This window comes from Oncorhynchus tshawytscha, linkage group LG15, assembly GCF_018296145.1.
Source record: "Oncorhynchus tshawytscha isolate Ot180627B linkage group LG15, Otsh_v2.0, whole genome shotgun sequence".
NCBI lineage: Eukaryota > Metazoa > Chordata > Actinopteri > Salmoniformes > Salmonidae > Oncorhynchus > Oncorhynchus tshawytscha.
The window spans coordinates 39,937,454-40,007,453 of NC_056443.1; the positions used below are offsets into that span (position 1 = coordinate 39,937,454).

General features: G+C 42.2%; 2 protein-coding genes across 2 annotated transcripts in view; one reads left to right on the forward strand and one right to left on the reverse strand.

Annotated features, from left to right (window-relative positions):
- The first annotated feature begins 17,863 nt into the window (after nucleotides 1-17,863).
- LOC112214914 (motile sperm domain-containing protein 1) lies at nucleotides 17,864-34,806 on the forward strand. Its single transcript, XM_042297833.1, has 4 exons — nucleotides 17,864-18,204; nucleotides 32,566-32,759; nucleotides 33,063-33,215; nucleotides 33,285-34,806. Exons 1-4 carry the CDS (start codon nucleotides 17,954-17,956, stop codon nucleotides 33,311-33,313), a joined length of 627 nt encoding a protein of 208 aa, XP_042153767.1. The 5' UTR covers nucleotides 17,864-17,953; the 3' UTR covers nucleotides 33,314-34,806.
- A 28,787-nt stretch (nucleotides 34,807-63,593) lies between these two features.
- LOC121839353 (voltage-gated potassium channel subunit beta-2-like) overlaps nucleotides 63,594-70,000 on the reverse strand; it is a 169,923-nt gene continuing 163,516 nt past the window's right edge. The window contains exon 14 of the mRNA XM_042297834.1: nucleotides 63,594-63,758. Within this exon, the coding sequence (XP_042153768.1) occupies nucleotides 63,669-63,758 (90 nt within the window). The 3' untranslated portion in view covers nucleotides 63,594-63,668. The remainder of the gene's footprint in view (nucleotides 63,759-70,000) is intronic.

Genomic DNA, 70,000 nt, shown 5'->3' on the forward strand with positions numbered 1-70,000 from the left:
CCTAGTCTACCTGTCCCCCTAGGCTACTTCAATTTAGGCAACAGGGATCTTGATCAAGGAGGGGATTGAATGTGTCTGTTGTAACCAAGAAGCTTGATCTAGACATCTAACCCCTTAGCTAGCACGTTAGCAAACCAAATGCACAGCCGGAGCCCTGAGCTGCATATCATATTTTTGACACATCTTAGATGTCTTATATGAAGTTAGACTTAACTGTAAGGAGCCTGCACCCCCCAGTATTGAAATCTTACCGTCTGTGTTTCAATATATACTTTACAAAATTCAAACTTACAATGTTTTCCTTCAGTATTTGTTTTTTCATGTATGAATACCATGGCTCACTGTTCGTTGATGGCATTTCCTGCCCAAGTTTGCCCACTAATCCTTAAAATAATTTGCAACATCAAATAGTTTTGTGATGAATAGGGTTAGATCTGATTAGATGAAAGATGGAGTTGAATTTGTCTTTCTATCGTTCTTTATATCAGCGATCTTGGTTTCATAACAGTTTCTTCTTCTTTTTGTTGAGTTTAGTCACATCATTAAATGTGCAGTCAGATGTGCAGACAGACTAAATTAGCCTTTTGTCCCATCTCTTTCAACCATCGTTTTCCTCATCGACCCATGGAGCCTTAACAGTTCTAACAGTCAGTTTCTTAACAGGTGCATGTTTATCAATAATTGGAAGAACAATTTCATCAAGTGCAGCGTCTGGATGCTACTTATTAATCACATCAGACCAACAAATATCATTAGATTGATTAGACATAATTTAAGATCATATCAATTCACTCTTAGCTCTGTACATTCTCCCTCTCTCAAACACACTCTCACACACAGTCCCTCTCGCTCACCGTCTGTCAGCGGTCATCCTGATCAGAGCGACCTCGGCAGGTGTTCCTACGAAGGTTCCGGTGGCCACTCAAAGCCTTGAAGAAATATTAATTTTATAAGAAATATTTAAATTACACATATAGTTGCCTCAGCCATTAAATTACAACAATACACACATAAAAAAATATTGAAAGGATTTAAAAACAAAGTCTACAGGCTCATAACCCATGCCTTCATGAGGAAGTTGGGCGGAGTCTCGTCCTGTCTCGTCATCTTCTCAAACAGCACTGTGTAAATGCCTAACCGGGTGGTGGTGTAGAGCTGGCGGAGCAGACCTGCTGACGGACTGGAAACAGTTCAAAAGTACTATTACTCAGATTGTAATTTACTCAAGTAAAATTTGCCTTCTTAAGAAAATAGTCAAGTAAGAATAAAAAAGTAAATTGATCAAAAAACTACTTAAGCGCTATACTGAACCCCCCAAAAATAAACGCAACATGCAACAATTTCAAAGGTTTTACTGAGTTACACTTCTTTGAAGGAAATCAGTAAATTTAAATAAATTCATTAGGCCCTAATCTATGGATTTTACATGACTGGGCAGGGTCGCAGCAATCGGTGGTCCTGGAGGGCATAGGCCCACCCACTTGGGAGCCAGGCCCAGCCAATCAGTTTTTCTCCAAAAAAGGACTTTATTACAAACAGGAATACTCCTCAGCACAAGGTGTACCTGTGTAATAATCATGCTGTTTAATCAGCTTCTTGATATGCCAGACTGGTCAGGTGGATGGATTATCTTGGCAAAGGAGAAACCCTCGCTAACAGGGATGTTAACAAATTTGTGCATTTAATGAGAGAAATTATATTTTTGTGCGTATGGAATATTCCTGGGATCTTTTCTTTCAGCTCATGAAAAATGGGACCAAAAACTTTACATGTTGCATTTATCTTTTTTCATTATAGTTACAAATAAATTGTTTGTGCAACGTCTGGATGCTCCTTATTAATCACTTATTAATTATTATAGTTCGGTAAATTGTGAAAGCAAACAAAAAGGAAAAAACAAAAACAGCTTAGTGACATTGATATGACATGAATTTATTTTTTAAAAGTCTGCCAGCCACCATCTTGCAGATGTACCTCAGCACAGGTAGTCTCCAATGAAGACTGACATCAACAAAGTCCGTAGGCTGTAAAGGTTCAATTTACGGTCATTCAAAGTTAACTTAATATCTATTCATGTGCACAATTTCATAAAAAGGTATATGGTATGGGACATTGGAAGAATTGTACAATTTCAATAGCATTATAATGAAAATGTATTTCACAATATAATTTCAAGTACATGTGATGGTGAATGCAAAGATTTACACCAAGTGTGAGAACGAACAGGTTCGTTAAACAAAAATCAATTCTGACATTTCACTATCAATCATGTTACTAGTATGCAAAATCACATTTCACCATCAATCATGTTACTAGTATGCAAAATCACATTTCACCATGGAATTAAATTGACATCAAAAGTATTTTTGTTGCTGCATTTTAGATAACCCTTTCCCTTTTCCTAACCTTAACCTGCTCCTCTTAACCTGCTATGTTAATTATCCTGACCTTAACCTACTCCTCTTAACCTGCTACGTTAATTCTCCTAACCTTAACCTACTCCTCTTAACCTGCTATGTAAATTCTCCTAACCTTAACCTACTCCTCTTAACCTGCTATGCTAATTCTCCTAACCTTAACCTACTCCTCTTAACCTGCTACGTTAATTCTCCTAACCTGCTACGAAAAATACATTTTTGACAAAAGTTGCTATGTTACCATACCCGGTCCACTAGGTGGTTGCTATGTTACCATACCCGGTCTGCTAGGTGGTTGATATGTTACCATACCCGGTCTGCTAGGTGGTTGATATGTTACCATACCCGGTCCGCTAGGTGGTTGCTATGGTACCAGACCCGGTCCGCTAGGTGGTTGCTATGTTACTATACCCGGTCTGCTAGGTGGTTGCTATGTTACCATACCCGGTCTGCTAGGTGGTTGATATGGTACCATACCCGGTCTGCTAGGTGGTTGCTACATTCACAGTATTAGGCAAGACTGCATTCTCTTCCTGGGCACCAGAGGCAAAGAATAATCTACAATCCATGCTTCATCTAGATATGTTAGTGGCACTGAATGGATTTAAAATATTGATGGGAGACTCTTACAGAGAGTAAATGCTTTTTTTTTATGTTGTTCAAACATTCATAGATGACCTGCAGGGTCAGATAATAATAACACAGTGGTTGTCGAGGGTGCAACAGGTCAGCACCTCAGGAGTAAATGTCAGTTGGCTTTTCAAAGCCGATCTTTCAGAGTTAGAGACAGCAGGTGCGGTAGATAGAGAGTCGAAACAGAAGGTCTGGGACAGGTAGCACGTCCGGTGAACAAGTCAGGGTTCCATAGCCACAGGCAGAACAGTTGAAACTGGAGCAGCAGCACAGCCAGGTGGACTGGGGACAGCAAGGAGTCATCAGGCCAGGTAGTCCTGAGGCATGGTCCTAGGGCTCAGGTCCTCCGAGAGAGAGAAAGAAAAAAAAAATACAGAGAATTAGAGGGAGCATACTTAAATTCACACAGGACACCGGATAAGACAGGAGAAATACTCCAGATATACTGCAGCATAAATACTGGAGGCTGAGACAGGAGGGGTCAGGATCAAATCAAATCAAATTTTATTTGTCACATAGACATGGTTAGCAGATGTTAATGCGAGTGTAGCGAAATGCTTGTGCTTCTAGTTCCGACAATGCAGTAATAACCAACAAGTAATCTAACTAACAATTTCAAAACTACTGTCTTATACACAGTGTAAGGGGATAAAGAATATGTACATAAGGATATATGAATGAGTGATGGTACAGAGCAGCATAGGCAAGATACAGTAGATGGTATCGAGTACAGTATATACATATGAGATGAGTATGTAAACAACGTGGCATAGTTAAAGTGGCTAGTGATACATGTATTACATAAGGATGCAGTCGATGATATAGAGTACAGTATATATACGTATGCATATGAGATGAATAATGTAGGGTAAGTAACATTATATAAGGAAGCATTGTTTAAAGTGGCTAGTGATATATTTACATCATTTCCCATCAATTCCCATTATTAAAGTGGCTGGAGTTGAGTCAGTGTCAGTGTGTTGGCAGCAGCCACTCAATGTTAGTGGTGGCTGTTTAACAGCCTGATGGCCTTGAGATAGAAGCTGTTTTTCAGTCTCTCGGTCCCAGCTTTGATGCACCTGTACTGACCTCGCCTTCTGGATGATAGCGGGGTGAACAGGCAGTGGCTCGGGTGGTTGATGTCCTTGATGATCTTTATGGCCTTCCTGTAACATCGGGTGGTGTAGGTGTCCTGGAGGGCAGGTAGTTTGCCCCCGGTGATGCGTTGTGCAGACCTCACTACCTTCTGGAGAGCCTTGCGGTTGAGGGCGGAGCAGTTGCCGTACCAGGCGGTTATACAGCCCGCCAGGATGCTCTCGATTGTGCATCTGTAGAAGTTTGTGAGTGCTTTTGGTGACAAGCCGAATTTCTTCAGCCTCCTGAGGTTGAAGAGGCGCTGCTGCGCCTTCTTCACGATGCTGTCTGTGTGAGTGGACCAATTCAGTTTGTCTGTGATGTGTATGCCGAGGAACTTAAAACTTGCTACCCTCTCCACTACTGTTCCATCGATGTGGATAGGGGGGTGTTTCCTCTGCTGTTTCTTGAAGTCCACAATCATCTCCTTAGTTTTGTTGACGTTGAGTGTTATTTTCCTGACACCACACTCCGAGGGCCCTCACCTCCTCCCTGTAGGCCGTCTCGTCGTTATTGGTAATCAAGCCTACCACTGTTGTGTCGTCCGCAAACTTGATGATTGAGTTGGAGGCGTGCGTGGCCACGCAGTCGTGGGTGAACAGGGAGTACAGGAGAGGGCTCAGAACGCACCCTTGTGGGGCCCCAGTGTTGAGGATCAGCGGGGAGGAGATGTTGTTGCCTACCCTCACCACCTGGGGGCGGCCCGTAAGGAAGTCCAGTACCCAGTTGCACAGGGCGGGGTCGAGACCCAGGGTCTCGAGCTTGATGACGAGCTTGGAGGGTACTATGGTGTTAAATGCCGAGCTGTAGTCCATGAACAGCATTCTCACATAGATATTCCTCTTGTCCAGATGGGTTAGGGCAGTGTGGTTGAGATTGCATCGTCTGTGGACCTATTTGGGCGGTAAGCAAATTGGAGTGGGTCTAGGGTGTCAGGTAGGGTGGAGGTGATATGGTCCTTGACTAGTCTCTCAAAGCACTTCATGATGACGGAAGAGGTGCATATAGGCCTTGTCAGACAGGCAGACATGGGAGGATGCTGCAGTGGAATGACCCGTTGATCTACTGTAGCTAAAGTTAGCTAGCTTAGCCAGTTTATCTAGTGGCAATCAAATGTGATAGCTAGTTAGCTATTGCCACACACATCTGATTGATCTGTTCAATCTTCAAGCCTCAGAGCAGAGGGCGGCTGGGAGGACGTGCTCTTATTCTCCATGGACTTTACAGTGTCCCAGAACTTTTTGGAGTTAGTACTACAGGATGCAAATTTCTGTTTGAAAAAGCTTGCCTTAGCTTTTCTAACTGCCTGTGTATATTTGTTCCTAACTTCACTGAAAACATCTGGGACGGCAGGGGGTCCCAGAGGAGAAACACTGCTCTAACTGTAGACCGAAACTATGTTTTGGTATTTGTGTCATGAGTCCATTGTTGATTTAGTCCTAAAATGTTTTGCATGTCAGCAATCAAGTTTAAGACTTATAACTTTCAAAATACAGAAAAACAGCCAGTATGATGCATTTAGCATCAAAACACACAGTAGCATCATATGAGGCTAAACACACAGTAGCATCATATGAGGCTAAACATACAGTAGCATCATATGAGGCTAAACACACAGTAGCATCATATGAGGCTAAACACACAGTAGCATCATATGAGGCTAAACACACAGTAGCATCATATGAGGCTAAACATACAGTAGCATCATATGAGGCTAAACATACAGTAGCATCATATGAGGCTAAATGCTTCATACTGCCTGTATTTCTGTATTTTGACTACATCAACAATGGACTACTGAAACAAATATGTTAGTGTGTTAAGAGTCACAGCCTCTCAACTAACCAATTAGCACGTGTGTTAGAGTGACAGCCTCTCAACTCACTCAGCAGACCACCATTAACCAATCAGCACATGTGTTTGGAGGATTGGGGTGCCATAGTAATGTACCTGTCTAAAAGGTGAGCTTCCTTCATGAAATATTGATGGGAGACTGTAAATATGTAAAGGCTCTGCATGGTCAATATGTTGTAAAGGCTCTGCATGGTCAATATGTTGTAAAGGCTCTGCATGGTCAATATGTTGTAAAGGCTCTGCATGGTCAATATGTTGTAAAGGCTCTATGTCAATATGTTGTAAAGGCTCTGCATGGTCAATATGTCTTAAAGGCTCTGCATGGTCAATATGTCTTAAAGGCTCTGCATGGTCAATATGTTGTAAAGGCTCTGCATGGTCAATATGTTGTAAAGGCTCTGCATGGTCAATATGTTTAAAGGCTCTGCATGGTCAATATGTCATGGTCAATAAAGGCTCTGCATGGTCAATATGTCTTAAAGGCTCTGCATGGTCAATATGTTGTAAAGGCTCTGCATGGTCAATATGTTGTAAAGGCTCTGCATGGTCAACAATATGTCTTAAAGGCTCTGCATGGTCAACAATATGTTGGCTCTGCATGGTCAACAATATGTCTTAAAGGCTCTGCATGGTCAACAATATGTCTTAAAGGCTCTGCATGGTCAATATGTCTTAAAGGCTCTGCATGGTCAATATGTCTTAAAGGCTCTGCATGGTCAATATGTCTTGGCTCTGCATGGTCAATAAAGGCTCTGCATGGTCAATATGTCTTAAAGGCTCTGCATGGTCAATATGTCTTAAAGGCTCTATGTCTTATGTTGTAAAGGCTCTGCATGGTCAATATGTCTTAAAGGCTCTGCATGGTCAATATGTTGTAAAGGCTCTGCATGGTCAATATGTTGTAAAGGCTCTGCATGGTCAATATGTCTTAAAGGCTCTGCATGGTCAATATGTCTTAAAGGCTCTGCATGGTCAATATGTTGTAAAGGCTCTGCATGGTCAATATGTCTTAAAGGCTCTGCATGGTCAATATGTTGTAAAGGCTCTGCATGGTCAATATGCTCTGCATGGTCAATATGTTGTAAAGGCTCTGCATGGTCAATATGTTGTAAAGGCTCTGCATGGTCAATATGTCTTAAAGGCTCTGCATGGTCAATATGTTGTAAAGGCTCTGCATGGTCAATATGTTGTAAAGGCTCTGCATGGTCAAACCGTCCTCGGACCCATTTACTGATCATACTTTGCGGAGCAGAGCAGTTGTGAAGGAAGTGAGTTTGTGTTTACACAGGACTTCTCGCCCCCACCTACCATCAACCAATCATGTCAATGCAGAGCTCTTCAGAGCCCTCCACAAATTACCACACACACACTGACAGGACCCTACACACTGACAGGACCCTACACACTGACAGGACCCTACACACTGACAGGACCCTACACACTGACAGGACCCTACACACTGACAGGACCCTACACACTGACAGGACTCTACACACTGACAGGACCCTACACACTGACTGGACCCTACACACTGACAGGACTCTACACACTGACAGGACTCTACACACTGACAGGACTCTACACACTGACAGGACTCTACACACTGACAGGACCCTACACACTGACAGGACTCTACACACTGACAGGACCCTACACACTGACAGGACCCTACACACTGACAGGACCCTACACACTGACAGGACCCTACACACTGACAGGACTCTACACACTGACAGGACCCTACACACTGACAGGACTCTACACACTGACAGGACTCTACACACTGACAGGACTCTACACACTGACAGGACTCTACACACTGACAGGACTCTACACACTGACAGGACTCTACACACTGACAGGACTCTACACACTGACAGGACTCTACACACTGACAGGACCCTACACACTGACTGGACCCTACACACTGACAGGACTCTACACACTGACAGGACTCTACACACTGACAGGACTCTACACACTGACAGGACCCTACACACTGACAGGACCCTACACACTGACAGGACCCTACACACTGACAGGACCCTACACACTGACAGGACCCTACACACTGACAGGACCCTACACACTGACAGGACCCTACACACTGACAGGACTCTACACACTGACAGGACTCTACACACTGACAGGACTCTACACACTGACAGGACTCTACACACTGACTGTCACTTTAACACAGACTCTCACTCCTTCATCTGTTCACTAACACATAATATGCACATACATTTATACTGACTCTATACACCCACAAGCTGCTGCTACTCTGTTTATCATATATCCTGATACCTAGTCCCCTTCCCCCATACATATCTACCTCCATCACTCCAGTATCCCTGTCACCTTCCCCCTATACATATCTACCTCCATCACTCCAGTATCCCTGTCACCTTCCCCCTATACATATCTACCTCCATCACTCCAGTATCCCTGTCCCCTTCCCCCTATACATATCTACCTCCATCACTCCAGTATCCCTGTCACCTTCCCCCTATACATATCTACCTCCATCACTCCAGTATCCCTGTCACCTTCCCCCTATACATATCTACCTCCATCACTCCAGTATCCCTGTCCCCTTCCCCCTATACATATCTACCTCCATCACTCCAATATCCCTGTCTCCTTCCCCCTATACATATCTACCTCCATCACTCCAGTATCCCTGTCCCCTTCCCCCTATACATATCTACCTCCATCACTCCAATATCCCTGTCTCCTTCCCCCTATACATATATACCTCCAACACTCCAGTATCCCTGTACATTGTTAATATGGTACTGACCCTGTATATAGTCACCTTACCCCTATACATATCTACCTCCATCACTCCAGTATCCCTGTCACCTTCCCCCTATACATATCTACCTCCATCACTCCAGTATCCCTGTCCCCTTCCCCCTATACATATCTACCTCCATCACTCCAGTATCCTTATCCCAGGTGATATTAATTTACAACATTTCCACCCTTGGGTCATCAGGCATCCTTATCCCAGGTGATATTACAACGTATCCAACCTTGGGTCATCAGGCATCCTTATCCCATCAGGCATCCTTATCCCAGGTGATATTCATTTACAACATTTCCACCCTTGGGTTATCAGGCATCCTTATCCCAGGTGATATTACAACGTATCCACCCTTGGGTTATCAGGCATCCTTATCCCAGGTGATATTACAACGTATCCACCCTTGGGTCATCAGGCATCCTTATCCCAGGTGGGGGTGGAAGGTCCTATATACAGGGGCAGTGCTCAGTGACATCACCTCTTGAAACAGGAGGTAACTAAATGTATAACATGGTAAATCTGATGTTTGATACTATGGATAATATATGGATATCAGTCTGAAAGAAGGGGGCGGCAGGTAGCCATAGTGGTTAGAGTGTTGGGCCAGTAACCAGCAGGTAGCCATAGTGGTTAGAGTGTTGGGCCAGTAACCAGCAGGTAGCCATAGTGGTTAGAGGGTTGGGCCAGTAACCAGCAGGTAGCCATAGTGGTTAGAGTGTTGGGCCAGTAACCAGCAGGTAGCCATAGTGGTTAGAGTGTTGGGCCAGTAACCCAGCAGGTAGCCATAGTGGTTAGAGTGTTGGGCCAGTAACCAGCAGGTAGCCATAGTGGTTAGAGTGTTGGGCCAGTAACCAGCAGGTAGCCATAGTGGTTAGAGTGTTGGGCCAGTAACCAGCAGGTAGCCATAGTGGTTAGAGTGTTGGGCCAGTAACCAGCAGGTAGCCTAGCCATAGTGGTTAGAGTGTTGGGCCAGTAACCAGCAGGTAGCCATAGTGGTTAGAGTGTTGGGCCAGTAACCAGCAGGTAGCCATAGTGGTTAGAGTGTTGGGCCAGTAACCAGCAGGTAGCCTATTGGTTAGAGTGTTGGGCCAGTAACCAGCAGGTAGCCATAGTGGTTAGAGTGTTGGGCCAGTAACCAGCAGGTAGCCATAGTGGTTAGAGTGTTGGGCCAGTAACCAGCAGGTAGCCTATTGGTTAGAGTGTTGGGCCAGTAACCAGCAGGTAGCCATAGTGGTTAGAGTGTTGGGCCAGTAACCAGCAGGTAGCCATAGTGGTTAGAGTGTTGGGCCAGTAACCAGCAGGTAGCCTAGTGGTTAGAGTGTTGGGCCAGTAACCAAAAGGTTGCTGGATTGAATCCCCAAGCTGACAAGGTAAAAATCGGTCCTTCTGCCCCTGAACAAGGCAGTGTTCCTAGGCCGTCATTGTAAATAAGAATTTGTTCTTAACTGACTTGCCTAGTTGAATAAAAGATCAATAAAAGTCGCTGAAAAAAAGAGCAATAGTCTACAGGCCAGAATGTTGAATACAATGCTATTTAAAAGTACTTTACCGGTTGTCCGTGCTGTTGGTCCTTGTTCCGGTAGATACATGGCTTGTAATTCCAGTGAGTATTTTCAATCATGTGATGCACAATTTGAAAACGATTGCCGAATGTTGTCAAAAAAGGTCGGATTGATAAAGCTTCCCTGTCGATATTTTGTATCAGATTACCTCCGACATAGGGACCAAATTGGCGGACAACAGGTAAAGTATACTGAAATAAAGTTTATTAAACATTCGGACTTGTAATGGGACTGTTTGGGAAGCCTACATGTTAGAGACAGGTGTGTATTTCCTATGGGAATCGATTATTAGGCAAATCGTTCTTCTTGCAAAGCATGTACACATTTAAATCAAACTATTATATTAATCTGACTAGCCACAATAATCGTATTGTTGTGTGCATGTAACAGTACTCAATGTAACCATATTGCCTTCCGACCCAAGTGCAGCTTAGTTTAAAGTATCTTCAGGCAATTGTGTGCATGTGATCGTTGAGTGAGGCTTGTAGTAACCCCGGTACTGTAATAACATATTAACACATGTAATAAAGCATTCACTGACTGTTGTCTGCCTGTGGCCTATAGCTTGCACTAATAAATGCTCTCTGTTTCATAACCTCCCCTCCCCCTGTTCCCAGCAGATACTAACTGCACTGGCACCCCCCGCACAGGTGGCTGGAACTCCCTATCCACAGCTCACACACACACACACACACAGTTTCACACACACACACACACCTCAGCACAGAGAACAAAGAACTCAGCTCTGCACCAATGGAGAAGTGACAGCGGGACCAGACCAAGCCCTGGTGTTCCACGCCAACCAGTCCGAAGCAAGAACAAAGACGATTCTACCTACTTCATTCTATGTACAAAATCCTATGCACACCATGTTTTGGCACGCACGGAGACAGAGGAAGTGGGTGGTCTAATAAGGAACCTCGAGGGGTCTGCAGGGATTGAGCACACAGGATCACATCGACAGTGATTATTCGCAAAATGGGTCGCAGCATCATCTGGATATGTGGGCAACAAAAGTTTAACATTCACCTTCTGCTACCATTTCTGTCTAACCGTAAAGCAAACAATTTGATACATACGTTGGATAAATACAATGTACGCACCCCACAGAACGCACTGCTTCTGCAATGCAATGCTGCAAGGCAAACGCAGCGTTACATTGGAAATGAATGTAGTTATAGTGTTCAAAACGCAAAACAATGTCGGTGTTATCGAGGCATAGCTTCGTAGTTGAAAATATACTTTCATTTATTAAGGTATATTAGATCTGTCTCAACAATTGTATTGTCTTATTCAAGTTGTTTCGAGAATGAATTATGTAACAGTAGACTACAAAACAGGTTAGAGGAGAGTTGTGTATCTTTACATCACTAGAATATCTTTGGTAAATATTTTCCCTATGACTAACGTACATTTTTGTGAATTTTGAAAAATGTATGTAATAATAAAAAACACATAAATCGCAAAGGCTTCATAATTCATAAAGGTCATGTTAATTGACTGATATTATCATAGGACAAAATGTATACGATCTAAGCCTGTGTTTATTTTCTATTTTATTTAATTAACCTTTATTTAACTAGGCAAGCCAGTTAAGAACACATTCTTATTTACAATGACGGCCTACCCCAGACGTCGCTGGGCCAATTGTGCACTGCCCTATGGGACTCCCAATCACGTCCGGATGTGTCTCTGGATTCGAACCAGGGACTGTAGTGATGCCTCTTGCTCTGAAATGCAGTGCCTTAGACCGCTATATATAAACGGAGTCCATTTATATATCAATAAGATCAAACTTTTCCATAAAAAGTATTAAACCCAAATTCTGATTGGATGGTCTACTTGGGGGCCATCTATCAGATTAATGATTTATAGTAATGTTCAAGTCCCCTCCAATCAATAATAACGAATTGGGAAATTTACATAACCAATGAAGTATATGTTTCTCTATAGATTCAAGCAACTCATCATTCTCATGTTTGGTGTTGTACCCGTAGAAGTTTACAGTAATGAGTGTAATGTCATTGTAACTGATCACAAGACAAATAAAGTGACCAAAGGGGTCACAGTCCGACTGTAGAATATTACCACCAAAGGAATGTTTCATTGTAATGACCCCGGCGGAGAGATCAGAACCATGGGAAAGACAAATATTGTTGCCCCACTGTGACCTCCAGAAGTTGGCATCAGCAGAAATTGAGTATGACTCTTGAAAAAAAAAATATCTGTTCGAAGTTGTTTCGCAAATAAGAATAAGGCCTTGTGCTTCACATTGTTTCATAACCCCCTAGCTTTAAGAGAAACTATAGACAAAGACAACACCCTCTAGCTTTAAGAGAAACTATAGACAAAGACAACACAACACCCTCTAGCTTTAAGAGAAACTATAGAGAAAGACAACACAACACCCTCTAGCTTTAAGAGACACTATAGACAGACAACACAACACCCTCTAGCATTAAGAGACACTATAGACAAAGACAACACAACACCCTCTAGCTTTAAGAGACACTATAGAAAGACAACACAACACCCTCTAGCATTAAGAGACACTATAGACAAAGACAACACCCTCTAGCATTAAGAGAAACTATAGACAAAGACAACACCCTCTAGCTTTAAGAGACACTATAGACAGACAACACAACACCCTCTAGCATTAAGAGACACTATAGACAAAGACTAAACAACAAAGATTATATAAACGTATAAACTGTAGGATGAGTCAAAAACGCAGGAGAGGTGAACGTAATCGATAAGGAACCGAGATCTGCACCATTTAAGTCAACCTGAAGTGAAAATAGCTCATATCATAAACTCTGAGCTAGTTGTTATCCGTTTTTTTTATTTAAATCAACAGAAAATGATGTTCAAATCAAAATCAAATCAAATCAATATCAAATCAAATCAAATTTTATTTGTCACATACACATGATTAGCAGATGTTAATGCGAGTGTAGCGAAATGCTTGTGTTTCTAGTTCCGACAATGCAGTAATAACGAACAAGTAATCTAACAATTCCAAAAAACAGTGTAAGGGGATAAAGAATATGTACATAAGGATATATGAATGAGTGATGGTACAGAGCAGCATAGGCAAGATACAGTAGATGATATCGAGTACAGTATATACATATGAGATGAGTATGTAAACCAAGTGGCATAGTTAAAGTGGCTAGTGATACGTGTATTACATAAGGATGCAGTCGATGATATAGAGTACAGTATATACGTATGCATATGAGATGAATAATGTAGGGTAAGTAACATTATATAAGGTAGCATTGTTTAAAGTGGCTAGTGATATATTTACATCATTTCCCATCAATTCCCATTATTAAAGTGGCTGGAGTTGAGTCAGTGTCATTGACAGTGTGTTGGCAGCAGCCACTCAATGTTAGTGGTGGCTGTTTAACAGTCTGATGGCCTTGAGATAGAAGCTGTTTTTCAGTCTCTCGGTCCCAGCTTTGATGCACCTCTACTGACCTCGCCTTCTGGATGACAGCGGGGTGAACAGGCAGTGGCTCGGGTGGTTGATGTCCTTGATGATCTTTATGGCCTTCCTGTAGCATCGGGTGGTGTAGGTGTCCTGGAGGGCAGGTAGTTTGCCCCCGGTGATGCGTTGTGCAGACCTCACTACCCTCTGGAGAGCCTTACAGTTGAGGGCGGTGCAGTTGCCATACCAGGCGGTGATACAGCCCGCCAGGATGCTCTCGATTGTGCATCTGTAAAAGTGTGAGGGATTCAGATGACAAGCCAAATTTCTTCAGCCTCCTGAGGTTGAAGAGGCGCTGTTGCGCCTTCTTCACGATGCTGTCTGTGTGAGTGGACCAATTCAGTTTGTCTGTGATGTGTATGCCGAGGAACTTAAAACTTACTACCCTCTCCACTACTGTTCCATCGATGTGGATGGGAGGGTGTTCCCTCTGCTGTTTGCTGAAGTCCACAATCATCTCCTTAGTTTTGTTGACGTTGAGTGTGAGGTTATTTTCCTGACACCACACTCCGAGGGCCCTCACCTCCTCCCTGTAGGCCGTCTCGTCGTTGTTGGTAATCAAGCCTACCACTGTTGTGTCGTCCGCAAACTTGATGATTGAGTTGGAGGCGTGCGTGGCCACGCAGTCGTGGGTGAACAGGGAGTACAGGAGAGGGCTCAGAACGCACTCTTGTGGGGCCCCAGTGTTGAGGATCAGCGGGGAGGAGATGTTGTTGCCTACCCTCACCACCTGGGGGCGGCCCGTCAGGAAGTCCAGTACCCAGTTGCACAAGGCGGGGTCGAGACCCAGGGTCTCGAGCTTGATGACGAGCTTGGAGGGTACTATGGTGTTGAATGCCGAGCTGTAGTCGATGAACAGCATTCTCACATAGGTATTCCTCTTGTCCAGATGGGTTAGGGCAGTGTGCAGTGTGGTTGAGATTGCATCGTCTGTGGACCTATTTGGGCGGTAAGCAAATTGGAGTGGGTCTAGGGTGTCAGGTAGGGTGGAGGTGATATGGTCCTTGACAAGTCTCTCAAAGCACTTCATGATGACGGATGTGAGTGCTACGGGGCGGTAGTCGTTTAGCTCAGTTACCTTAGCTTTCTTGGGAACAGGAACAATGGTGGCCCTCTTGAAGCATGTGGGAACAGCAGACTGGTATAGGGATTGATTGAATATGTCCGTAAACACACCGGCCAGCTGGTCTGCGCATGCTCTGAGGGCGCGGCTGGGGATGCCGTCTGGGCCTGCAGCCTTGCGAGGGTTAACACGTTTAAATGTCTTATTCACCTCGGCTGCAGTGAAGGAGAGACCGCATGTTTTCGTTGCAGGCCGTGTCAGTGGCACTGTATTGTCCTCAAAGCGGGCAAAAAGTTATTTAGTCTGCCTGGGAGCAAGACATCCTGGTCCGTCACTGGGCTGGATTTCTTCCTGTAGTCTGTGATTGACTGTAGACCCTGCCACATACCTCTTGTGTCTGAGCCGTTGAATTGAGATTTGTCTCTGTACTACTACTCTGTACTACTACTACTACTACTTTGTCTCTGTACTGGCGCTTAGCTTGTTTGATAGCCTTGCGGAGGGAATAGCTGCACTGTTTGTATTCAGTCATGTTACCAGACACCTTGCCCTGATTAAAAGCAGTGGTTCGCGCTTTCAGTTTCACACGAATGCTGCCATCAATCCACGGTTTCTGGTTAGGGAATGTTTTAATCGTTGCTATGGGAACGACATCTTCAACGCACGTTCTAATGAACTCGCACACCGAATCAGCGTATTCGTCAATGTTGTTGTCTGACGCAATACGAAACATCTCCCAGTCCACGTGATGGAAGCAGTCTTGGAGTGTGGAGTCAGCTTGGTCGGACCAGCGTTGGACAGACCTCAGCGTGGGAGCCTCTTGTTTTAGTTTCTGTCTGTAGGCAGGGATCAACAAAATGGAGTCGTGGTCAGCTTTTCCGAAAGGGGGCGGGGCAGGGCCTTATATGCGTCGCGGAAGTTAGAGTAACAATGATCCAGGGTCTTTCCACCCTGGTTGCGCAATCGATATGCTGATAAAATTTAGGGAGTCTTGTTTTCAGATTAGCCTTGTTAAAATCCCCAGCTACAATGAATGCAGCCTCCGGATAAATCGTTTCCAGTTTGCAGAGAGTTAAATAAAGTTCGTTCAGAGCCATCGATGTGTCTGCTTGGGGGATATATACGGCTGTGATTATAATCGAAGAGAATTCTCTTGGTAGGTAATGCGGTCTACATTTGATTGTGAGGAATTCTAAATCAGGTGAACAGAAGGATTTGAGTTCCTGTATGTTTCTTTCATCACACCATGTCACGTTGGCCATAAGGCATACGCCCCCGCCCCTCTTCTTACCAGAAAGATGTTTGTTTCTGTCGGCGCGATGCGTGGAGAAACCCGCTGGCTGCACCGCTTCGGATTGCGTCTCTCCAGTGGGCCATGTTTCCGTGAAGCAGAGAACGTTACAGTCTCTGATGTCCCTCTGGAATGCTACCCTTGGATTTCATCAACCTTGTTGTCAAGAGACTGGACATTGGCAAGAAGCTAGGGAGTGGTGCACGGTGTGCCCGTCTCCGGAGTCTGACCAGAAGACCGCTTTGTTTCCCTCTTTTTCTGAGTCGTTTTTTTGGGTCGCTGCATGGAATCCACTCTGTTGTCCTGGTTGTAAGGCAGAACACAGGATCCGCGTCGTGAAAAACATATTCTTGGTTGTACTGATGGTGAGTTGACGCTGATCTTATATTCAGTAGTTCTTCTCGACTGTATGTAATGAAACCTAAGATGACCTGGGGTACTAGTGTAAGAAATAACACGTAAAAAAAACAAAAAACTGCATAGTTTCCTAGGAACGCGAAGCGAGGCGGCCATCTCTGTCGGCGCCGGAAGTTCTTTTTTTTTTTTCAAGACCAAACCAAGTGTTCTCAATAGTAAGAGAGAATAAAAACCCTCTTTAGTGTAATCAGGGACTATTCTGAGAAAGAAAAATAAATAAATATAAAATAATAAAAAATATAAAGGGGTATCTACTATTCTATATGAAAGATGATCATAAAAAACCAAGAGGTCAAAAAAAAGGAAATATATAGATATACAATCCTAAGACGTTTGTCATTTGGAAATAGGTATTCATATGTAAATAGAACAATAACAGTTGTAAAGTAAGTCAGAGCAGACCTGTATGCCGCTTTAAAACTGTATCTTAGTTACTGTAATGCAGTTACCCATACTTGAACTCTACGGCAGTCCGTTCAGCGCATCACGCCTCTCCAGGCAAACCAATCAGTGGACAGGAAAGGCGGGCGTTGGCGCTGTCACTGCACAAAACGTAAACACGGAAAAACACTCAGATGGACACGAGAAATTACCAATGAGACGGCAGCATTGACTTAGTACGCTTCCTTCATTGGTGCATTTCAAAGGGCGGGTTTTGAAGTAGAACCTGCACAGAAAGATAGGAGAGAGGTACATTGGTGAACGATCTCTACTTTACTGTACTTGTGTATGTTTTAACCGTCTATACAGTAGTGATAATTACTATAACAGGTCAGGGTGTTTTTTTTGTTAGCCTATATATGGCATGTTTTGTGCGCAGAGATCTTCGTTAAACTCGCTATCTGCAGCCTGTTATTAACGTAACGTTACCTTATAGCTACAGACAGAAGTTTGGTTGTAGCGTTCTGAATAACTTGGTGAAGCCAGTCGGTGTGGATACATTGTTTTAATTAACTAGACACACAGATGGCAACCAAGTAACATTAGCTAACTGTGAGATGGAGGAATAACAGCATGTTGAGGGAATAGATGCGGAAACGAAGTCCACATCCATCTGCAGGAATCACAAAGAGATGAGGAATAACGTTATCTGAAATAAAGCCCTGTTTTTAAACCTCTCAGACGAGTAACCTTATCTAAAATGAATACCAGATGAAATTACTGTAATTTTCAATAACCGAAAGCGATCTCTCCCCCTGGCCGACAGATGTCGCTGTTGTAACGTCACAGCCACTCCGTTTATGAGCCAATCAGATCATGACTAAGGACCCGTCGTCATGAAGCAGCAGCCAATGAAAGGGCAGGAGAGCGGGTCCAGGGGCGGGGCTGAGGTTGGGGTGGTAAAGCAGAAGGCTGAGAGAGATGACCCTGCCTTCCCATCTCCTCCCCCGTCTCCTCCCAGCCCTCTTCCTATCTTCCTGTTTCCATCTGAACTGGTGTTCTACTCTGATCAGAGGAGTTCCCACAGGAGAGTCCTGACTCTCTACAACCCTTACACCACCATCAGATTCAAGAGTAAGAACCATACCTACCTCTGACCTCCAACCCCTGACCTGTTGTGAACATCTCTGTATTCTATGGTAGAGGCAGAGAGCAGCCTGAGAGCCAAGTCCTGCGTCGACCTTTAACCCCTGACCTCTAAGCTCTGACCTCTCTCTATAGTGTTGTGTACAGCCCCATCTCTGTATTCAGTGGTGGAGGCAGAGGGTGTGGGAGAATTATATACATGATTTGATAACAAAAGAGAAAATGTACATTTATGGGTTCATTCCTGTTCTGGTAAAGTGCATTTTCTATTGAATAGGGCAGAAAGCCGAGAAAGACCATGGGAGTATGGAACAGCCGGGAACACTAAAGGAATGCAGACACATAGACGCCTAGAAATGACTGGACATACAAAGGTCAGAGTGATATATCAAGGAGGGAGTCAGCCAAATGACCCCAGATGAATTACAGATATCAGTTACATCGCAGGGGAGACACAAGTCTGTTTAATCTTATACAAACATATGAAGAGAAGGCGACCAGAACAGCTAGTCACAGGAAAGGGGGATGTATATTATCTTTAGGTCAAAAGAAGGGTCTTGTAATCATTTTTAATCTGACTGAAAGCAGATGTGGGCGTTACTGGGCTGAACAAGCAGGAAGCACGGATTGGGATGGAACCTAATTTGCATATGGGAGGGACTTATATGGTAGGTGTATAACTCAGAGCGAGGGCTCTGAAAAAAGTGTGTGTGTTTCGCGGACCGCTCCGGGTTATGATACTGTTGTATTAAAAGTCTACATTGATTTTCATAAAGTTCTTGGATGTGTCATTTTTGAACCGATTTGCCACTACAGACTTGGCGAGCGTTGCCAGGAGTGATGAGAGACCGGGGCGTTCCTGGCTGACGGCGGGGTCTTTTGAGCGATCTGGCAAACACGGGTGGCCACCTAACTATAGCAAGGTAAGCAAAGAACTTGCTGTAGTTATGTTTGCATAGATTGTTTCGGAGATCCTGTCCCAGTGGGGGGAACGTCAAGTAGGTCTCTCTCTCAAATTTCCTAAAAACTATAGAAACGAAAGAACTTTTTGAAATTCAATGAATTTGCATGCATGTGTGTAAGCTTGGGAATTGTATAATGAATGTGCATGTTTAGTGAGTAAGTAGGCGGGGGCTGTGAACTTCGCTGGTGTCGGGTGTGTTATTCGGCATGTTGGGCGCAAGCTGCAGTTACCTGCTTATAAAGTCTGAATAAGATAATTATAGAAATCCTACGATACCGCTTCAAAATATTTACCAGAGGGTCTGAATGGGTAGGTCACTTTATTGATAAGTAATCCTGCGATACCGCCTCGAAATATTTAGCTGAAGGACTGTATGGGTAGGCTACTTTACTGATAAGTAGATAGGGAAATATTCATGGCTACCGCTTCAAGGAAAAGGTCTGTACGGATGAGTATTTAGTAAATAAATACACATGGCTACCGCTTTAAAATGAAGGACTGTACGGGTGAATATTTAAAACACAGAAAGAACGCTGGCCTGATTGTGCGACGTTCAACTGAAAAAGGAAATCCTGCGAATACAAAACGCTCCGTCTAGCTAAACGGGGGTTTATAAATCAGTAGGTCGCGCCACGATATTGCTCTAACGTAGAATAAAGATCAATACGGGGTGGATGAATAGGATATGAAGACAAGCTGATCCGATTAGACAGTAGTCTCGTCATGTCGTAAAAATCCTATAGGATAATACCAGTTTATGTAGAGGAAGTGTATTAAGCTAGGGGATAAACTATAGGTCGTTTTTAGGTAAAAACGAAGAGTATGCGTGAAAAATCCTATAGGATAGTACCAGTTTATGTAGAGGAAGAGAATTAAGTTAGGTAAGAAACTATAGGTCGTTTTTAGGTAAAAACGAAGGGTGTATGTGAAACGAATGTGAATAAAGAAATTGAATGAATGACAATTCTTTGTGATGAATGAGCAGATTAGAAAGAAGAGGAAGAACAGGCTGTGTGTCTGTGACCAACTGGGAATGCGCAGGCCTCTCTAACAGTTAACAGTGTAATTTGAGAAAGAGAGCGCAGTTAACACTCACTGGGAAGAGGAACGAAATCGATAAATATTGGGCAAGATAAGTTATACATAAGGATAAAACATTGACTGGATAATGAGTTGTAAAAAATACAATAGGTGTCAAAAAGAGGTATTAAACAAGGCATGGGTAGTATATAACGGATGCGAAGTAGAAAGAAATAGACTAAAATATACTGGTTCAAATAAATCTAGGCGGTCTAGAATAAAGTGAGAAGTCTAGAATACATATTAAAAATATCACGAGCCCCGTAAACAAGATAGAAAGCTGCAATTTAAAAATAGCCTCAGGAATTAAACAGTAAAATAGGCTGAGAGAAAATAGCAAGCGGATAAATAAAGAGATAAGAGAGTGCATTACATTATGAATAAGCTGAATTAGAAGGAAAATGATATGAAATAGGATTTAATACACTGAACAAAGTTAAAGTAATAGTATAAGCAAAGATAAAAACACAGTGATATTTGAGGTGCTGTACTAGAATAAGACATTAAGGCTTCTGTAGAATTCAGTAAAACAGTTGTAGACATTATAGAATAGGTTTTACTAGGGGTATTAAGTGATGTGAATAAACTATTATTTGAGAAAGTAGGGTAGATCTGCCTTGGGAGACAGTAAATAAAGTGTATAATGCGATGGGAGTGTTTAGGGGAAATAAATACGTGACATGGAAACAACGGACTGTTTCTCCCTGGAATATAGAGATAGCGAAATGTAATAAAGCCATAGGGACGCTGAAAGACGCGAACGTTAATTCTGCCAATTCAATTTGAATATGAAGGAGCAAACCAGATAATGTAGGGTAACATTGCCCGGTAAACAGGAATGAATTGGAACAATCACATGAAACCATAACAAAAAGTTTAACTTACCAGCGTTTTAATGTTAATTAACATTCTATCATCAGAAATGCATTACGAGGGGGAAGCGTAAGAAGTTGTAAGATCAGGGCTAACTAGTGTGGGGAAAATTAGTGTAAGATGACACTGGAATGCGGTAGCACCCTTTTCAAAAGAACAGTGGCTGATCGTTTACAAATAGCCCCACTTGGAGTCGTTTTGCATTAAAATGGCGGTTTCAATGGTGATAAAATGCGTGGAGGAAGTTGTTTTTTGCGTCAAAATACGGAAAATAAACGTATATGAGAAATCACAAACGTGGTAAGATTAGTTAAGAAGAAGAGCAAATTGTAGTGTATGGGTGTTTTCAATTTCTAAGGGTAGGACCATACAGATGGCCGAGCAGGGAGGAATTGTGCGTTCTGTGCATGGCTGGAGCTTTTACTGCATGCTTGTGAAAAGTGAGGGGATTTTTATTGTTGGCTTGCTGATTTGGAAGGTGGCATGGTGGATGTTAACGACATGTACATTTCTTTTCCAGAAGAAAAGGGGTTACATTTTCAATGGTTTTTTCAATTCAGTTTTAGACTGGGTATGCAGAAGGATGGAAGTGCTTTTGAAAGTGTGGTTAAAATGTTTCTAAAGAAAAGAGAGTGAGAACATTTTAATGGTGTTAAATGCCCTGAACCTAATAATTTCCTGTGAAGACTGATCAACTTCACTAGAAATTGTTGGAACAGGTGGGATTGAATTATAAAATGATTGAGCAACACCAGTCTCTATTCAAAGTGTACCATCACTTTGAAATTCTATTATTTCCTTGGGAAAAAGATGAAGAGAGGTAATCTTGAATTGACTAGTTATTCAAATAGGTTTATTTATATTGAACATGGGTTCATAGTTGAGATTATCAGTTCCCTGGGGTTATGGTCTTTGGGTAAATACAAAATGTGCTTTGTTCATTCTACATATAAAATGGAAATATATGTAAACAAGGGATAACAGTTACTCCAAATAGGTTATTGGAGTGGGAGTTTCTGCAAGGGTTATGTTGATAACTACATAATCTGTAGCTCATCTGAGAGATTGCCAGTAGAATAAGGGAGTTATCATGGAATGTGATTATCACCACAACAAGTGTGTGTGTGTCACGCCCTGGTCAAAGTATTTTGTGTTTATTTTTATGTATTTGGTCAGGCCAGGGTGTGGCATGGGGTTTTGTAATTGTGGTGTGTTTGTCTTGGGGTTTTGGTGGTGGTATTGGGATTGTAGCTTAATGGGTTGTCTAGCAAGGTCTATGGCTGTCTGGAGTGGTTCTCAATCAGAGGCAGGTGCTTATCGTTGTCTCTGATTGGGAACCATATTTAGGCAGCCATATTCTTTGAGTTTGTCGTGGGTGATTGTCCTTAGTGTCCTATGTGTACTCGTTGTTAGTTTGCACCAGATAGGCTGTTTCGGTTTCGTATATTGTTTTTTGTAAGTTCGTGTTTCTTTGGTATATTAAACATGGATCGCAATCGACACGCTGCAGTTTGGTCCGACTCTCTTTCATCACCACTAGAAAACCGTTACAGAATCACCCACCACCAACGGACCAAGCGGCGTGTCAACAGGCAGGAGCAGCCGAAAAAGGAGATGCTCACCAAGGATTTCTGGTCATGGGAGGAGATCTTCGACGGGAGAGGACCCTGGGCTAAACCAGGGGAGTGTAGCCGCCCAAAGGAGCAACAGGAGAAGAGGCAACAGAGGCAGCAGCAGCAGGAGCAGCAGCAGCTACAGTGGGAGAGGTTGCACCACCTGGAGTTATGGACATGGGAGGAGGAATTGGACGGTAAAGGACCCTGGAATGAGCCTGGAGATTATTGTCGCCCCAAAGCCGAGCTGGAGGCAGCAAAAGCAGAGAGGCGGCATTATGAGGAGCTAGCACGGCAGAGCGGATGGAAGCCCGAGAATCAGCCCCAAAAATTTCTTGGGGGGCTTACAGGGAGTATGGCTATGCCAGGTAGGAGACCTGCGCAAACTCCTGTGCTTACCGGGGGGCTGGAGAGACCGGGCAGGCACCGTGTTATGCTGTGGAGCGCACGGTGTCTCCAGTGCGGGTGCACAGCCCGGTTCGGTATATTCCAGCTCCGCGTATCGGCCGGGCTAGATTGAGCGTCGAGCCAAATGCCATGAAGCCGGCTCTACGCATCTGGTCCCCAGTGCGTCTCCTTGGGCCGGCTTACATGGTACCAGCCTTGCGCTCGGTGTCTCCGGTTCGCCTGCATAGCCCAGTGCAGGCTATTCCACCTCGCCGCACTGGCAGGGCAACCGGGAGCATTCAACCAGGTAAGGTTGGGCAGGCTCGGTGCTCAAGAGCCCCAGTGCGCCTGCACGGTCCGGTCTATCCAGTACCACCTCCACACCCCAGCCCTCCGGTAGCAGCTCCCCGCACCAGGCTTCCTGTGCGTGTCCTCGATCCAGTACCACCAGTTCCAGCACCACGCACCAGGCCTTCAGTGTGCCTCGCCTGTTCAGCGCAGCCAGCGCTTTTCTCCTCTCCTGCGCTGCTGGAGTCTCCCGCCTGTTTAGCGCAGCCAGAGCCTTCCTCCTCTACAGCGCTGCCGGAGCCTCCCGCCTGTTTAGCGCAGCCAGAGCCTTTCTCCTCTCCTGCGCTGCCGGAGTCTCCCGCCTGTTTAGCGCAGCCAGAGCCTTCCTCCGACACAGCGCTGCAGGAGTCTCCCGCCTGTTCAGCGCAGCCAGAGCTGCCAGTCTGCATGAAGCAGCCAGAGCTGTCAGTCTGCATGGAGCAGTCAGAGCTGTCAGTCTGCATGGAGCAGCCAGAGCTGTCAGTCTGCATGAAGCAGCCAGTCTACATGGAGCAGCCAGAGCTGTCAGTCTACATGAAGCAGCCCGAGCTGCCAGTCTGCATGAAGCAGCCAGTCTACATGGAGCAGCCAGAGCTGTCAGTCCGCATGGAGCAGCCAGAGCTGTCAGTCCGCATGGAGCAGCCAGAGCTGTCAGTCTGCATGGAGCAGCCAGAGCTGTCAGTCCGCATGGAGCAGCCAGAGCTGTCAGTCTACATGAAGCAGCCCGAGCTGCCAGTCTGCATGAAGCAGCCAGTCTACATAGAGCAGCCAGAGCTGCCAGTCTGCATGAAGCAGCCAGAGCTGTCAGTCTGCATGGAGCAGTCAGAGCTGTCAGTCTGCATGGAGGAGCCAGAGCTGTCAGTCTACAGGAAGCAGCCCGAGCTGCCAGTCTGCATGAAGCAGTCAGTCTACATGGAGCAGCCAGAGCTGTCAGTCCGCATGGAGCAGCCAGAGCTGTCAGTCTACATGAAGCAGCCCGAGCTGCCAGTCTGCATGAAGCAGCCAGTCTACATGGAGCAGCCAGAGCTGTCAGTCTGCATGAAGCAGCCAGAGCTGTCAGTCTGCATGGAGCAGCCAGTCTGCATGGAGCAGCCAGTCTGCACGGAGCTGTCAGTCTGCACGGAGCTGTCAGTCTGCACGGAGCTGTCAGTCTGTAAGGAGCTGCCAGTCTGCAAGGAGCTGCCAGTCAGCACGGAGCCGCCAGAGCGGTCAGTCTGTAAGAAGCCGCCAGAGCTGTCAGCCTATATGGAGCAGCTAGTGCCGCCAGTCTGCCCAGCGCCGCCAGTGCCCCCAGTCTGCCCAGCATCGCCATCAGTCTGCCCAGCATCGCCAGTCTGCCCAGCATCGCCAGTCTGCCCAGCATCGCCAGTCTGCCCAGCATCGCCAGTCTGCCCAGCACCGCCAGTCTGCCCAGCGTCGTCCAGTCTGCCCAGCGTCGTCAGTCTGCCCAGCACCGCCAGTCTGCCCAGCACCGCCAGTCTGCCCAGCGTCGCCAGTCTGCCCGGCGCCGCCAGTCTGCCCGGCGCCGCCAGTCTGCCCGGCGCCGCCCGGTCTGCCCAGCATCGCCAGTCTGCCAGACTCTTCCAGATCTGCCAGTCAGCCAGACTCTTCCAGATCTGCCAGTCAGCCAGACTCTTCCAGATCTGCCAGTCAACCAGACTCTTCCAGATCTGCCAGTCAACCAGACTCTTCCAGATCTGCCAGTCAACCAGACTCTTCCAGATCTGCCAGTCAACCAGACTCTTCCAGATCTGCCAGTCAGCCAGGATCTGCCAGTCAGCCAGGATCTGCTGAAACCACCAGCCAGCCAGGAGCTGGTAGAGATATCTACCTGCCTGAGCTTCCTCTCACTCCTGAGCTTCCTCTCACTCCTGAGCTTCCTCTCACTCCTGAGCTTCCTCTCACTCCTGAGCTTCCTCTCACTCCTGAGCTTCCTCTCACTCCTGAGCTTTCTCTCACTCCTGAGCTTTCTCTCACTCCTGAGCTTTCTCTCACTCCCGAGCTTCCCCTCAGTCCCGAGCGGCCTCGGTCCCGAGCTGTCCTTCAGTCCCGATCTGTTCCTCAGTCCAGTGGGGTTTCTGGGTGAGGACTACTAGGCCATGGTCGGCGGCGAGGGTGGACTATCCAGGGACGAAGGGAGAGGGGACTAAGACATTAAAGGAGTGGGGTCCACGCCCCGCGCCGGAGCCGCCACCATGGACAGACGCCCACCCGGACCCTCCCTATTGTTTTGAGGTGCGTTCGGGAGTCCGCACCTTAGGGGGGTTCTGTCACGCCCTGGTCAAAGTATTTTGTGTTTATTTTTATGTATTTGGTCAGGCCAGGGTGTGGCATGGGGTTTTGTAATTGTGGTGTGTTTGTCTTGGGGTTTTGGTGGTGGTATTGGGATTGTAGCTTAATGGGTTGTCTAGCAAGGTCTATGGCTGTCTGGAGTGGTTCTCAATCAGAGGCAGGTGCTTATCGTTGTCTCTGATTGGGAACCATATTTAGGCAGCCATATTCTTTGAGTTTGTCGTGGGTGATTGTCCTTAGTGTCCTATGTGTACTCGTTGTTAGTTTGCACCAGATAGGCTGTTTCGGTTTCGTATATTGTTTTTTGTAAGTTCGTGTTTCTTTGGTATATTAAACATGGATCGCAATCGACACGCTGCAGTTTGGTCCGACTCTCTTTCATCACCACTAGAAAACCGTTACAGTGTGGAACTCTAACCCACCCTACTGGCTGAATAGTGTGGGACCACTGTGTCTGATGACCTGTGAACTGTCTCTGGAATGCTATGTACTGGGAGAAGAAAGACTAAAGGAGATAATGACCTTATAGTACCAGGCCACTCATGACAGAAAAACAGAGGAAAAAGGTGCATGATAAAATAGATGTTACTGGTACTAAAAGTTTTTAGTATAATGTTAATTATTAAAGGGATGATGAACTAAATTGAGTAGGTAAAATTTGAGTTAAAGTAAACAATAAGGACTGTTATCCTGAATATTTGATTGGACAATTTATAAACAACATTTAGTTATGTTTTGAATATGGGAAAACTCTGAAACTAATCCTGAGATAGGTTGGTTGACAGAACTTGCAGAATATTAGATTAAGGGTTTTTGTTTCTTTTATTTTACAATATCATTGTAATTGGAGTGATACATTGGAATGACATAAGTAATTGAATAAAACGTATAGTCTGTTGTGTGATAACACCCAAGGATGAAGAAGACATTACAAATAGTGGTAATTTATTGCAAATATGCAGTTATTATAATTTACTTTACTATTTTTCTTGTTTGGTCAATTTCTTTTTGTTTTGAGGAAAATAAGTGTCTGAGGGGAGACTGATAAATTGACTAAAAATGATTTGAGAATGTTTAGGTATGTATCAAACTATGAAAGGAATTTAGGAGTAGTGACTTGTGTGTTATGGGTTAGAAACTGTAACTACATTGGGGATTCATATGAAGGTTATGATAACAAGGGGGGGGTGTTATTTCTAGAAACAATGTATATTAATAGACAAGATAATTCACAGAAAAGGAAGGACAGTTGGTCTTGTAGAAATATAGGGACAATTCTAAGGGTAGATAGAACATTACACACACCTAGATTATGGTAAAAGTAATAAGTAGTGGCATTTTGAAGAAGCTTAGGACTTAGTTTTGTTAGGATTGGATATTCTTTCAACTGGAAGACACTTGACTGATTATGAATATTTTTGTGGCAAGAGGCCAGGTATTTGAGACAGAATGTTTACATAACAGAATGTTTACATGGGGCTGTCATTTAAGAAAGTCTGTTGTCAGGAAATAACCCATGTGTTAGTATGAATATCCCCAGGAAAAGAGCACATAAGACGCCAGATGGAAGGGCATGGGCTGAATTCTGGAGACTGAGTGTACGTCAAGATACACCAGGCTGGGGATATACTTCTTACAGCACCTGCAGTAGTAAAGATCGTCATGTCTCTCTTTGATGGGTGCATAAGTTTCACAAGAAGTAAGGCCCAGCTGAATAATGGGTGAGCTTGAAAACACCATGACAGAGGACGTGAAACAAAACAAAAAAGAGAGAGAGAGAGAGAGACTAGATTCTACTGTAGACATACTGGGTTGAGTTTGGGGGTTATTTGGTTTATTTGATAATGTATCATGTGAATAAGGATAGATATTAGGGTAGTTGGACCTAAACCACATGTTGAAGGCTCGATGTGGAAGCCCATTCAGTGTTGAATTACTTCAAGAAGAAATAATGTTGATTAAGGTTATGCACATGCTTATCAGTTGATATAGAGCAAATAGGGAACTAAGTTTAAAAAAAATGACATGATTTGGGAACACCTCTCAGAACCTGTGGCCGAAAGGGGAAGACTGGATAAAAGCATGAGGAAGCTAATTAGGGCCTCCATTTTTGTAGAGTCCAGCAGAAACACATCCTGAAAGCATAGAGTCGGGTGAAGAGAGAGTGGGAATTGTCATGGTCTTAGATTTCAGTATTTATGAATACAGTCATGCATAACACATAACATTGTCAATACTGTTATGTTGTGTCTTTTGTTTTACAAGTCTTTTGTTTAGGAAACCAGATGGAGAAGGGTTCGCCAGCTTCAGCTGGAATGTCAGTTTGTGTGATGAGTGATGGAAGTAAGAGAATGTATGGTGTAATCGTAGAACAGAGGCCATAAGTCTTTAAGTATGAATGCCCCACAGAAAGAAGGCAGAAACCTGAACCAGGACGAGAGGTTCCACATCTGATGATCCAAGGAGACCAGAAGGACCTCTCCCAGTGATACCAGGAGATCCAGTCTACGGTCGAGTGTTCCGAAGGAAGTGGGATCAGCCGAGGAGAGAAGGACCCTACGAGGTGGCAACGGCCACAATCACGGCCGTCCAAGTGAAAGGAAGCAAGACGTGGTATCATCTAAACCACTGCACCCGAGTCCCGACGGAGAGAAGGACACAACCATACAGAGATGAGGACACAGAGGATGCTGATTCACCAGAGGGGACCCCAGAGGGAGCAGGAGCAGAGGAATCGATCAAAGCCCCGGGAGGACTCAAGAAAATGGCAGACCAGATACAACGAGTGCATCAGCTAACACACTCAGAAGAAGCACCAGGGGAAAAGAGCCTGAAAAGAAAAGAGCCTGAAAAGAAAAGAGACAAACGACCAAAGTTTCCTCCAGTATGGCCAGAAAGCCCAGAAGTGGGAGGGGTAACATGTCTGCCACTCCTGATGATATACCTGTTGGGGCAGGCCTCTTTGACAGAAGCACTCTACAGAGGGGCTCCGAGGTATTGCCTAAAGAATGGGAACATCTCTTCCCTGAAATGGACACCTTCCAAATGGAAGCCCAGTCCGGCCTGAGGAGGGAGCTTCAGGGGAGGAAAGAAGGAGAGACCCCACTAACGAGAAGGAAAAGTCGAGTGAGCTGAAGAAAATGGCAATTTCCCCAAAAATAGATTTTTCAGCTCTTACCTGATCTCCATAATGAACCATTGGAATTAGGACCACGAAAGAACAGTGACAATGACAGAGTAAGAGCGACTGAGGACAATACGAAGATGATGCACGCACTCACCATCAAGATAAAGGATAAAAGCATGAAGAGAAGAGAGGAGCCTGTCGAACGAGGTAAAAAGACAGGACCTGTTGATAGGTTTAAGTTTCATGTTCCGCCACAACTTCCAACAGAACCAGGGGAACAGAGGACAGTTTCTGTATGGAAGAAGAAACCTGTACCGGAGGAGCCACTCTGTGGATGGACGCGTCATATAACAAAGGGAGAAGCTGTTTGGGACCTCAAAGGATGTGACCTGACACTAACCAAACGTGTGGAAGGCTGGGAGTTTATCATGAACAAGATGACACCAGCAGAAGGTGAAGAATTTGAAATTGAAATAACAAGAACAGGACTGAGTGAAGGAAACAGTTACGAATATGTTAAATTGGGTCCTATGCAAGCACCTGAACAAAAACTGCTGGTGACAACCAAAGTAATGACAACAATGGTGGCGGCTGCTGAAACGACCAACTACCACTGAGATGACACCAACTGCTCTTACCAAGCAGACCACGGCAATCACAAAGACACCTGACACATCAGAGCCAAAAGGATTCTTTAATGAGATTTGGAATTCTTTTTCAAACTCAAATGATCTATCTCATGACAAGAACATTGCCAAGATGACAGATATAGATGTATCAGACTCAGAATCGTTCAAAGACACCACACAGGAAGAAGGGTGAAAAACGAATGTACCTGAACCTGCATCGTTTGAAGAAATGTGTTAAATGTAAAATGTTCAATATTCAGAGAAAATACTACATTCCTTTGTGTGACATAGAATGTAGGATTGCCCATGGGAGCACTAGAGGCAGGACTGTGTTGAACAACATTGGGTTGGGTGACAAGGATTGTGCTGTCTATAACATTTGAACTGAATTAAATGGACCTTTGTTAGATGGAAACACTGTGATTAAAGGAATATATGAATGTTTTAACAGCCATAACACCGAAGGTATTGATGTAGGAAACACCACTGTAGAATGTGATACTATTTGGGTACTAGAGACTGCAGGGGTTCGTAGAAATAAAGATAAAGGGTTGGTGAGGAATAGAAAAGGGTTGTGTGGTAAAATAACTCAGGTTGCGCCATCTCTTATTATGCTAAACAATCAAGACAGAGGTCTTGAGGATAGTTCTGGATGTGTGGAAATAACAAACTGTTGAATGTACTGCCAGATGGATCCTTTGCAATCGCTATGGCTAAACTTAAAGGGTTACGAGTAGAGGTTAAGGCAAATGCTGGGGTTGACTCTCATGTTTGGGATTGGTTAGACTTAGCATTGGGGAAATGGGGAGCCATGTTTGCTAGGATGACCTTTATGCTGGGAGGGGGGATATTGGCTCTGGGTATTGTATTTTGTTGTGTTTTACCCTGGGTGAAATCACTTGTGATCCAGACAACGGTTAAACAGATGTTTGTAAGTAGAGCTGACACTCCGGTGATAGTTGATTCTGTGCCGGGTAGGCCAGGCCACTATACTGATGGGAATGGACAGTTATGCAATGTGGTTGGTGGACCCCCTGACTGCCCTTTTGGTAATCCAAACTGCCTGTATGGAGTGGTCTCTGGAGGTGGTTACACTTGCCAGGGTTTTCATGAGGATGGTTTACATGTAGATGCTGACATTCCAAAGTCAACTGATACGTATCCACAAAAAGGGTATTTTCCATAGTAAATACAGGGGTACTATGTATTTCTATTTTTGCTTTTGGTCTTGTGTTTTTGTATGTTTTGTTGAATGTTTTTATAGGTATATCGATGAATATATCTGGGTTTTCTTTTAATTAAAAGTTAGTTTTGCCAAAAACATGAAGGTAACAGTGGGATATCCCGGTTATAAGTGTCTATGGACCATGTCCTTAATCTTTTAACAGAGGTTGGTATCATGTTTGTTGGAGAGGTGTTTGAGAGGGAGGATCATGTTGAAAGCCTAAATGTAGAATGATGTTGTGTCAATTTGACTTTGTACCTACATACTCATGCTTCAACAGAATGTTATGTATTTATTTTATTGTTTGCTTCTAACTAGATCTTTTACTCTTATGAAATACTAGAGATGTTTGGTCTAAGTTAATTAGGAAGCTTGATTTTTGTTAATCAACTGTTGATATTATGTTCCGGATATGTCCTTTTAAGTTTTTTGGTGCTTATTAAAGCACCAGAGGGAGGTTATGTGGGAGAATTATATACATGATTTGATAACAAAAGAGAAAATGTACATTTATGGGTTCATTCCTGTTCTGGTAAAGTGCATTTTCTATTGAATAGGGCAGAAAGCCGAGAAAGACCATGGGAGTATGGAACAGCCGGGAACACTAAAGGAATGCAGACACATAGACGCCTAGAAATGACTGGACATACAAAGGTCAGAGTGATATATCAAGGAGGGAGTCAGCCAAATGACCCCAGATGAATTACAGATATCAGTTACATCGCAGGGGAGACACAAGTCTGTTTAATCTTATACAAACATATGAAGAGAAGGCGACCAGAACAGCTAGTCACAGGAAAGGGGGATGTATATTATCTTTAGGTCAAAAGAAGGGTCTTGTAATCATTTTTAATCTGACTGAAAGCAGATGTGGGCGTTACTGGGCTGAACAAGCAGGAAGCACGGATTGGGATGGAACTTAATTTGCATATGGGAGGGACTTATATGGTAGGTGTATAACTCAGAGCGAGGGCTCTGAAAAAAGTGTGTGTTTCGCGGACCGCTCCGGCTTATGATACTGTTGTATTAAAAGTCTACATTGATTTTCATAAAGTTCTTGGATGTGTCATTTTTGAACCGATTTGCCACTACAAGGGCAGTGTCAGAGCCAAGTCCTGTGTTGACCTGTGAGTATCATTAAGCATAATCCAAATACAACACACTGTATGTAGTGTTTATGACGGCTCTATAAAGCCTTTATAAGTTGTTATTGGCTTTATTTGGAATAGCAGAGAGTTGAAATGACGCCCTATTCCCTGGCCTTTGTAGTGCAGTACTGTTAACCAGGGCCATTATAGTGCAGTACTGTTGACCAGGGCCTTTATAGTGCAGTACTGTTGACCAGGGCCTTTGTAGTGCAGTACTGTTGACCAGGGCCTTTATAGGGCAGTACTGTTGACCAGGGCCTTTATAGGGCAGTACTGTTGACCAGGGCCTTTATAGGGCAGTACTGTTGACCAGGGCCTTTATAGTGCAGTACTGTTGACCAGGGCCTTTATAGTGCAGTACTGTTGACCAGGGCCTTTATAGGGCAGTACTGTTGACCAGGGCCTTTATAGGGCAGTACTGTTGACCAGGGCCTTTATAGGGCAGTACTGTTGACCAGGGCCTTTATAGGGCAGTACTGTTGACCAGGGCCTTTATAGGGCAGTACTGTTGACCAGGGCCTTTATAGTGCAGTACTGTTGACCAGGGCCTTTATAGTGCAGTACTGTTGACCAGGGCCTTTATAGGGCAGTACTGTTGACCCCCTGAATGTAGGGCTCTAAAAGGAAATATGGTGCCATTTTGGACACAACCTGAGACTTCCTGTCATCTGACCTGACTTCCTCTTTCTCCCCACAGAGTGGTGCGTCACCAAGATGTGTCCCCCCGCCACTGGGGAAGGAGAGATCGGTTCCGCCTGGAGGTGTCGGGGGGAGGGCAGGGGGCGAAACGGGAGGAGAGGCCACTGCCCAGAATCGACCCACTAGCCCCCCGAGACTCCTCCCTCCCTCTCTCACTCACTCCTCTACCTTACTTCACATTGCCCCAGAAAGGTGAGTCACTTAGTTAGCCCTCCATACAGGGGGAGAGAGGACACCCCCCAGCATAGACCCACTGACTCCCCCCTCCCTCCCTCACCCTGTCTCTCAACCTCTACCTACATACTCCTCAGTTAGATCTACAGGCACCCTGACGAGATTTCTCCTTCCTGAGGAAATGGTCACATCTCAGTCAACATGTATCATCTCTCTCCCCTTATAGAAACAGTTACATCTCAGTCAACATGTATCATCTCTCTCCCCTTATAGAAACAGTTACATCTCAGTCAACATGTATCATCTCTCTCTCCCCTCTAGTTCGGAGACTGTCCCAGTTTGCAGTGTCGGTGGTGATGGGTGTGGTGTGTGTTGCTTTCTTAATGCTCCCCCTCCACTCTGAGCCCAACAACTTGGTTCCTAGCTATGCCCATGTGACTGTCACACAGAAATTGGTGTGCGCCTACACACTGGGTAAGACATCTGTGCGTGTGTGTGTGCGCGCGTGTGCGTGTGTGTAACTCTTATTTATTTGTCTCTAAGGTCTGCTCACCATGGTGTTTCTACGGTAACCAGAAGAGGAGATGATGTTTCCATGGAGATTCAGACCAAGATCCCCCCCCCCTGTTCATTCCCCAGACCAATCTGATGTGTTCTAGGGGCCAACAGTGCTGATATGTCCAACAGGGCTGATATGGTCTAGGGACCAACAGGGCTGATATGTCCAACAGGGCTGATATGGTCTAGGGACCAACAGGGCTGATATGTTCTAGGGACCAACAGGGCTGATATGTTCTAGGGACCAACAGGGCTGATATGTTCTAGGGACCAACAGGGCTGATATGTCCAACAGGGCTGATATGTTCTAGGGACCAACAGGGCTGATATGTTCTAGGGGCCAACAGGGCTGATATGTTCTAGGGACCAACAGGGCTGATATGTTCTAGGGACCAACAGGGCTGATATGTTCTAGGGACCAACAGGGCTGATATGTTCTAGGGGCCAACAGGGCTGATATGTTCTAGGGACCAACAGGGCTGATATGTTCTAGGGACCAACAGGGCTGATATGTTCTAGGGACCAACAGGGCTGATATGTTCTAGGGGCCAACAAGGCTGATATGTTCTAGGGGTCAACAGGGCTAATATGTTCTAGGGGTCAACAGGGCTGATATGTTCTAGGGGTCAACAGGGCTAATATGTTCTAGGGGTCAACAGGGCTGAAATGTGAAACTGCATGTAAAGCATACATTTAAACAAGTGGTAAACAAACATATGTGTACACTAACATACATGTAAACAAACCAACATGTACTGTAAACAAACATACGTGTACACTGACATACACACATGTAAACAAACCAACATGTACTGTAAACAAACATACATGTACACTGACATACATATATGTAAACAAACCAACATGTACTGTAAACAAACATATGTGTACACTAACATACATGTAAACAAACCAACATGTACTGTAAACAAGCATACATGTACACTAACATACATGTAAACAAACCAACCTGTACTGTAAACAAACATAAGTGTACACTAACATACATGTAAACAAACCAACATGTACTGTAAACAAACATACATGTACACTGACATACATACATGTAAACAAACCAACATGTACTGTAAACAAACATACATGTACACTAACATACATGTAAACAAACCAACATGTACTGTAAACAAACATACATGTACACTAACATACATGTAAACAAACCAACATGTACTGTAAACAAACATACATGTACACTAACATACATGTAAACAAACCAACATGTACTGTAAACAAACATACATGTACACTGACATACATACATGTAAACAAACCAACATGTACGGTAAACAAACATACGTGTACACTGACATACATACATGTAAAAAAAAAACATGTACTGTAAACAAACATACATGTACACTGACATACATACATGTAAACAAACCAACATGTACGGTAAACAAACATACGTGTACACTGACATACATACATGTAAAAAAAAAACATGTACTGTAAACAAACATACATGTACACTGACATACATACATGTAAACAAACCAACATGTAACTAACAACTAACTTTCTACTATTAAACTCGGACAAAACAGAGATTCTTGTTCTAGGTCCCAAGAAACAAAGAGATCTTCTGTTGAATCTGACAATTAATCTTAATGGTTGTACAGTCGTCTCAAATAAAACTGTGAAGGACCTCGGCGTTACTCTGGACCCTGATCTCTCTTTTGAAGAACATATCAAGACCATTTCAAGGACATATTTTTTCCATCTACGTGTCCCCTGACGTATAATCCCTCTACACTGACCAGTTAACCTGTGTCCCCTGATGTATAATCCCACTACACTGACCAGTTAACCTGTGTCCCCTGACGTATAATCCCACAGATTGACCAGTTAACCTGTGTGCCCTGACGTATAATCCCACTACACTGACCAGTTAACCTGTATCCCCTCATCTATAAACCCACAGACTGACCAGTCAACCTGTGTCGCCTGATGTATAATCCCACTACACTGACCAGTTAACCTGTGTCCCCTGACGTATAATCCCACTACACTGACCAGTTTATCTGTATCCCCTCATCTATAATCCCACAGACTGACCAGTTAACCTGTATCCCCTCATCTATAAACCCACAGACTGACCAGTTAACCTGTGTCCCCTGACGTATAATCCCACAGACTGACCAGTTAACCTGTGTCCCCTGACGTATAATCCCACTACACTGACCGGTTAACCTGTGTCCCCTGACGTATAATCCGACAGACTGACCAGTTAACCTGTGTCCCCTGACGAATAATCCCACTACACTGACCAGTTAACCTGTGTCCGCTCATCTATAATCCCACAGACTGACCAGTTAACCTGTGTCCCCTGACGTATAATCCCACAGACTGACCAGTTAACCTGTGTCCCCTGACGTATAATCCCACTACACTGACCAGTTAACCTGTATCCCCTCATCTATAAACCCACAGACTGACCAGTTAACCTGTGTCCCCTCATCTATAATCCCACTACACTGACCAGTTATCTGTATCCCCTCATCTATAATCCCACTACACTGACCAGTTAACCTGTGTCCCCTGACGTATAATCCCACAGACTGACCAGTTAACCTGTGTCCCCTGACGTATAATCCCACTACACTGACCAGTTAACCTGTATCCCCTCATCTATAATCCCACAGACTGACCAGTTAACCTGTGTCCCCTGACGTATAATCCCACTACACTGACCAGTTAACCTGTATCCCCTCATCTATAAACCCACAGACTGACCAGTTAACCTGTGTCCCCTGACGTATAATCCCACAGGCTGACCAGTTAACCTGTGTCCCCTGACGAATAATCCCACTACACTGACCAGTTAACCTGTGTCCCCTCATCTATAATCCCACTACACTGACCAGTTATCTGTATCCCTCATCTATAATCCCACTACACTGACCAGTTAACCTGTGTCCCCTGACGTATAATCCCACTACACTGACCAGTTAACCTGTGTCCGCTCATCTATAAGCCCACAGACTGACCAGTTAACCTGTGTCCCCTGATGTATAATCCCACTACACTGACCAGTTTATCTGTATCCCCTCATCTATAATCCCACTACACTGACCAGTTAACCTGTGTCCCCTGACGTATAATCCCACTACACTGACCAGTTAACCTGTGTCCCCTGACGTATAATCCCACTACACTGACCAGTTAACCTGTGTCCCCTGACGTATAATCCCACTACACTGACCAGTTAACCTGTATCCCCTCATCTATATACCCACAGACTGACCAGTCAACCTGTGTCGCCTGATGTATAAACCCACTACATTGACCAGTTATCTGTATCCCCTCATCTATAATCCCACTACACTGACCAGTTAACCTGTGTTCCCTGACGTATAATCCCACTACACTGACCAGTTAACCTGTGTCCACTCATCTATAATCCCACTTGACTGACCAGTTAACCTGTGTCCCCTGACGTATAATCCCACAGACTGACCAGTTAACCTGTGTCCCCTGACGTATAATCCCACTTGACTGACCAGTTAACCTGTGTCCCCTGACGTATAATCCCACAGACTGACCAGTTAACCTGTGTCCCCTGACGAATAATCCCACTACACTGACCAGTTAACCTGTATCCCCTCATTTATAAACCCACAGATTGACCAGTCAACCTGTGTCCCCTCATCTATAATCCCACTACACTGACCAGTTTATCTGTATCCCTCATCTATAATCCCACTACACTGAACAGTTAACCTGTGTCCCCTGACATATAATCCCACTACACTGACCAGTTAACCTGTGTCCCCTGACGTATAATCCCACTACAATGACCAGTTAACCTGTGTCCCCTCATCTATAAACCCACAGACTGACCAGTTAACCTGTGTCCCCTGATGTATAATCCCACTACACTGACCAGTTTATCTGTATCCCCTCATCTATAATCCCACTACACTGACCAGTTAACCTGTGTCCCCTGACGTATAATCCCACTACACTGACCAGTTAACCTGTGTCCCCTGACGAATAATCCCACTACACTAACCAGTTAACCTGTATCCCCTCATCTATAAACCCACAGACTGACCAGTCAACCTGTGTCCCCTCATCTATAATCCCACTACACTGACCAGTTTATCTGTATCCCCTCATCTATAATCCCAGTAGACTGAACAGTTAACCTGTGTCCCCTGACGTATAATCCCACTACACTGACCAGTTAACCTGTGTCCCCTGACGTATAATCCCACTACACTGACCAGTTAACCTGTGTCCCCTCATCTATAAACCCACAGACTGACCAGTTAACCTGTGTCCCCTGATGTATAATCCCACTACACTGACCAGTTTATCTGTATCCCCTCATCTATAATCCCACTACACTGACCAGTTAACCTGTGTCCCCTGACGTATAATCCCCTACACTGACCAGTTAACCTGTGTCCCCTGACGTATAATCCCACTACACTGACCAGTTTATCTGTATCCCTCATCTATAATCCCACTACACTGACCAGTTAACCTGTGTCCCCTGAAGTATAATCCCACTACACTGACCAGTCAACCTGTGTCCCCTGACGTATAATCCCACGGACTGACCAGTTAACCTGTGTCCTCTGACGTATAATCCCACTACACTGACCAGTTAACCTGTGTCCCCTGATGTATAATCCCACTACACTGACCAGTTAACCTGTGTCCCCTGACGTATAATCCCACAGATTGACCAGTTAACCTGTGTGCCCTGACGTATAATCCCACTACACTGACCAGTTAACCTGTGTCCCCTGACGTATAATCCCACTACACTGACCAGTTAACCTGTATCCCCTCATCTATATACCCACAGACTGACCAGTCAACCTGTGTCGCCTGATGTATAAACCCACTACATTGACCAGTTATCTGTATCCCCTCATCTATAATCCCACTACACTGACCAGTTAACCTGTGTTCCCTGACGTATAATCCCACTACACTGACCAGTTAACCTGTGTCCCCTGACGTATAATCCCACTACACTGACCAGTTAACCTGTATCCCCTCATCTATAAACCCACAGACTGACCAGTTAACCTGTGTCCCCTCATCTATAATCCCACTACACTGACCAGTTATCTGTATCCCCTCATCTATAATCCCACTACACTGACCAGTTAACCTGTGTCCCCTGACGTATAATCCCACAGACTGACCAGTTAACCTGTGTCCCCTGACGTATAATCCCACTACACTGACCAGTTAACCTGTATCCCCTCATCTATAATCCCACAGACTGACCAGTTAACCTGTGTCCCCTGACGTATAATCCCACTACACTGACCAGTTAACCTGTATCCCCTCATCTATAAACCCACAGACTGACCAGTTAACCTGTGTCCCCTGACGTATAATCCCACAGGCTGACCAGTTAACCTGTGTCCCCTGACGAATAATCCCACTACACTGACCAGTTAACCTGTGTCCCCTCATCTATAATCCCACTACACTGACCAGTTATCTGTATCCCCTCATCTATAATCCCACTACACTGACCAGTTAACCTGTGTCCCCTGACGTATAATCCCACTACACTGACCAGTTAACCTGTGTCCGCTCATCTATAAGCCCACAGACTGACCAGTTAACCTGTGTCCCCTGATGTATAATCCCACTACACTGACCAGTTTATCTGTATCCCCTCATCTATAATCCCACTACACTGACCAGTTAACCTGTGTCCCCTGACGTATAATCCCACTACACTGACCAGTTAACCTGTGTCCCCTGACGTATAATCCCACTACACTGACCAGTTAACCTGTGTCCCCTGATGTATAATCCCACTACACTGACCAGTTAACCTGTATCCCCTCATCTATATACCCACAGACTGACCAGTCAACCTGTGTCGCCTGACGTTTAATCCCACTACACTGACCAGTTTATCTGTATCCCCTCATCTATAATCCCACAGACTGACCAGTTAACCTGTGTCCCCTGACGTATAATCCCACAGACTGACCAGTTAACCTGTGTCCCCTGACGTATAATCCCACTACACTGACCAGTTAACCTGTATCCCCTCATCTATAAACCCACAGACTGACCAGTCAACCTGTGTCCCCTGACGTATAATCCCACTTGACTGACCAGTTAACCTGTGTCCCCTGACGTATAATCCCACAGACTGACCAGTTAACCTGTGTCCCCTGACGAATAATCCCACTACACTGACCAGTTAACCTGTATCCCCTCATTTATAAACCCACAGATTGACCAGTCAACCTGTGTCCCCTCATCTATAATCCCACTACACTGACCAGTTTATCTGTATCCCTCATCTATAATCCCACTACACTGAACAGTTAACCTGTGTCCCCTGACATATAATCCCACTACACTGACCAGTTAACCTGTGTCCCCTGACGTATAATCCCACTACAATGACCAGTTAACCTGTGTCCCTCATCTATAAACCCACAGACTGACCAGTTAACCTGTGTCCCCTGATGTATAATCCCACTACACTGACCAGTTTATCTGTATCCCCTCATCTATAATCCCACTACACTGACCAGTTAACCTGTGTCCCCTGACGTATAATCCCACTACACTGACCAGTTAACCTGTGTCCCCTGACGAATAATCCCACTACACTAACCAGTTAACCTGTATCCCCTCATCTATAAACCCACAGACTGACCAGTCAACCTGTGTCCCCTCATCTATAATCCCACTACACTGACCAGTTTATCTGTATCCCTCATCTATAATCCCAGTGCACTGAACAGTTAACCTGTGTCCCCTGACGTATAATCCCACTACACTGACCAGTTAACCTGTGTCCCCTGACGTATAATCCCACTACACTGACCAGTTAACCTGTGTCCCCTCATCTATAAACCCACAGAATGACCAGTTAACCTGTGTCCCCTGATGTATAATCCCACTACACTGACCAGTTTATCTGTATCCCCTCATCTATAATCCCACTACACTGACCAGTTAACCTGTGTCCCCTGACGTATAATCCCACTACACTGACCAGTTAACCTGTGTCCCCTGACGTATAATCCCACTACACTGACCAGTTTATCTGTATCCCCTCATCTATAATCCCACTACACTGACCAGTTAACCTGTGTCCCCTGAAGTATAATCCCACTACACTGACCAGTCAACCTGTGTGCCCTGACGTATAATCCCACTACACCCACCAGTTAACCTGTGTCCCCTGACGTATAATCCCACGGACTGACCAGTTAACCTGTGTCCTCTGACGTATAATCCCACTACACTGACCAGTTAACCTGTGTCCCCTGATGTATAATCCCACTACACTGACCAGTTAACCTGTGTCCCCTGACGTATAATCCCACAGATTGACCAGTTAACCTGTGTGCCCTGACGTATAATCCCACTACACTGACCAGTTAACCTGTGTCCCCTGACGTATAATCCCACTACACTGACCAGTTAACCTGTATCCCCTCATCTATATACCCACAGACTGACCAGTCAACCTGTGTCGCCTGATGTATAAACCCACTACACTGACCAGTTAACCTGTGTCCCCTGACGTATAATCCCATACACTGACCAGTTTATCTGTATCCCCTCATCTATAATCCCACAGACTGACCAGTTATCTGTATCCCCTCATCTATAATCCCACTACACTGACCAGTTAACCTGTGTTCCCTGACGTATAATCCCACTACACTGACCAGTTAACCTGTGTCCACTCATCTATAATCCCACTTGACTGACCAGTTAACCTGTGTCCCCTGACGTATAATCCCACAGACTGACCAGTTAACCTGTGTCCCCTGATGTATAATCCCACTACACTGACCAGTTAACCTGTATCCCCTCATCTATATACCCACAGACTGACCAGTCAACCTGTGTCCCCTCATCTATAATCCCACTACATTGACCAGTTTATCTGTATCCCCTCATCTATAATCCCACTACACTGAACAGTTAACCTGTGTCCCCTGACGTATAATCCCACTACACTGACCAGTTAACCTGTGTCCCCTGACGTATAATCCCACTACACTGACCAGTTAACCTGTGTCCCCTCATTTATAAGCCCACAGACTGACCAGTTAACCTGTGTCCCCTGATGTATAATCCCACTACACTGACCAGTTTATCTGTATCCCCTCATCTATAATCCCACTACACTGACCAGTTAACCTGTGTCCCCTGACGTATAATCCCACTACACTGACCAGTTAACCTGTGTCCGCTCATCTATAAACCCACAGACTGACCAGTTAACCTGTGTCCCCTGACGTATAATCCCACTACACTGACCAGTTAACCTGTGTCCGCTCATCTATAAACCCACAGACTGTCCAGTTAACCTGTGTCCCCTGATGTATAATCCCACTACACTGACCAGTTTATCTGTATCCCCTCATCTATAATCCCACTACACTGACCAGTTAACCTGTGTCCCCTGACGTATAATCTCACTACACTGACCATTTAACATGTGTCCCCTGATGTATAATCCCACTACACTGACCAGTTAACCTGTATCCCCTCATCTATATACCCACAGACTGACCAGTCAACCTGTGTCCCCTCATCTATAATCCCACTACATTGACCAGTTTATCTGTATCCCCTCATCTATAATCCCACTACACTGACCAGTTAACCTGTGTCCCCTGACGTATAATCCCACTACACTGACCAGTTAACCTGTGTCCCCTGACGTATAATCCCACTACACTGACCAGTTAACCTGTGTCCCCTCATTTATAAGCCCACAGACTGACCAGTTAACCTGTGTCCCCTGATGTATAATCCCACTACACTGACCAGTTTATCTGTATCCCCTCATCTATAATCCCACTACACTGACCAGTTAACCTGTGTGTATAATCCCACTACACTGACCAGTTAATCATCTATAGGCCCACAGACTGACCAGTTAACCTGTGTCCCCTGATGTATAATCCCACTATACTGACCAGTTTATCTGTATCCCCTCATCTATAATCCCACTACACTGACCAGTTAACCTGTGTCCCCTGACGTATAATCCCACTACACTGACCAGTTAACCTGTGTCCCCTGATGTATAATCCCACTACACTGACCAGTTAACCTGTATCCCCTCATCTATATACCCACAGACTGACCAGTCAACCTGTGTCCCCTCATCTATAATCCCACTACATTGACCAGTTTATCTGTATCCCCTCATCTATAATCCCACTACACTGACCAGTTAACCTGTGTCCCCTGACGTATAATCCCACTACACTGACCAGTTAACCTGTGTCCCCTGACGTATAATCCCACTACACTGACCAGTTAACCTGTGTCCGCTCATCTATAAGCCCACAGACTGTCCAGTTAACCTGTGTCCCCTGATGTATAATCCCACTACACTGACCAGTTTATCTGTATCCCCTCATCTATAATCCCACTACACTGACCAGTTAACCTGTGTCCCCTGACGTATAATCTCACTACACTGACCATTTAACCTGTGTCCCCTGATGTATAATCCCACTACACTGACCAGTTAACCTGTATCCCCTCATCTGTATACCCACAGACTGACCAGTCAACCTGTGTCCCCTCATCTATAAACCCACTACATTGACCAGTTTATCTGTATCCCCTCATCTATAATCCCACAGACTGACCAGTTAACCTGTGTCCCCTGACGTATAATCCCACTACACTGACCAGTTTATCTGTATCCCCTCATCTATAATCCCACTACACTGACCAGTCAACCTGTGTCCCCTCATTTATAAGCCCACAGACTGACCAGTTAACCTGTGTCCCCTGATGTATAATCCCACTACACTGACCAGTTTATCTGTATCCCCTCATCTATAATCCCACTACACTGACCAGTCAACCTGTGTCCCCTGACGTATAATCCCACTACACTGACCAGTTAACCTGTGTCCCCTGACGTATAATCCCACTACACTGACCAGTTAACCTGTGTCCGCTCATCTATAAGCCCACAGACTGTCCAGTTAACCTGTGTCCCCTGATGTATAATCCCACTACACTGACCAGTTTATCTGTATCCCCTCATCTATAATCCCACTACACTGACCAGTTAACCTGTGTCCCCTGACGTATAATCTCACTACACTGACCATTTAACCTGTGTCCCCTGATGTATAATCCCACTACACTGACCAGTTAACCTGTATCCCCTCATCTATATACCCACAGACTGACCAGTCAACCTGTGTCCCCTCATCTATAATCCCACTACATTGACCAGTTTATCTGTATCCCCTCATCTATAATCCCACTACACTGAACAGTTAACCTGTGTCCCCTGACGTATAATCCCACTACACTGACCAGTTAACCTGTGTCCCCTGACGTATAATCCCACTACACTGACCAGTTAACCTGTGTCCCCTCATTTATAAGCCCACAGACTGACCAGTTAACCTGTGTCCCCTGATGTATAATCCCACTACACTGACCAGTTTATCTGTATCCCCTCATCTATAATCCCACTACACTGACCAGTTAACCTGTGTCCCCTGACGTATAATCCCACTACACTGACCAGTTAACCTGTGTCCGCTCATCTATAAGCCCACAGACTGACCAGTTAACCATGTCCCCTGACGTATAATCCCACTACACTGACCAGTTAACCTGTGTCCGCTCATCTATAAGCCCACAGACTGTCCAGTTAACCTGTGTCCCCTGATGTATAATCCCACTACACTGACCAGTTTATCTGTATCCCCTCATCTATAATCCCACTACACTGACCAGTTAACCTGTGTCCCCTGACGTATAATCTCACTACACTGACCATTTAACATGTGTCCCCTGATGTATAATCCCACTACACTGACCAGTTAACCTGTATCCCCTCATCTATATACCCACAGACTGACCAGTCAACCTGTGTCCCCTCATCTATAATCCCACTACATTGACCAGTTATCTGTATCCCCTCATCTATAATCCCACTACACTGAACAGTTAACCTGTGTCCCCTGACGTATAATCCCACTACACTGACATGTTAACCTGTGTCCCCTGACGTATAATCCCACTACACTGACTAGTTAACCTGTGTCCCCTCATTTATAAGCCCACAGACTGACCAGTTAACCTGTGTCCCCTGATGTATAATCCCACTACACTGACCAGTTTATCTGTATCCCCTCATCTATAATCCCACTACACTGACCAGTTAACCTGTGTCCCCTGACGTATAATCCCACTACACTGACCAGTTAACCTGTGTCCGCTCATCTATAGGCCCACAGACTGACCAGTTAACCTGTGTCCCCTGATGTATAATCCCACTACACTGACCAGTTTATCTGTATCCCCTCATCTATAATCCCACTACACTGACCAGTTAACCTGTGTCCCCTGACGTATAATCCCACTACACTGACCAGTTAACCTGTATCCCCTCATCTATATACCCACAGACTGACCAGTCAACCTTTGTCCCCTCATCTATAATCCCACTACATTGACCAGTTTATCTGTATCCCCTCATCTATAATCCGACTACACTGAACAGTTAACCTGTGTCCCCTGACGTATAATCCCACTACACTGAACCGGTTAACCTGTGTCCCCTGACGTATAATCCCACTACACTGACCAGTTAACCTGTGTCCGCTCATCTATAAGCCCACAGACTGTCCAGTTAACCTGTGTCCCCTGATGTATAATCCCACTACACTGACCAGTTTATCTGTATCCCCTCATCTATAATCCCACTACACTGACCAGTTAACCTGTGTCCCCTGACGTATAATCTCACTACACTGACCATTTAACCTGTGTCCCCTGATGTATAATCCCACTACACTGACCAGTTAACCTGTATCCCCTCATCTGTATACCCACAGACTGACCAGTCAACCTGTGTCCCCTCATCTATAAACCCACTACATTGACCAGTTTATCTGTATCCCCTCATCTATAATCCCACTACACTGATCAGTTAACCTGTGTCCCCTGACGTATAATCCCACTACACTGACCAGTTAACCTGTGTCCCCTGACGTATAATCCCACTACACTGACCAGTTAACCTGTGTCCCCTCATTTATAAACCCACAGACTGACCAGTTAACCTGTGTCCCCTCATTTATAAACCCACAGACTGACCAGTTAACCTGTGTCCCCTGATGTATAATCCCACTACACTGACCAGTTTATCTGTATCCCCTCATCTATAATCCCCTACACTGACCAGTTAACCTGTGTCCCCTGACGTATAATCCCACTACACTGACCAGTTAACCTGTGTCCCCTGACGTATAATCCCACTACACTGACCAGTTTATCTGTATCCCCTCATCTATAATCCCACAGATTTACCAGTTAACCTGTGTCCCCTGACGTATAATCCCACTACATTGACCAGTTAACCTGTGTCCGCTCATCTATATACCCACAGACTGACCAGTCAACCTGTGTCCCCTCATCTATAATTCCACTACATTGACCAGTTTATCTGTATCCCCTCATCTACAATCCCACTACACTGACCTGTCAACCTGTGTCCCCTCATTTATAAGCCCACAGACTGACCAGTTAACCTGTGTCCCCTGATGTATAATCCCACTACACTGACCAGTTTATCTGTATCCCCTCATCTATAATCCCACTACACTGACCAGTTAACCTGTGTCCCCTGACGTATAATCCCACTACACTGACCAGTTAACCTGTGTCCCCTGATGTATAATCCCACTACACTGACCAGTTAACCTGTATCCCCTCATCTATATACCCACAGACTGACCAGTCAACCTGTGTCCCCTCATCTATAATCCCACTACATTGACCAGTTTATCTGTATCCCCTCATCTATAATCCGACTACACTGAACAATTAACCTGTGTCCCCTGACGTATAATCCCACTACACTGACCAGTTAACCTGTGTCCCCTGACGTATAATCCCACTACACTGACCAGTTAACCTGTGTCCGCTCATCTATAAGCCCACAGACTGTCCAGTTAACCTGTGTCCCCTGATGTATAATCCCACTACACTGACCAGTTTATCTGTATCCCCTCATCTATAATCCCACTACACTGACCAGTTAACCTGTGTCCCCTGACGTATAATCTCACTACACTGACCATTTAACCTGTGTCCCCTGATGTATAATCCCACTACACTGACCAGTTAACCTGTATCCCCTCATGTATACCCCAGTGACCAGTCAACCTGTGTCCCCTCATCTATAAACCCACTACATTGACCAGTTTATCTGTATCCCCTCATCTATAATCCCACACATTGATCAGTTAACCTGTGTCCCCTGACGTATAATCCCACAGACTGACCAGTTAACCTGTGTCCCCTGACGTATAATCCCACTACACTGACCAGTTAACCTGTGTCCCCTGACGTATAATCCCACCCTGACCAGTTTATCTATCCCCTCATCTATAATCCCACAGATTTACCAGTTAACCTGTGTCCCCTGACGTATAATCCCACAGACTGACCAGTTAACCTGTGTCCCCTGACGTATAATCCCACTACACTGACCAGTTAACCTGTGTCCCCTCATCTATAAACCCACAGACCGACCAGTCAACCTGTGTCCCCTGACGTATAATCCCACTACACTGACCAGTTAACCTGTGTCCCCTGATGTATAATCCCACTACACTGACCAGTTAACCTGTGTCCCCTCATCTATAAACCCACAGACTGACCAGTTAACCTGTGTCCCCTGATGTATAATCCCACTACACTGACCAGTTTATCTGTATCCCCTCATCTATAATCCCACTACACTGACCAGATAACCTGTGTCCCCTGATTTATAATCCCACTTCACTGACCAGTTAACCTGTGTCCCCTGACGTATAATCCCACTACACTGACCAGTTAACCTGTATCCCCTCATCTATAAACCCACAGACTGACCAGTTAACCTGTGTCGCCTGACGTATAATCCCACTACACTGACCAGTTGTGTCCCCTGACGTATAATCCCACTACACTGACCAGTTAACCTGTGTCGCCTGACATATAATCCCACTACACTGACCAGTTAACCTGTGTCCCCTGACGTATAATCCCACTACACTGACCAGTTAACCTGTGTCCCCTCATCTATAAGCCCACAGACTGACCAGTTAACCTGTGTCCCCTGATGTATAATCCCACTACACTGACCAGTTTATCTGTATCCCCTCATCTATAATCCCACGACACTGACCAGTTAACCTGTGTCCCCTGTTATAATCCCACTACACTGACCAGTTAACCTGTGTGCCCTGACGTATAATCCCACTACACTGACCAGTTAACCCTCCTCTATAATCCCACTACACTGACCAGTTAACCTGTGTCCCCTGACATATAATCCCACTACACTGACCAGTTAACCTGTGTCCCCTGACGTATAATCCCACTACACTGACCAGTTAACCTGTGTCCCCTGACGTATAATCCCACTACACTGACCAGTTAACCTGTATCCCCTCATCTATAATCCCACTACACTGACCAGTTAACCTGTGTCCCCTGACGTATAATCCCACTACACTGACCAGTTAACCTGTGTCCCCTGACGTATAATCCCACTACACTGACCAGTTAACCTGTATCCCCTCATCTATAAACCCACAGACTGACCACTTAACCTGTGTCGCCTGACGTATAATCCCACTACACTGACCAGTTAACCTGTGTGCCCTGACGTATAATCCCACTACACTGACCAGTTAACCTGTGTCGCCTGACGTATAATCCCACTACACTGACCAGTTAACCTGTGTCCCCTGACATATAATCCCACTACACTGACCAGTTAACCTGTGTCCCCTGACGTATAATCCCACTACACTGACCAGTTAACCTGTGTCCCCTGACGTATAATCCCACTACACTGACCAGTTAACCTGTATCCCCTCATCTATAATCCCACTACACTGACCAGTTAACCTGTGTCCCCTGACGTATAATCCCACTACACTGACCAGTTAACCTGTGTCCCCTGACGTATAATCCCACTACACTGACCAGTTAACCTGTATCCCCTCATCTATAAACCCACAGACTGACCACTTAACCTGTGTCGCCTGACGTATAATCCCACTACACTGACCAGTTAACCTGTGTCCCCTGACGTATAATCCCACTACACTGACCAGTTAACCTGTGTCCCCTCATCTATAATCCCACTCACTGACCAGTTAACCTGTGTCCCCTGACGTATAATCCCACTACACTGACCAGTTAACCTGTGTCCCCTGACGTATAATCCCACTACACTGACCAGTTAACCTGTGTCCCCTGACGTATAATCCCACTACACTGACCAGTTAACCTGTGTCCCCTCATCTATAATCCCACAGATTCACCAGTTAACCTGTGTCCCCTGACGTATAATTCCACTACACTGACCATTCTATCTGCCACCCTTGTTGGTAATACTTTGACTAATTCTTGGAATGATGTGGCTAATGCAGGTATACTTTATACTGACCAAGTTCCAATTGTCCACTTCTCTTTGGCAGCTGGAAATGAATATATGGGAACGATTAGCGGCATTATATAAGTCATTGTGAGCGCTGAAAAGATGTCAATCGATATTTCATGGGAAACTGTTTATAATCAGGCCGATGTGGAGTCTGCTTACCAGACGTTTCTCACATCTTTCAATGCTGTATTTCTGCTCTGCATTAGTTAAACCATGTAAGAGCAGCAGATGGTTCTGTATTACACCACTGCTCTGCATTAGTTAAACCATGTAAGAGCAGCAGATGGTTCTGTATTACACCACTGCTCTGCATTAGTTAAACCATGTAAGAGCAGCAGATGGTTCTGGAAACCTCACTTAATAAAATGTTTCTCACAAATCCCTCTCGCTTGAACTCTGCAAATTACCAAAAGTATAAGAACAATCCACAAAAAATATATTTTTCAAACAAATTCCAAGAATCCTTAAATAATATAAAGTCAACTTTGAAAATCATCAATCAACTGTTGACTAAGGCAAAGGCATCTACAACTATTCCATCTCAATATCTTGTGGGAAGTAAGACCTATAGTGATCCTGATGTTATTTCATAGCAATGTAAAACCTTTTTGTAAATGTGGGTTTCTCTCTGTCAAAGAAATGAGAGAAAACTGATAGAAATCCCCAGGATTACATTAAGGGGACATTTCTCTTCTCTGCTTCAGTTTGGTCCTCCTGATGTAATGGAGGTGATGGAGGTCATTGCTAACTTAGAGATCTCAGCAGCAGGTCATGATGAGATTGGTGCCTCTTTGGTGGAATCAATGTCTTCCTCGATCACTGAACCTCTAACGTATATCTTCACCAAATCTATGCAAACTGGTATTGTTCCTAAAGATTTGAAAATTGTCAAAGTTAAATCTGTGGATTCAAGATCCTTTATAAACTATCGCCCAATATCTGTACTACCATGTGTTTCTAAAAGTTGGTGTATAAGAGATGTTAAAACATTTTAATCAACACTGTATTCTATATGAGTACCAATATGGTTTTCACAAAAACTACTCCACAGATATGTCTCTTTTGCAACTTGTAGATCAAATCTTTACAGCCCGTTAACAACAATGAATACGCTCTTGGCATCTTTTTAGATTTATCCAAAGCCTTTGACATGGTTGGTCAGGAAATATTACCTTCTAGAATGCATTATTATGTTTTTCATGATTAAACACATAATTGGTTGTATTTATTTTTATGATAGAGAACAATTTGTTTATACAAATGGCTTGGCATCTATCAGGGCCAAGACAACTGGACCGTTGTTATTCCTAATCTATATCAATAACCTGACTGCTGGGTCTACTACCATACTAATCTATATCAATAACCTGACTGCTGGGTCTACTACCATACTAATCTATATCAATAACCTGACTGCTGGGTCTTCTACCATACTAATCTATATCAATAACCTTACTGCTGGGTCGTCTACCATACTAATCTATATCAATAACCTGACTGCTGGGTCTACTACCATACTAATCTATATCAATAACCTGACTGCTGGGTCTTCTACCATACTAATCTACATCAATAACCTTACTGCTGGGTCTTCTACCATACTAATCTATATGAATAACCTTACTGCTGGGTCTACTACCATATTCATCTATATCAATAACCTTACTGCTGAGTCTTCTACCATACTAATCTATATCAATAACCTGCTGGGTCTACTACCATACTAATCTATATCAATTACCTGCTGGGTCTTCTACCATACTAATCTATATCAATAACCTGCTGGGTCTTCTACTATACTAATCTATATCAATTAACCTGCTGGGTCTTCTACCATACTAATCTATATCAATAACCTTACTGCTGGGTGTTCTATGGATTCTTCCAGGTCCCAGTTTACCTAAACCCTTTAATGGATTCTCCCAGGTCCCAGACAGTTTACCTAAACCCTTCAATGGATTCTTCCAGGTCCCAGTTTACCTAAACCATTCAATGGATTCTTCCCGGTCCCAGTTTACCTAAACCCATAAATGGATTCTCCCAGGTCCCAGTTTAACTAAACCCTTCAATGGATTCTTCCCGGTCTCAGTTTACCTAAACCCTTCAATGGATTCTTCCAGGTCCCAGTTTACCTAAACCCTTCAATGGATTCTCCCAGGTCCCAGACAGTTTACCTAAACCCTTTCATGGATTCTCCCAGGTCCCAGACAGTTTACCTAAACCCTTTAATGAATTCTACCAGGTCCCAGACAGTTTACCTAAACCCTTCAATGGATTCTCCCAGGTCCCAGACAGTTTACCTAAACCCTTTAATGGATTCTTCCAGGTCCCAGTTTACCTAAACCCTTTAATGGATTCTTCCAGGTCCCAGTTTAACTAAACCCTTTAATGGATTCTCCCGGTCCCAGACAGTTTACCTAAACCCTTCAATGGATTCTACCAGGTCCCAGACAGTTTACCTAAACCCTTTCATGGATTCTCCCAGGTCCCAGACAGTTTACCTAAACCCTTTAATGGATTCTCCCAGGTCCCAGTTTACCTAAACCCTTCAATGGATTCTACCAGGTCCCAGTTTACCTAAACCCTTCAATGGATTCTACCAGGTCCCAGTTTACCTAAACCCATAACCGGATTCTACCAGGTCCCAGTTTACCTAAACTCTTCAATGGATTCTCCCAGGTCCCAGACAGTTTACCTAAACCCTTTAATGGATTCTCCCAGGTCTCAGTTTACCTAAACCCTTCAATGGATTCTTCCAGGTCCCAGTTTACCTAAACCCTTCAATGGATTCTGCCAGGTCCCAGACAGTTTACCTAAACCCTTCAATGGATTCTCTCAGGTCCCAGACAGTTTACCTAAACCCTTTCATGGATTCTCCCAGGTCCCAGACAGTTTACCTAAACCCTTTAATGAATTCTACCAGGTCCCAGACAGTTTACCTAAACCCTTTAATGGATTCTTCCAGGTTAATTCTGATATCCATCTATATAAACACAACACACTGTGATAACCTTCACCCTCCCCACTACCGCACCTCACATAGTCAATTCTCTCCACCATACTTTGGAATTCTTGTCTTCACATTGCAAAAAACCTTATCATCCCTCAATAACTTCAAGCAAAGACGAGGTCAGCCTGATGAACCAAACTACCCAATAATCCCCCCCATGAAGACTGGGGGTCAGCCTGATGAACCAAACTACTCAGTAATCCCCCCCATGAAAACTGGGGGTCAGCCTGATGAACCAAACTACCCGATAATCCCCCCATGAAGACTGGGGTCAGCATGATGAACCAAACTACCCGATAATCCCCTAATGTATCCGAGCACACAGGCACACGCACTCATACATGCACGCACGCACACGCAGACATACACGCACACACACACACAGACACACACACACACAGACAGACACAAAAACAAATCATTCATGGTTTTTCTGGTTTACTGAGTATGTCATGTACAATTATAATGAAAATACTTTGTTCAGGGTTTCCAACCTCACCTACACACCATGTTCAACAGTTTTCTTCTGTACTTTTTGTCTTTCACTTCTTTGGAATAAATAAAACCTAATATATATATATATATATATATATATATATATATATATATATATATATATATATATATATATATATATAGGGTTAGAGTTATAGCTATGTAGGGGAAGAGTTATAGAGAGTATAGAGTTATAGATATGTAGAGTTAGCATTATAGATGTGTAGTGTTAGAGTTGTAGATATGTAGGGTTAGAGGTATAGATATGTAGACATAGATTTATAGATATGTAGGGTTAGAGGTATAGATATGTGGGGTAGGAGATATAGAGAGGACAGAGTTATAGATATGTAGGTTTAGAGTTATAGATATGTTGGGTTAGGATTATAGAGAGGATATAATTATAGATATGTAGGGTTAGGGTTACAGACATGTATGTTTAGAGTTGTAGATACAGTTGAAGTCGGAAGTTTACCTACACTTAGGTTGGAGTCATTAAAACTTGTTTTTCAACCACTCCACAAATATCTTGTTAACCAACTGTAGTTTTGGCAAGTCGGTTAGGGCATCTACTTTGTGCATGACACAAGTCATTTTCCCAACAATTGTTTACAGACAGATTATTTCACTTATAATTCACTGTATCGCAATTCCAGTTGGTCAGAAGTTTACATACACTAAGTTGACTGTGCCTTTAAAAAGCTTGGAAAATTCCAGAAAATGATAGCAGGGCTTTAGAAGCTTCTGATAGGCTAATTGACATGATTTGAGCCAATTGAAGGTGTACCTGTGGATGTATTTCAAGGCCTATCTTCAAACGCAGTGCTTTTTGCTTGACATCATGGGAAAATCAAAAGAAATCAGCCAAGACATCAGAAAAACAATTGTAGACCTCCACAAGTCTGGTTCATCCTTGGGAGCAATTTCCAAATGCCTGAAGGTATCACGTTCATCTGTACAAACAGTAGTACGCAAGTATAAACACCAAGTGACCACGCAGCCGTCATACCGCTCAGGAAGGAGACGCGTTCTGTCTCCTAGAGAGGAATAAACTTTGGTGCAAAAAGTGCAAATCAATCCCAGAACAACAGCATAGGACCTTGTGAAGATGCTGGAGAAAACAGGTTCGAAAGTATCTATATCCACAGTAAAACGAGTTCTATATAGACATAACCTGAAAGGCCGCTCAGCAAGGAAGAAGCCACTGCTCCAAAACAGCCATAAAAAAGCCAGACTACGGTTTGCAACTGCACATGGGGACAAAGATCATACTTTTTGGAGAAATATCATCTGGTCTGATGAAACAAAAATAGAACTGTTTGGCCATAATGACCATCGTTATATTTGCAGGAAAAGGGGGAGGCCTGCTACCCGAAGAAGACCATCCCAACCGTGAAGCGTGGGGGTGGCAGCATCATGTTGTGGGGGTGCTTTGCTGCAGGAGGGACTGGTGCACTTCACAAAATAAATGTCATCATGAGTAAAGAAAAATTATGTGGATATATTGAAGCAACATCTCAAGACATCAGTCAGAAAGTTAAAGCTTGGTAACAAATGGGTCTTCCAAATGGACAATGACTCCAAGCATTCTTCCAAAGGTGTGGCAAAATGGCTTAAGGACAACAAAGTCAAGGTATTGGAGTGGCCATCACAAAGCCCTGACCTCAATCCCATAGAAAATTTGTGGGCAGAACTGAAAATGCATGGGCGAGCAAGGAGGCCTACAAACCTGACTCACTTACACCAGCTCTGTCAGGAGAAAGGGGCCAAAATTCACCCAACTTATTGTGGGAAGCTTGTGGAAGGCTACCTGAAACGTTTGACCCAAATTAAACAATTCATAGGCAATGCTACCAAATACTAATTGAGTGTATGTAAACTTCTGACCCACTGGGAATGTGATGAAAGAAATAAAAGCTGAAATAAATCATTCTCTCTACTATTATTCTGACATTTCACATTCTTAAAATAAAGTGGTGATCTTAACTGACCTAAAAGAGGGAATTTTTACAAGTATTAAATATCAGGAATTGTGGAAAACAGAGTTTAAATGTATTTGGCTAAGGTGTATGTAAACTTCCGACATCAACTGAACACCTATGCTATCACTCTTCTAAAGCTCTTCCATACCTATGTAACTTCCCTTTAGGGTTATAGTTATAGATTTGTAGGGTTAGACTTATAGACAAGATAAGGCTAGAGAAATATAGGGTTATAGATATGTAGGGTTAGATTTATTGAGAGGTTAGAGTTATAGATATGTAGGTTAGAGTTAAAGACATGTAGGGTTAGAGTTATAGATATGTAGGGTTAGAGTTATAGAGAGGTTAGAGTTATAGATATGTAGGGTTAGAGTTATAGATATGTAGGGTTAGGGTTATAGAGAGGTTAGAGTTATAGATATGTAGTGTTAGAGTTATAGAGAGGACAGAGGTATAGATATATAGGGTTAGAGTTTTAGAGAGGATAGAGATATAGATATGTAGGGTTAGAGTTATAGATATGTAGGGTTAGAGTTATAGATATGTAGGGTTAGAGTTATAGATATGTAGGGTTAGAGTTATAGATATGTAGGATTAGAGTTATAGATATATAGGGTTAGAGTTATAGAGAGGACAGAGTTATAGAAATGTAGGGTTAGAGTTATAGATATGTAGGGTTAGAGTTTTAGAGAGGATAGAGATATAGAGTTGTAAGGTTAGAGTTATAAATATCTAGGGTTAGAGTTATAGAGAGGACAGAGTTATAGATATGTAGGGTTAGAGTTATAGATATGTAGGGTTAGAGTTATAGATATGTAGGGTTAGCGTTTTAGAGAGGACAGAGTTATAGAGTTGTAAGGTTAGAGTTATAAATATCAAGGGTTAGAGTTATAGAGAGGACAGAGTTATAGATATGTAGGGTTAGAGTTTTAGAGAGGATAGAGATATAGATGTGTAGGGTTAGAGTTATAGATATGTAGGGTTAGAGTTATAGATATGTAGGGTTAGAGTTATAGATATGTAGGATTAGAGTTATAGAGAGGACAGAGTCATAGATACGTAGGGTTAGATTTATAGAGAGGACAGAGTTATAGATATGTAGGGTTAGAGTTATAGAGAGGACAGAGATATAGATATGTAGGGTTAGAGTTATAGATATGTAGGGTTAGAGTTATAGATGTGTAGGTTTAGAGTTTTAGAGAGGACAGAGTTATAGATATGTAGGGTTAGAGTTATAGAGAGGACAGAGTTGTAGATATGTAGGGTTAGTGTTTTAGAGACGATAGAGATATAGATATGTAGGGTTAGAGTTATAGATATGTAGGGTTAGAGTTATAGAGAGGACAGAGTTATAGATATATAGGGTTAGAGTTATAGATATATAGGGTTAGAGTTATAGAGAGGACAGAGTTATAGAAATGTAGGGTTAGAGTTATAGATATGTAGGGTTAGAGTTATAGATATGTAGGGTTAGAGTTATAGATATGTAGGGTTAGAGTTATAGATATGTAGGGTTAGAGTTATGGATATGTAGGGTTAGAGTTATAGATATATAGGGTTAGAGTTATAGAGAGGACATAGTTATAGAAATGTAGGGCTAGAGTTATAGATATGTAGGGTTAGAGTTTTAGATATGTAGGGTTAGAGTCATAGATATTTAGGGTTAGAGTTTTAGAGAGGATAGAGATATAGATATGTAGGGTTAGAGTTACAAATATCTAGGGTTAGAGTTATAGAGAGGACAGAGTTATAGATATGTAGGGTTAAAGTTATAGTTATGTAGGGTTAGAGTTATAGATATGTAGGGTTAGAGTTATAGATATGTAGGGTTAGAGTTTTAGAGAGGATAGAGATATAGATATGTCGGGTTAGAGTTATAGATATGTAGGGTTAGAGTTATAGACATGTAGGGTTAGAGTTATAGAGAGGACATAGTTATAGATATATAGGGTTAGAGTTATGGATATGGAGTGTTAAAATTAAAGATATGTAGGGTTAGAGTTTTAGAGAGGATAGAGATATAGATATGTAGGGTTAGAGTTATAGAGAGGACAGAGTTATAGATATGTAGGGTGACAGTTATAGAGAGGATAGAGATATAGATATGTAGGGTTAGAGTTATAGAGAGGGCAGAGTTATAGATATGTAGGGTCAGTGTTATAGATACGTAAGGTTAGAGTTATAGAGAGGATAGAGTTATAGATATTTAGGGTTAGAGTTATAGAGAGGACAGAGTTATAGATATGTAGGGTTAGAGTTATAGATATGTAGGGTTAGAGTTATAGATATGTAGGGTTAGAGTTATAGAAATGTAGGGTTAGCGTTTTAGAGAGGACAGAGTTATAGAGTTGTAAGGTTAGAGTTATAAATATCAAGGGTTAGAGTTATAGAGAGGACAGAGTTATAGATATGTAGGGTTAGAGTTTTAGAGAGGATAGAGATATAGATGTGTAGGGTTAGAGTTATAGATATGTAGGGTTAGAGTTATAGATATGTAGGGTTAGAGTTATAGATATGTAGGATTAGAGTTATAGATGTGTAGGTTTAGAGTTTTAGAGAGGACAGAGTTATAGATATGTAGGGTTAGAGTTATAGAGAGGACAGAGTTGTAGATATGTAGGGTTAGAGTTATAGATATGTAAGGTTAGAGTTATAGAGAGGATAGAGTTATAGATATGTAGGGTTAGAGTTTTAGAGATGATAGAGATATAGATATGTAGGGTTAGTGTTTTAGAGACGATAGAGATATAGATATGTAGGGTTAGAGTTATAGATATGTAGGGTTAGAGTTATAGAGAGGACAGAGATAAAGATATATAGGGTTAGAGTTATAGATATATAGGGTTAGAGTTATAGAGAGGACAGAGTTATAGAAATGTAGGGTTAGAGTTATAGATATGTAGGGTTAGAGTTATAGATATGTAGGGTTAGAGTTATAGATATGTAGGGTTAGAGTTATGGATATGTAGGGTTAGAGTTATAGATGTGTAGGGTTAGAGTTATAGATATGTAGGGTTAGAGTTATAGATATGTAGGGTTAGAGTTATAGACATGTAGGGTTAGAGTTATAGAGAGGACAGAGTTATAGATATATAGGGTTAGAGTTATAGATATATAGGGTTAGAGTTATAGAGAGGACATAGTTATAGAAATGTAGGGTTAGAGTTATAGATATGTAGGGTTAGAGTTTTAGATATGTAGGGTTAGAGTTATAGATATGTAGGGTTAGAGTTTTAGAGAGGATAGAGATATAGATATGTAGGGTTAGAGTTACAAATATCTAGGGTTAGAGTTATAGAGAGGACAGAGTTATAGATATGTAGGGTTAAAGTTATAGTTATGTAGGGTTAGAGTTATAGATATGTAGGGTTAGAGTTATAGATATGTAGGGTTAGAGTTTTAGAGAGGATAGAGATATAGATATGTCGGGTTAGAGTTATAGATATGTAGGGTTAGCGTTATAGATATGTAGGTTTAGCGTTATAGATATGTAGGGTTAGAGTTATAGATATGTAGGGTTAGCGTTATAGATATGTAGGTTTAGCGTTATAGATATGTAGGGTTAGAGTTATAGATATGTAGGATTAGAGTTTTAGAGATGATAGAGTTATAGATATGTAGGGTTATAGTTATAAATATCTAGGGTTAGAGTTATAGAGAGGACAGAGTTATAGATATGTAGTGTTAGATTTATAGATATGTAGGGTTAGAGTTATAGAGAGGACAGAGTTATAGATATGTAGTGTTAGATTTATAAATATGTAAGGTTAGAGTTATAGAGAGGATAGTTATAGATATGTAGGGTTAGAGTTATAGATATGTAGGGTTAGAGTTATAGATATGTAGGGTTAGAGTTATAGATTTGTAGGGTTAGAGTTATAGAGAGGATAGAGTTATAGATATGTAGGGTTAGAGTTATAGATATGTAGGGTTTGAGTTTTAGAGAGGATAGAGATATAGATATGTCGGGTTAGAGTTATAGATATGTAGGGTTAGAGTTATAGATATGTAGGGTTAGAGTTATAGATATGTAGGGTTAGAGTTATAGATATGTAGGATTAGAGTTATAGAGAGGACAGAGTTATAGGATATGTAGGGTTAGAGTTATAGAGAGGGCAGAGTTATAGATATGTAGGGTTAGGGTTATAGATATATAGAGTTAGAGTTATAGAGAGTGTAGAGTTATAGATATGTAGGGTTAGAGTTATAGAGAGAATAGAGTTATAGATATGTAGGGTTAGAGTTATAGATATGTAGGGTTAGAGTTATAGAGAGGACAGAGTTATAGATATGTAGGGTTAGAGTTATAGAGAGGACAGAGTGATAGATATGTAGGGTTAGAGTTATAGATATGTAGGGTTATAGTTATAAATATCTAGGGTTAGAGTTATAGAGAGGACAGAGTTATAGATATGTAGTGTTAGATTTATAGATATGTAGGGTTAGATTTATAGAGAGGACAGAGTTATAGATATGTAGGGTTAGAGTTATAGATATGTAGGGTTAGAGTTATAGATATGTAGGATTAGAGTTATAGAGAGGACAGAGTTATAGGATATGTAGGATTAGAGTTATTGAGAGGACAGAGTTGTAGATATATAGAGTTAGAGTTATAGAGAGTGTAGAGTTATAGATATGTAGGGTTAGAGTTATAGAGAGGACAGAGTTATAGATATGTAGGGTTAGAGTTATAGAGAGGGCAGAGTTATAGATATGTAGGGTTAGGGTTATAGATATATAGAGTTAGAGTTATAGAGAGTGTAGAGTTATAGATATGTAGGGTTAGAGTTATAGAGAGGATAGAGTTATAGATATGTAGGGTTAGAGTTATAGATATGTAGGGTTAGAGTTATAGAGAGGACAGAGTGATAGATATGTAGGGTTAGAGTTATAGATATGTAGGGTTATAGTTATAAATATCTAGGGTTAGAGTTATAGAGAGGACAGAGTTATAGATATGTAGGGTTAGAGTTATAGAGAGGATTTAGTTGTAGATATGTAGGGTTAGAGTTATAGAGAGGATAGTTATAGATATGTAGGGTTAGAGTTATAGATATGTAGGGTTAGAGTTATAGATATGTAGGGTTAGAGTTATAGATATGCAGGGTTGGAGTTATAGAGAGGATAGAGATATAGATATGTAAGGTTAGAGTTATAGAGAGGACAGACATAGATATATAGAGTTAGAGTTATAGAGAGTGCAGAGTTATAGATATGTAGGGTTAGAGTTATAGATATGTAGGGTTAGAGTTATAGATATGTAGGGTTAGAGTTATACATATGTAGGATTAGAGTTATAGAGAGGACAGAGTTATAGATATGTAGGGTTAAAGTTATAGTTATGTAGGGTTAGAGTTATAGATATGTAGGGTTAGAGTTATAGATATGGAGGGTTAGAGTTATAGAGAGGATAGAGTTATATATATATTGGGTTAGAGTTATAGATATAGAGTGTTAAAGTTAAATATATGTAGGGTTAGAGTTTTAGAGAGGATAGAGATATAGATATGTAGTATTAGATTTATAGAGAGGACAGAGTTATAGATATGTAGGGTGACAGTTATAGAGAGGATAGAGATATAGATATGTAGGGTTAGAGTTATAGAGAGGGCAGAGTTGTAGATATGCAGGGTCAGTGTTATAGATACGTAAGGTTAGAGTTATAGATATGTAGGGTTAGAGTTATAGAGAGGACATAGTTATAGATATATAGGGTTAGAGTTATAGATATGGAGTGTTAAAATTAAAGATATGTAGGGTTAGAGTTTTAGAGAGGATAGAGATATAGATATGTAGGGTTAGAGTTATAGATATGTAGGGTTAGCATTTTAGAGAGGACAGAGTTATAGAGTTGTAAGGTTAGCGTTATAAATATCTAGGGTTAGAGTTATAGAGAGGACAGAGTTATAGATATGTAGGGTTAGAGTTTTAGAGAGGATAGAGATATAGATGTGTAGGGTTAGAGTTATAGATATGTAGGGTTAGAGTTATAAATATCTAGGGTTAGAGCTATAGAGAGGACAAAGTTATAGATATGTAGTGTTAGATTTATAGATATGTAGGGTAAGATTTATAGAGAGGACAGAGTTATAGATATGTAGGGTTAGAGTTATAGAGAGGATAGAGTTATAGATATGTAGGGTTAGAGTTATAGATATGTAGGGTTAGAGTTATAGAGAGGACAGAGTTATAGATATGTAGGGTTAGAGTTATAGAGAGGACAGAGTTATAGATATGTAGGGTTAGAGTTATAGATATGTAGGGTTATAGTTATAGAGAGGACAGCGTTATAGATATGTAGGGTTAGAGTTATAGATATGTAGGGTTAGAGTTATAGATATGCAGGGTTAGAGTTATAGAGAGGATAGAGATATAGATATGTAAGGTTAGAGTTATAGAGAGGACAGAGTTATAGATATGTAGGGTTATAGTTTTAGATATGTAGGGTTATAGTTATAGAGAGGACAGAGTTATAGATATGTAGGATTAGAGTTATAGATATGTAGGGTTAGAGTTATAGAGAGGATAGAGTTATAGATATGTAGGGTTAGAGTTATAGAAATGTAGGGTTAGAGTTATAGAGAGGACAGAGTTATAGATATGTATGTTTAGGGTTATAGAGAGGATAGAGTTATAGATATGTAGGGTTAGAGTTATAGAAATGTAGGGTTAGAGTTATAGAGAGGACAGAGTTATAGATATGTATGTTTAGGGTTATAGAGAGGATAGAGTTATAGATATGTAGGGTTAGAGTTATAGAAATGTAGGGTTAGAGTTATAGAGAGGACAGAGTTATAGATATGTATGTTTAGGGTTATAGAGAGGATAGAGTTATAGATATGTAGGGTTAGAGTTATAGATATCTAGGGTTAGAGTTATAGATATGCAGGGTTAGAGTTATAGATATGTAGGGATAGAGTTATAGATATGTAGGGTTAGATTTATAGAGAGGATAGAGATATAGATATGTAATGTCAGGGTTGGAGGTACAGATTCTTCGGGTCAGGACTACAGTTCTGCAGACATGCGCCATCCCATCTGGTTTGCGCTTATTTTTTTTCAACAGTACAATGACCCAACACACCTCCAGGCTGTGTAAGGGCTATTTGACCAAGAAGGAGAGTGATGGAGTGCTGCATCGGATGACCTGGCCTCCACAACCACCTGACCTCAACCCGATTGTGATGGTTTGGGATGAGTTGTACTGCAGAGTGAAGGAAAAGCAGCCAACCAGGGTGTAACAGATACAGTGTGTGCGTTTACGAGGACAGGGAACTTCTCTGGTCTTTATGACAATATTATTTGTATAGCTCCCTCCAAAGATGGACTCTGTCTACACACACAGAGGTAGTCTGGTCCTCTTCTCTCCTCTTCTGTCCTTTCTTCTTCTCTCCCCCTGAACAGGCCATAAGTACTTAAACAGAGCCTTGGCCACAGTCTGTGTGCCTTTGGGGGGGTGGAGGGTCTTGGAGGTGAGGCCTGCTTCCTCTTCTGTCTGCTCCTTTTGTCTCACTGTTCACCCTACAGCCTCCAGTGTGTATTAAAGGGATGGCCACAGTGTGTATTAAAGGGATGGCCACAGTGTGTATTAAAGGGATGAGCACAGTGTGTATTAAAGGGATGAGCACAGTGTGTATTAAAGGGATGAGCACAGTGTGTATTAAAGGGATGAGCACAGTGTCTATTAAAGGGATGACCACAGTGTGTATTAAAGGGATGAGCAGTGTGTATTAAAGGGATGACCACAGTGTGTATTAAAGGGATGACCACAGTGTGTGTTAAAGGGATGACCACAGTGTGTGTTAAAGGGATGAGCACAGTGTGTATTAAAGGGATGACCACAGTGTGTATTAAAGGGATGACCACAGTGTGTATTAAAGGGATGACCACAGTGTGTATTAAAGGGATGACCACAGTGTGTATTAAAGGGATGAGCACAGTGTGTATTAAAGGGATGAGCACAGTGTGTGTTAAAGGGATTAGCACAGTGTGTATTAAAGGGATGACCACAGTGTGTGTTAAAGGGATGACCACAGTGTGTATTAAAGGGATGAGCACAGTGTGTATTAAAGGGATGAGCACAGTGTGTGTTAAAGGGATGAGCACAGTGTGTATTAAAGGGATGACCACAGTGTGTATTAAAGGGATGAGCACAGTGTGTATTAAAGGGATGAGCACAGTGTGTATTAAAGGGATGAGCACAGTGTGTGTTAAAGGGATGAGCACAGTGTGTATTAAAGGGATGACCACAGTGTGTGTTAAAGGGATGACCACAGTGTGTATTAAAGGGATGACCACAGTGTGTATTAAAGGGATGACCACAGTGTGTATTAAAGGGATGAGCACAGTGTATTAAAGGGATGAGCACAGTGTGTATTAAAGGGATGACCACAGTGTGTGTTAAAGGGATGAGCACAGTGTGTATTTAAGGTTATGACCACAGTGTGTATTAAAGGGATGACCACAGTGTGTGTTAAAGGGATGACCACAGTGTGTGTTAAAGGGATGAGCACAGTGTGTATTAAAGGGATGAGCACAGTGTGTGTTAAAGGGATGACCACAGTGTGTATTAAAGGGATGACAAAGTGTGTGTTAAAGGGATGAGCACAGTGTGTATTAAAGGGATGAGCACAGTGTCTTAAAGGTGGTGTGCAGTAGAACAATACACTCTTAGAAATAAGGGTACGTATTGTTCCCTGGGGTAAAAAAAATATCAGAATAGAGGTACACATAATGGTCTCACATTTTGCTACCTTTTAGGGTACATGTGCAGATAAAGAGTATACTTGTATGTTTTAAGGGTACATGTGCAGATAAAGAGTATAATTGCACCTTAAGGGTACAAGTGCAGAAAAAAGACTGAAATCCTGTTTCCACTTTGTCATTATGGGGTATTGTGTGTAGATTGATTAGGAAAACTTGAACTTCATCCATTTTAGAATAATCCTGCAATGTAACAAAATGTGGAACGAGTCAAGGGGTCTGAATACTTTCCCAATGCACTGTGCATTTCTGTTACCCTGGGTACGAACATATTTTGGGTACCCTCAATACCCACTATAAGGTACAATGACACCCTAAAAGGAAAAAAGCATGCATTTGTACCTGTGGAGAAAGGTACTCTCTGAGGTATGAACTGGTGTTACCATTATGTACCTACAACCAAAAGTACAAAGGAGGACTTCAGTAACAACCAGTTGTACCCCTTTAGGAACACATCTAAACCTTTATTTCTGAGTGTACTTCACTTCAGATTCTCCTTCTACATAGTATTATCTTTGTTTGTCCTTCCTCTCCTCCTTTTCACTCCTCTGCTTTTCGTCTCATTTTTCCCATTCTCTATCTCTCCATCTCTTGGTTCCTTTTTATTTCTCTCCATCTCTCTCATTCCCTCGCTTTCGCTCCGTCTCTCTTTATGCGAGAGCCTCCTTCTTGGGTCGGGGTTTGTTTCCCAGGAGAGCGTCCATCTCTGCTACGGTCTGAGGGGAAAGCTGGGAGAGGACCTGAAGGAGACCAGGGTGGATGGGGGAACGGGGAAGAGAGAGCAGAGGGAAGGAGAGAGTGTGGATGAGGTGATCTTCATAAATAATAACATCAGATTACTCTACTGGACTATACATCACATCTATTCATCACATCTATACATCATATCTATACATCACATCTATACATCATATCTATACATCACATCTATACATCACATCTGCACATCTATACATCACATCTATACATTACATCTATACCTCATATCCATACATCTATACATCACATCTATACATCATATCTATACATCACATCTATTCATCACATCTATACATCATATCTATACATCTATACATCACATCTATACATCACATCTATACATCACATCTATACATCTATACATCAGACCTATACATCACATCTACACATCTATACATCATACCTATACATCTATACATCATACCTATACATCACATCTACACATCTATACATCATACCTATACATCTATAGATCATATCTATACATCACATCTATACATATATACATCACATCTATACATTACATCTATACCTCATATCCATACATCTATACATCATATCTATACATCATATCTATTCATCACATCTATACATCATATCTATACATCTATATATCACATCTATACATCATATCTATACATCACATCTATACATCACATCTATACATCACATCTATACATCTATACATCACATCTATACATATATACATCACATCTATACATCACATCTAAACATTGTATCAGTGATACTGGGTTATACATAACATCGTATCAGTAATACTGGACTATACATCACATCTATACATTTATACATCACATCTATACATCATATCCATACATCTATACATCATATCTATACATCTATACATCACATCTATACATAACATCTATACATCTATACATCATATCTATACATCACATCTATACATCTATACATCACATCTATACATCACATCTATACATTTATACATCACATCTATACATCTATACATCATATCTATACATCTTTACATCATATCTATACATCTATACATCTATACATCACATCTATACATCACATCTATACATCTATACATCATATCTATACATCTATACATCATATCTATACATCACATATATACATCTATACATCACATCTATACATCTATACATCACATTAATACATCTATACATCATATCTATACATCTATACATCATATCTATACATCTATACATCACATCTATACATCACATCTATACATCTATACATCACATCTATACATCTATACATCACATCAATACATCTATACATCATATCTATACATCTATACATCATATATATACATCTATACATCACATCTATACGTCATATCTATATACCTATACATCACATCTATACATCTATACATCACATCTATACATCTTATCTATACATCACATCTATACATCTATACATCATATCTATACATCACATCTAATCATCACATCTATACATCTATACATCATATCTATACATCATATGTATACATCACATCTATACATCACATCTATACATCTATACATCTATACATCATATCTATACATCTATACATCACATATATACATCACATCTATACATCACATCTATACATCATATCTATACATCATATCTATACATCATATCTATACATCACATCTATACATCTATACATCACATCTATACATCTATACATCATATCTATACATCTATACATCACATCTATACATCACATCTATACATCACATCTATACATCTATACATCACATCTATACATCTATACATCATATCTAAACATCATATCTAAACATCATATCTATACATCATATCTATACATCATATCTATACATCACATCTATACATCTATACATCACATCTATACATCACATCTATACATCACATTATATCAGTGATACTGGGTTATACATAACATTGTATCAGTAATACTGGACTATACATCACATCTATACATTTATACATCACATCTATACATCATATCTATACATCTATACATCATATTTATACATCTATACATCACATCTATACATCTATACCTCACATCTATACATCTACACATCATACCCATACATCTATACATCACATCTATACATCTATACATCACATCTATACATCTATACATCACATCTATACATCTATACATCATATCTATATCATCATATATACATACATCTATACATCACATCTATACATCATATCTATACATACATACATCACATTCTATACATCACATCTATACATCTACATACATACATATCCATACATCTATACATAATACATCTATACATCACATATATACATCTATACATCACATCTATACATCTATACATCACATCTATACATCACATCTATACAGCTATACATCACATCTATACATCACATCTATACATCACATCTATACATCTATACATCACATCTATACATCTATACATCATATCTATACATCATATATATACATCTATACATCACATCTATACATCATATCTATACATATATACATCACTTCTATACATCACATCTATACATCTATACATCATATCCATACATCTATACATAATGTCTATACATCACATATATACATCTATACCTCACATCTATACATCTACACATCATACCCATACATCTATACATCACATCTATACATCTATACATCACATCTATACATCTATACATCACATCTATACATCTATACATCATATCTATACATCATATATATACATCTATACATCACATCTATACATCATATCTATACATATATACATCACTTCTATACATCACATCTATACATCTATACATCATATCCATACATCTATACATCATGTCTATACATCACATATATACATCTATACATCACATCTATACATCTATACATCACATCTATACATCACATCTATACAGCTATACATCACATCTATACATCACATCTATACATCACATCTATACATCTATACATCACATATATACATCTATACATCACATCTATACATCACATCTATACGTCATATCTATACATCTATACATTACATCTATACATCACATCTATACAGCTATACATCACATCTATACATCACATCTATACATCACATCTATACATCTATACATCACATATATACATCTATACATCACATCTATACATCACATCTATACGTCATATCTATACATCTATACATTATGTCTATACATCACATCTATACATCATGTCTATACATCACATCTATACATCATGTCTATACATCATATCCATACATCTATACATCATACCTATACATCTATTCATCACATCTATACATCATATATATACATCTATAGATCAAATCTATACATCACATCTATACATATATACATCAAATCCATAAATCTATACATCACATCTATACATCACATATATACATCACATCTATACATCACATCTATACATCACACCGATACATCTATACATCACATCTATACATCACATCTATACATCTATACATCACATCTATACATCTATACATCACATCTATACATCTATACATCACATCCATACATCTATACATCACATCTATACATCACATCTATACATCTATACATCACATCTATACATCTATACATCACATCTATACAACACATCTATACGTCATATCTATACATCTATACATCATGTTTATACATCACATCTATACATCGTGTCTATACATCACATCTATACATCATGTCTATACATCATATCCATACATCTATACATCACATCTATTCATCACATCTATACATCATATATATACATCTATAGATCATATCTATACATCACATCTATACATCTATACATCAAATCCATACATCTATACATGAAAGAGATCATGATACCTCACATCTCAAAATAGGGCTACTTAATGTTAGATCCCTTACTTCAAAGGCAATTATAGTCAATGAACTAATCACTGATCATAATCTTGATGTGATTGGCCTGACTGAAACATGGCTTAAGCCTGATGAATTTACTGTTTTAAATGAGGCCTCACCTCCTGGCTACACTAGTGACCATATCCCCCGTGCATCCCGCAAAGGCGGAGGGGTTGCTAACATTTACCATAGCAAATTTCAATTTACAAAAAAAAAAAAGACGTTTTCATCTTTTGAGCTTCTAGTCATGAAATCTATGCAGCCTACTCAATCACTTTTTATAGCTACTGTTTACAGGCCTCCTGGGCCATATACAGCATTTCTCACTGAGTTCCCTGAATTCCTATCGGACCTTGTAGTCATAGCAGATAATATTCTAATCTTTGGTGACTTTAATATTCACATGGAAAAGTCCACAGACCCACTCCAAAAGGCTTTCGGAGCCATCATCGACTCAGTGGGTTTTGTCCAACATGTCTCTGGACCCACTCACTGTCACAGTCATACGCTGGACCTAGTTTTGTCCCATGGAATAAATGTGGTGGATCTTAATGTTTTTCCTCATAATCCTGGACTATCGGACCACCATTTTATTACGTTTGCAATTGCAACAAATAATCTGCTCAGACCCCAACCAAGGAACATCAAAAGTCGTGCTATAAATTCACAGACAACACAAAGATTCCTTGATGCCCTTCCAGACTCCCTCTGCCTACCCAAGGACGCCAGAGGACAAAAATCAGTTAACCACCTAACTGAGGATCTCAATTTAACCTTGCGCAATACCCTAGATGCAGTTGCACCCCTAAAAACTAAAAAAAATTCTCATAAGAAACTAGCTCCCTGGTACACAGAAAATACCCGAGCTCTGAAGCAAGATTCCAGAAAATTGGAACGGAAATGGCGCCACACCAAACTGGAAGTCTTCCGACTAGCTTGGAAGGACGGTACCGTGCAGTACCGAAGAGCCCTTACTGCTGCTCGATCAGCCTATTTTTCTAACTTAATTGAGGAAAATAAGAACAATCCGAAATTCCTTTTTGATACTGTCGCAAAGCTAACTAAAAAGCAGCATTCCCCAAGAGAGGATGACTTTCACTTTAGCAGTGATACATTCCTGAACTTCTTTGAGGAAAAGATTATGATTATTAGAAAGCAAATTACGGACTCCTCTTTAAACCTGCGTATTCCTCCAAACCTCAGTTGTCCTGAGTCTGCACAACTCTGCCAGGACCTAGGATCAAGAGAGACGCTCAAGTGTTTTAGTACTATATCTCTTGACACAATGATGAAAATAATCATGGCCTCTAAACCTTCAAGCTGCATACTGGACCCTATTCCAACTAAACTACTGAAAGAGCTGCTTCCTGTGCTTGGCCCTCCTATGTTGAACATAATAAACGGCTCTCTATCCACTGGATGTGTACCAAACTCACTAAAAGTGGCAGTAATAAAGCCTCTCTTGAAAAAGCCAAACCTTGACCCAGAAAATATAAAAACTATCGGCCTATATCGAATCTTCCATTCCTCTCAAAAATTTTAGAGAAGGCTGTTGCTCAGCAACTCACTGCCTTCCTGAAGACAAACAATGTATGAAATGCTTCAGTCTGGTTTTAGACCCCATCATAGCACTGAGACGGCACTTGTGAAGGTGGTAAATGACATTTTAATGGCATAGGACCGAGGCTCTGCATCTGTCCTCGTGCTCCTAGACCTTAGTGCTGCTTTTGATACCATCGATCACCACATTCTTTTGGAGAGATTGGAAACCCAAATTGGTCTACACGGACAAGTTCTGGCCTGGTTTAGATCTTATCTGTCGGAAAGATATCAGTTTGTCTCTGTGAATGGCTTGTCCTCTGACAAATCAACTGTAAATTTCGGTGTTCCTCAAGGTTCCGTTTTAGGACCACTATTGTTTTCACTATATATTTTACCTCTTGGGGATGTTATTCGAAAACATAATGTAAACTTTCACTGCTATGCGGATGACACACAGCTGTACATTTCAATGAAACATGGTGAAGCCCCAAAATTGCCCTCGCTAGAAGCATGTGTTTCAGACATAAGGAAGTGGATGGCTGCAAACTTTCTACTATTAAACTCGGACAAAACAGAGATGCTTGTTCTAGGTCCCAAGAAACAAAGAGATCTTCTGTTGAATCTGACAATTAATCTTAATGGTTGTACAGTCGTCTCAAATAAAACTGTGAAGGACCTCGGCGTTACTCTGGACCCTGATCTCTCTTTTGAAGAACATATCAAGACCATTTCGAGGACAGCTTTTTTCCATCTACGTAACATTGCAAAAATCAGAAACTTTCTGTCCAAA

Coding starts and splice junctions, on each gene's coding strand:
- LOC112214914 (XM_042297833.1), top strand. CDS start 17,954: ATGAAGCAGCAGCCAATGAAAGGGCAGGAGAGCGGGTCCAGGGGCGGG. Junction 32,760..33,062: donor CTTCACATTGCCCCAGAAAG/GTGAGTCACTTA, acceptor TCTCCCCTCTAG/TTCGGAGACTGTCCCAGTTT. Junction 33,216..33,284: donor GGTGTGCGCCTACACACTGG/GTAAGACATCTG, acceptor TTTGTCTCTAAG/GTCTGCTCACCATGGTGTTT.